Source organism: Salvelinus namaycush, chromosome 20 (genome assembly GCF_016432855.1).
Source record: "Salvelinus namaycush isolate Seneca chromosome 20, SaNama_1.0, whole genome shotgun sequence".
Taxonomy (NCBI): Eukaryota; Metazoa; Chordata; class Actinopteri; order Salmoniformes; family Salmonidae; genus Salvelinus; species Salvelinus namaycush.
The window spans coordinates 43,125,762-43,197,850 of record NC_052326.1 but is presented as its reverse complement, the minus strand read 5'-3'; the positions used below and the strand labels follow the sequence as shown (position 1 = coordinate 43,197,850).

Genomic DNA, 72,089 nt, shown 5'->3' with positions numbered 1-72,089 from the left:
CCCACAGCATGATGCTGCCACCCCCGTGCTTCACAGTTGGGATGGTGTTCTTCGGCTTGCAAGCGTCCCCCTTTTTCCTCCAAACATAACAATGGTCTTTATGGCCAAAAAGTTATATTTTTGTTTCATCAGACCAGAGGACATTTCTCCAAAAAGTATGATCTTTGTCCCCATGTGCAGTTGCAAACCGTAGTCTGTTTTTTTATGGCAGTTTTGGAGCCATGGCTTCTTCCTTGCTGAGTGGCCTTTCAGGTTATGTCGATATAGGACTCGTTTTACTGTGGATATAGATACTTTTGCACCTGTTTCCTCCAGCATCTTTACAAGGTCTTTTGCTGTTGTTCTGGGAATGATTTGCACTTTTCGCACTAAAGTACGTTCATCTCTAGGAGACAGAACGCGTCTCCTTCCTGAGCGGTATTGTCACGTCTTCGAGGAGTAGTGGGTGGAGGAATCAGGCGCAGAGAGCAGAGGTAGTTCAATCGTGATCTTTTAATCCCGAACAACAAGTAACGGTAACGCCAAACACTAAGGCGCATCACTTTCAAACAGTCCAAAAACAGGACCAAACAGTCCGGAAAATAGTACACGAGAAACACACCACATGAACAGAAAAACAAAGCCCGCACAAAAGCAGGCGGGCATACCTGGTTTAAATAGCCCAAATCAAAACCCAAACAAGGAACAGGTGTAACAAATCAGACAAAACTAACTGAAACAGAAAAGGGGATCAGTGGCAGCTAGTAGACCGGTGACGACGACCGCAGAGCGCCGCCCGAACAGGAAGAGGAACCACTTTCGGCGTGATTCGTGACAGGTGTCATACCTGGTGTCATACCTGCGTGGTCCCATGGTGTTTATACTTGCGTGCCATTGTTTGTACAGATGAATGTGATGCCTTCAGGCGTTTGGAAATTGCTCCCAAGGATGAACCAGACTTGTGGGGGTCGACAAACTTTTTTTGGGGTCTTGGCTGATTTCTTTTGATTTTCCCATGATGTCAAGCAAAGAGGCACCGAGTTTGAAGGTAGGCCTTGAAATAAATCCACAGGTACACCTCCAATTGACTCAAATGATTTCAATTCCCTATCAGAAGCTTCTGAAGCTATGACATATTTTTCTGGAATTTTCCAAGCTGTTTAAAGGCACAGTCAACTTAGTGTATGTAAACTTCTGATCCACTGGAATTGTGATACAGTGAATTATAAGTGAAATAATCTGTCTGTAATTGGAAACATTACTTGTGTCATGCACAAAGTAGATGTCCTAACCGACTTGCCAAAACTATTGTTCAACCATTGGAGTGGTTGAAAAACGAGTTTTAATGAGTGTATGTAGACTTTCGACTTCAACTGTACTGTATTTATATAAAAAAATTATAAAAAATTAAAGAATGTTCTTCACATTTTCAAACAGTCCATTTATATTTTCCAACGGTGCTATACATTTGGGCAAAAAAAATTCTCGCCTGAATGATCTGAATCTAGGATTACATGGACTCTCCACAACTATTTTGTGCGGGACAAAATTGAGGCTATGATTATGAAGCTGGAGCTCTTCTCTCACTGCATTAACAAGGACTTTCCATCATTGTATGATTTTTTGTGTGCAAATGAACTCAAGCTTACAGACAATGTCAAATTTGATATAGCGAAGCATCTGAGTGAGTTGGGCCTCCAGTCCTCTTACCGACATCTGAACAAGAGAGCCTCATCGAAATTGCAACAAGCGGTTCTGTGAAAATATAATTTAATCAGAAGCCACTGACAGATTTCTGGATTTGGCTGCGCTCAGAGTATCCTGCCTTTGCAAATCGCGCTGTTAAGACACTGATGCCATTTGCAACCACGTACCTACGTGAGAGTCGATTCTTGGCCCTCACTAGCATGAAAACTAAATACAGGCACAGACTACGGTTGGAAAATTATTTAAGACTGACACTCTCCAATACAACCCAACATTGCAGAGTTATGTGCATCCTTTCAAGCACACCCTTCTCATTAACCTGTGGTGGGTTATTCACAATTTTTGATGAACAGATAAAGTTTTATATGTAAGATGGCTAAATAAAGAGCAAAATTATTGATTATTATTATATTATTATTTGTTCCCTGGTCCTATAAGAGCTCTTTGTCACTTCCCACAAGCCGGGTTGTGACAAAAACTCACACTCATTCTTATGTTAAATGAATATTAAATGTATTGTATAGTGTGTATGTGGCATGCTTACAATGATGGCAGAAAAAAAACATTTGAGAGTGCACTAACCCTGGTGCTAGAGGGTGTACGCTGCTGGAGGTTGAATGTTTGAAGGGGTACGGGACTATAAAAGGTTTGGGAACCACTGCTCTACAGGATCGGCCCCCCCCCCCCCCCCCCCCACGGGATGGTTAAGCTAACGCAGGCTAAGGTGATTAGCATGGGGTTGTAAGTAACATGAACATTTCCCAGGGCATAGACATATCTGATATGGGCAGAAAGCTTACATATTTGTTAATCTAACTGCACTGTCCAATGTACAGTAGATATTACAGTGAAAGAATACCATGCTATTGTTTAAGGAGAGTGCACAATTATGAACTTGAAAATGTATTAGTAATCCAATTAGGCACATTTGGGCAGTCTTGATGCAACATTTTGAACAGATAAAAAATAGTTCATTGGATCAGTCTAAAACTTTGCACATACACTGCTGCCATCTAGTGGCTAAGAAAATTGCACCTGGGCTGGAATAATATATTATGGCCTTTCTCTTGCCTTTCAAAGATGATGGTACAAAAAAAACGCAGGTTATTTTCTTTGTGTTATCTTTCACCAGATCTAATGTGTTATATTCTCCTACATTCATTTCACATTTCCACAAACTTCATAGTGTTTCCTTTCAAATGGTATCAAGAATATGCATATCCTTGCTTCAGGTCCTGAGCTAGTTAGATTTGGGTATGTTTCGGCGAAAATTGAAAAAAAGGGTTGGATACATAATGAAGCACATTTTTACTCCTGGATAATTTAGGCTTGCCATAACAAAGTGGTTGAATACTTATGGACTCAAGACATTTCAGCACTTCATTTTTGATTACTTTGTAAACATAAAAAAAAAAAAAAAAAAATAACACTGACATTATGGGGTATTGTATGTAGGCCAGTGACAAAATATTTCAGACTGTAACACAACAAAATGTGGGAAAAGTTAAGGGTTGTTAATACCTTCTGAAGGCACTGTATTAAAATACATATGATGCTAATGTAAATAGGGCTTTATAAATCAATTTGATTGATTGATATGCAAAAGATGAGATGAACCAGCAAACAATATCCACCCCAAATCGGTGTCTTCTAATCCTAAAACCATTCCAACCGTTCAGAAACACGAGGAAGGATATAGCTGCAGGGACCAAAGGGAAGGGCCTTTGATATAATCTAACCATGTTGAAACAGTCAATAGATGAGCCCTCTGAAGATAAAGTGGTGAGGACTGACAGGCCAGATAATGGTCCAGACATAGAAAGTGAAGATTAAGCGTAAGATTTAAGGCTCCTTTTCAGAGAGTTAAGTGGTCTGCCCAGAGGCCACTCAACAACATGGTTCATCTGTCACACAGAGAGTGACTGAATACTATTATTTTTATTTTTTTGTACCTTTATTTAACTAGGCAGTCAGTTAAGAACAAATTCTTATTTACAATGACGGCCTACACCGGCCAAACCAGGACAACGCTGGGCCAATTGTGCGCCGCCCTATGGGACTCCCAATCACAGCCGGTTGTGATACAGCCTGGATTCGAACCAGGGTATCTGTAGTGATACCTCTAGCAGTGCTTCAGACCACTGCGCCACTCACCAAGCTAGGCTTCTCTCTTGTCAAAAAAAATATAGATATACAGTGCATTCGGAAAGTATTCAGACCCGTTGACTTTTTCCACATTTTGTTACGTTACAGCCTTACTCTAAAATAGTTTTTTTTTAAATGCTCATTAATCTACTCATAATACCCCATAATGACAAAGCAAAAACTGATTTTTAGAAATGTTTGCAAATTTGTTATAAATAAAAAACTGAAATATGACATTTACATAAGTATTCAGACCTTTTACTCAGTACTTTGTTGAAGCACCTTTGGCAGCAATTACAGCCTCGAGTCTTCTTGGGTATGACGCTACAAGTTTGGCACACCTGTATTTGGGGAGTTTCTCCCATTCCTCTCTGCAGATCCTCTCAAGCTCTGTCAGGTTGGATAGGGAGCGTTGCTGTGTAACAGTATAACTTTAAACCGTCCCCTCGCCCCGACCTCGGGCGCGAACCAGGGACCCTCTGCACACATCAACAACAGTCACCCACGAAGCATCGTTACCCATCGCTCCACAAAAGCCACGGCCCTTGCAGAGCAAGGTGCAACCCTACTTCTAGGTTTCAGAGCAAGTGACGTAACTGATTGAAATGCTACTAGCGCGTACCCGCTAACTAGCTAGCCATTTCACATCCGTTACAGCTGCACAGCTATTTTCAGGTCTCTCCATGGATATTTGATCGGGATCAAGTTCGGGCTCTGGCTGGGCCGCTCAAGGACATTCAGAGACTTATCCCGAAGCCACTCCTATTTTGTCTTGGTTGTGTGCTTAGGGTCATTGTCCTGCTGGAAGGTGAACCTTTGCCCCAGTCTGAGGTCCTGAGTGCTCTGGAGCAGGTTGTCATCAAGGATCTCAAGGATGATCAATGGAAACAGGATGCACCTGAGATCAATTTCAAGTCTCTAGCAAAGTTTCTGAATACCTACAGTATGTAAATAAGGCATTTATGTTATTTATTTTTTATACATTTTCTAAAATTTCTAAAAGCCTGTTTTTGCTTTATCATTATGGGGTATTGTGTGTAGATTGCTGAGGATTTTTTTCAATATTTAATACATTTTAGAATAAGACTGTAACGTAACAAAATGTGGGAAAAGTCAAGGGGTCTGAAAACTTTCCGAAAGCAAGTACTGATCTACACAGCATCAAATCATTTTATTTTTTTGGGCAGTTTATGGACTTCATATGACATGGTACTGAAAGTCAAACCCACTAAAATCCTGTAGATGACCATGAGATTTTAGAATTTATACTAAAATGCTAGAAGGTGCAATTGATAGAATAATTGTATATTTTCACCAAATCTGCAGTTGATAGCCTTTATGTTGAATGCATGATGTATTTTTGTCTTGCTCATCAGCCTACTTTACATTGCTATAGACATGGTAAAGCAGAGATTGTATGTTGTTATGATGAGAATGGATTTGCCTGCAAATAAGTCAAATAATTAACAGTGGTACAGGAGGCTATAGAAACCTGACATAACACATACAGTAACTGTCACATCTATCATGCCAATTCCAAGCAGCTTTGAACTAGGCCTAAATGTTTGTCTATAAATTCCAACATGGTTATTTCTCCTCTGGGCAATCTTTACACAAACTGAATTTTTCAAGGCAGCTTAAGTTAACAACAACTACCATAACTCTTCAAGAATGCATGATTTTCCTCTATTTGGAATACTATATTTGGATACCCCTCAAATGAACATTTGGACGTCAAACCACCAGTCACAGTCTTGTGTCCATATAGCCTCAGTTCATGAAAGGAGTCTCTCTTTTGACAGGCAATGCTTGTGGAGGTGGAAAAACGGCTGACATGGAAGCAGCTGAGTGCTGAAGCTGCAGAAGACACAGTCACAGCGCTCTGTAAATGTCTGGCGCAACACTAACAAAGGAAATGAGCAAACCGCTCAGTAAATAACAGTGTTTTATTCGACACTTTGGGCCCCTCCCTCCACTTACATCTGGGTGCCAACCCAAGTGAAAAATATTATGTACAAATTACTACATTTGTCTAGACAGGACATTATTTTAGTTTTACTTTCCTTGGCAATGTTGTAGTGTAATTTTTATAAATATGTATATTGGTTTATGTCAAACATTTACATCCAAATGTGCACTTAAGCATAAATTACACAGCCTACTTCAACCCTAGCAATTAAATTACTTTTTGAACAATGCAGAACTATTCATATGCTGAAGAAGGCTCAGGATCCCACATTCTACAGTGCACTTAGGTAAGAATCCTAAAGAAGCACTCCTACCAAATATTTGTATAACTAAACCAAGATAGACCACAGTCTATCGTTTCCAAGGGGAGCAAATGAATCATAGTGGGCAGAACAAGCAAGGAGGTGGGCAGAGCCAAACACGAGCTAGTGATGTATTTGCATATTTCCGTTAGGGGAACGCCCACTCTGTGAAGTGCGGGTGTGCAATAACCAGAGTTGGGGAGTAATTGATTACATGTAATCTGTTACATGTAATCTGTTACATGTAAAGGATTACAAAAACGGTAAATGTAATCAGTTACATTACCAGAAAAATATTATAATCAGATTACCGATACTTTTGAAAAACTAGATGATTACTTAGAGGATTTCTATTAAATTCAGAAAGGATGTTTTAGTAAAAAATCTTTGACACTTCTCTGTTTTCTCAATGACATTCAAATCAGCATTGAAAAAAGGCGCAAATTTAAATTTGTTTCACCTGAGCGAGTCTGACAAGTCAGGGACCACTATGATGACATGCCAAATGTGTTTGGTGGATCGCGGGAAAAGAGCAGGAATAGGCTTTTGTAGGCTACAGTCCAAGCTATGTCTTCCAATGGTGCGACTGCTGTTGGCATCCAAAGATTATCCAACTTGAGTAAAGGCTTGGAGGTAAGGATGACAGTAGTGGTGTAGTCTACGGCGATACGGATATCACTTATTATTGATATCTACATAGCGCATTGATGTGAATCACACTGCTGCTCTCTCATTTAGCTATTTGCGCCTTACGGATTGTGGTTGTTGTGGATGGCTGTTCACAAATCTAAATGTGTATTTGAACCCAATAATGGTTGAATTCAAGAAGTTTAAACTGACTATCAATCATTGTTTTTGAAACCAGTGGACAGCCAGTGAAAAATGTGCTCTTGCAACAACTGCATATTGCGGATCGAAGCCTATGGAATAAAAGTGGGAATTTTATTTCTCAATCTAATTCATGATGATAAAAAATATATATCCATAGACCTAATGGACACATGCTCAAACTTGCACACTTTTGATAGACTTAAAAGGGGCAATCTGTAGTTGCTACATCCATTTTTGGACTTGTAAATTATATATATATATATATGTATATCCATTGATACTTGAAGAATATAATTTAGAAATGCCTCATGAGCTCACAATCCATGAGAACCCAAAATATAAGCTTGTTTTTATCCAATGTTTATAAACATTGTAAATGTAAACAAACACTGTATAGCCTCATAACATGGTTAAAATAATACTTTTTATATAATGGATGGTCAGTCCTTGCATCCATAGCTCTGTCTATTAATCTGAGAGTGGTTACATTTCTCAATGCCCATCCCTCAGATATTTACCAAAACAGAGGCGGGGCAATCATTTTGTTATTGTTTCATTTGCCCTTTTAACAGCTGCATATTATCAAGATATCAAAGTATCACCAACAAAAGGTAAACAATAAGCCTATAGCGAATGCAGCATATGGCATTCATTTTTCACATGTAAATAGCACTTTTCAGTAGTGCTCAAAGCATGCCATTCCATGAGCGCAGAATTTATTGATTTAATGAATTTATTGAAGAAATGATTTCCACTAGATAGCACAGACACAAAGTCAAAATTGGATATATCGTAAAAATGTACGAAAACAAAAAATTGCTTTTTGGTCTTAATTTAAGGTTAGCGCATAAGGTTAGCAGTGTGGTTAAGGTTAGGGTTAAGGTTAGGTTTAAATTAAGATCAATTGTAGAAATAGGTGGGGTTTTTGACTTTGTGGCTGTGGTAACTAGTGAAACGCTAGTGGGCGTGGCGTTTGGAAGGCGCAATGTTGATGGGTAGTCAGGCTGTGAATACCTAGCCCGGTTGCCAGCCTGCCAGGGCCTAGTTCTTCAAAAGTTATCTGTCTTGATTTCGCCTATAGTAGAGTATTAAATGCATTGAAGTAGTATTAATAGAATGGACAAATCATTGACTTGAATGGGGACTCTCGGTCTATTCTTTCTATATCTATGCATTTAATCATATCTGATAGCTGAAATCCAGATAGAGAACTTTTGAAAAACTGGGCCCTGAATATGCTTTAGCTAACATTTTTAAAGACCAAGTACAGTCAAAAGTGCAGTGTTTTATATATATTTCCACACAATGAGGTTGGAATCCCATATGGTAAACTAATATATGGCAAAATATGTGCATTACTTATATATTTTATAAAATAATATATGGTGGAAACATATATGCCATATATTCTTACATATGTATCCACACATATAAGTACATATATGTCACATACACACTATATATACAAAAGTATGTGGACACCCCTTCAAATGAGTAGATTTGGCTAGTTCAGCAACACCTATTGCAGACAGGTGTATAAAATTGAGCACACAGCCATGCAAATTAACATAAACAAACATTTGCAGTAGAATGGCCTTACTCAAAAGCTCAGTGACTTTCAGATGACACCTTTCCAACAAATCAGTTTGTCAAATTTATGCCCTGCTAGAGCTGCCCCGGTCAACTGTAAGTGCTGTTATTGTGAAATGGAAACGTCTAGGAGCAACAACGGCTCAGCCGCGAAGTTGTAGGCCACCCAAGCTCACAGAACAGGACAGCAGAGTGCTGAAGTGCGTAGCACGTAAAAATTGTCTGTCCTCGGTGGCAACACTCACTGCCGAGTTCCAAACTGCCTCTGGAAGCAACATCAGCACAAGAATTGTTCGTTTGAAGTTTCATGAAATGGGCTTCCATGGCGGAACGGCCGCACATGAGCATAAGATCACCATGCGCAATGCCAAGCGTCAGCTGGAGTGGCGTAAAGCTCGCCGCCATGGGACTCTGAAGCATTGGAAACGCGTTCTCTGGAGTGGTGAATCAGGCTTCTCCATCTGGCAGACTGACAGACTAGTCTGGGTTTGCCGGATGCCAGGAGAACGCTACCTGCCCCAATGCATAGTGCAAGGTGAAAAGTTTGGTGGAGGAGGATTAATGGTCTGGGGCTGTTTTTCATGGTTTGGGCTAGGCCCCTTCCAGTGAATGGAAATCTTATCACTACAGCATAGAACGACATTCAGGACGATTCTGTACTTCCAACTTTGTGGCAGAGCCCTGACCTCAATGCCAGTTGCGCCTTCTTCACCACTCTGGCTGTGTGGGTGGACCATTTCAGGTGGTCCGTGATGTGTACGCTGAGGAACTTAAAACTTTCCACCTTCTCCACTACTGTCCTGTCGATGTGGATGGGAGGGTGCTCCCTCTGCTGTTTCCTGAAGTCCAAGATCATCTCCTTTGTTTTGTTGACGTTGAGTGAGAGGTTATTTTCCTGAAACCACACTCTGAGGGCCCTCACCTCCTCCCTGTAGGCCGTCTCGTCGTTGTTGGTAATCAGGCCTACCACTGTAGTGTCGTCTGCAAACTTGATGATTGAGTTGGAAGCGTGCAGGGCCACACAGTCATTGGGTAACAGGAAGTACAGGAGAGGGCTGAGAACGAACCCTTGTGGTGCCCCAGTGTTGACGATCAGTGGGGTGGAGATGTTGTTTCCTACCTTCACCACCTGCGGTCTGCCTGTCAGAAAGTCCAGGACCCAGCTGCACAGGGCGCGGTCGAGACCCAGGGATAGGGCAGTGTGATGGCGATTGCATCGTCAGTGGACCTATTGGCGCGGTAAGCAAATTGGAGTGGGTCTAGGGCAGGGGTGTCAAACTCATTCCACGGAGGGCCTAGTGTCTGCAGGTTTTTGTTTTTTCCTTTCAATAAAGCCCTAGACAACCAGGTGTGGGGAGTTCCTAACTAATTAGTGATGTTAATTCATCAATCAAGTACAAGGGAGGAGCGAAAACCCGCAGACACTCGGCCCCCCGTGGAATGAGTTTGACACCTGTGGTCTAGGGTATCAGGTAGGGTGAAGGTGATATGTTCCTTGACTAGTCTCTCAAAGCACTTCATGATGACAGAAGTGAGTGCAATGGGGCGATAGTCATTTAGTTCAGTTACCTTAGCTTTCGTGGGAACAGGAACAATGGTGGCCATCTTGAAGCATGTGGGGACAACAGACTGGGATAGGGATTGGTTGAATATGTCCGTAAACACACCAGCCAGCTGGTCTGCGCATGCTCTGAGGACGCGGCTAGGGATGCCGTCTGGGCCAGGTTAACACGTTTAAATGTTTTACTCACATTGGCCGTGGAGAAGGAGAGCCCACAGGCTTTGGTAGCGGACCGTGTCAGTGGCACTGTATGGTCCTCAAAGCGAGCAAAGAAGTTGTTTAATTTGTCTGGGAGAAAGACGTCGATGTCTGCGATGGGGCTGGTTTTCTTTTTGTAATCCATGATTGACTGTAGACCCTGCCACATACGTCTCGTGTTTGAGCTGTTGAATTGCGACTCTACTTTGTCTCTATACTGATGCTTTGCTTGTATGATTGCCTTGGGGAGGGAATAGCTGTGCTGTTTGTATTCGGTCTTGTTTCCGATCGCCTTGCCATGATTAAAAGCGATGGTTCGCGATTTCAGTTTTGCGAATCAATCCACGGTTTCTGGTTAGGGAAGGTTTTAATAGTCACAGAGGGTACGACATCTCCGATGCACTCACCGAGTCAGCGTATTCATCAATGTTGTTGTCTGAGGCTATCCGGAACATATCCCAGTCCACGTGATCGAAGCGATCTTGAAGCGTGGAATCCGATTGGTCAGACCAGCGTTGTATTGACCTGAGCACGGTCGTATCCTGTTTTTGTTTCTGTCTATAGGCTGGGAGCAACAAAATGGAGTCATGGTCAGCAGACTTGCCGAAGGCAGGACAGGGGGAGGGCTTTGTATGCATCGCGGAAGTTCGAGTAGCAATGATCCAGAATGCTACCAGCTCGTGTTGCTCATTCAATATGCTGATAGAATTTATGAATTATTGTTCTTAGGTTAGCTTTGTTAAAATCCCCAGCTACAATAAATGCACCCTCAGGATGTATGGTTTCTAATTTACATAGAGTCCAGTGAAGTTCTTTCAGGGCTGACGAGGGATCTGCTTGGGGGGGATATACACGGCTGTGACTATAATCGAAGAGAATTCTCTTGGAAGATAATGCGGTCGGCATTTGATTCTAAGGAATTCTAGGTCAGGTGAACAAAAGGACTTGAGTTCCTGTATGTTGTTGGGATTACACCATGAGTCGTTAATCATAAGGCATACACCCCCGCCCTACTTCTTACCAGAGAGATGTTTGTTTCTGTTGGATGGCTGTACCGACTCTGACAACATATCCCGAGTGAGCCATGTTTCTGTGAAACAGAGAATGTTACAATCTCTGATATCTCTCTGGAAGGCAACTCGTGCCCTAATTTCATTCACCTTGTTATCTAGAGATTGGACATTGAAGAGTAAACGGTGGATGGTGTGCTCGGCCTTCTGAGTCTGACCAGTAGGCCGCTCCGTCTCCTTAGTGTACTTTCTCAGTATTTATCTTAACCTCATGTACTATGTTTCAATAAAAATGCCTTTACATAGCTAAATGAACCATAAACCAGTACAGCCACCTCAATACTGAGCCAGCTAATGGTAGCCGTTTAGCAGATAGCAACCCTAACCTTGACAAGCTAGCATTAGCGTATACAGCTTTTTAAAACTCTGTAATACATACAACTTGGGTAGGGAGATGTCCGTGCCTAGACCATATAAAGGGAATAGAAAAACCCCAATAGATCAATGAATTGAAATCAAAATATTATTTTGCGCCCTTTTTTCTTGTTATTCTATGGACTCGCTATGCTTAGCCGCAAACCCAGTCATCTCTTATTTACACATTTAAACTTGACAATTTCAATATAAAAGGTAAGTATCACTCAGATAACCATTTAGACTCTAACATTTTCTATAGATAATGTGCTAAAACATAACTATTTAAGAGAACAAAGAAAAAAGAGACAGGAGCAGAAACGGTAGAGTTGTCACAAGTGTCATCGAAGGGAGGGGAGATGCAAACCGTTGTGCTCCCCCGCCCCCTGCAGGTGGCAACAGGCATCAACAATTCCCAATGGAAATCCTTGGAGGACTCAGCCCAAAATAATAATGGATTGCAACCATTGTTGATTACAACAATATCATGTTTTATAAATACAATGTGATTCCTAAAAATGAAATGGCAAGTATCATCTATAGTGGATAGATACGACAAAGTAGATGTAAGGTTGCCTAACACTGAATGCAATTAGAAGATAATGAATCCCTACATGTGAGATTTATTTATTGTTTTTAAATATATGCCATGTAAAAATAAAAATAAACGATTCTGGAACACATTTCAAACCAAATAAACAAATGTTTTGAGTGCATTTTTCATAATGAAAATGCATATCCATATTATAATTGTTTGTATGGGGGAGGGTGTGAGATGTATATATGTTATTAAAATATATTATCATATATTTGAAAATGTACGTCACTTTTATATATTGGTTTTAAATATATGATCATATATTTTAAATTATAAACTGGGTGGTTGGAGCCCTGAATGCTGATCTTTTTTTTTTTTATATATATAAGGCCATATATTTCTTTTCCATATGGGATAATACTGTGAAATTGTTTAAATTATGATAATTAACTTTTAGTTTAAGATCTGTTTGAAAAGACTGCCTAAAATGTCAGTCTGTTTAGGTGGGGATGGAGTTTTCGCCTGCTTTGTGACATCACCAGGCTATAAATTAGTTAATAGACCGATAAGAAAGAGTTTTAAACCTCTCTGCCAATTGTTTGATTGATTTTATTTGTCAGTTAAAGAAAATACATATATATATACACACAGTACAAAGAATATAACAGCTGGTTTTCATATTTCTCCTCCCTACTCAGACCACTCCCAGACAGTCCTAGCTAAATTGTTGCATGAGAAATAGCTCTTGCTAAGAAGCTTTTTTTTTTTTTTCCATTTTGATCGAAAATAATTACAGTAAGTTACTTAATTGTTACTCAGAAATGATTTAATATTGAGATAAAAACGGCTGCATTGGGCCTTTAATAAAACAAATCTGTCCAACATATTAAGGCCACCACAGGTGGCTGGTAGCACCTAATTGGGGAGGACAGGCTCATAGTAATGGCTCGAATGGAATCAATGGAATGGTATCGAACACATCAAACTCTCTCCAGTCCAGCCATTATTATGAGTCGTCCTCCCCTCAGCAGCCTCCTGTGAAGGAAGGCCACACTTGTATTGGCATAATAGTCAGCAACTCCCTGCACATAGCAAATATGGTATTGAAACTGACCATTGATCCTATATATGGATGCTTTGTTTCTCGTGTTCTTATTTCTCATTTTTATTTATTGTGTGTTTTTGTTCCACCTTATGTTATTTTTAGTGCTACATTGGTATTGTTTACTGCATTGTTTGGTTTGGAGCTTGCAAGAAAGGCATTTCACTGTATTTATTCATGTGACATTAAAACTTGAAACATTAACTATTCCTTGAAAAGATACATCTCTGCCTCCCACTGAATGTATTTCTAATATCTGAACCTACTGGAGTAATACTAGCTAATTCCATTCATTCTATTATTTTCTTATTTTGATCCCTAAATAGTATTCACTGGAATACTGCTAACTTTAGTAGCATGATCTCATACTTGTCTCAAACACGCCCATGTGTCGCAAAAATATGACGTCAAATTGGTGACATGTCTGAGGGAGTTCTATTACGAGGGTTCAACCGGGCAATGTTCCATACCATCATCGGGCGAAAGCGGTGAGGTAATCTTAGCAGTTCGGTAATGTTGTTGACAAGGCAGCATGGTGCATCGTCCAGAAACATATTACATCTCTTTTCCATAAAACACATGTTTGAATTGTCAAGCTAGTTTTCATTGGGAAGGCAGATAAAACCTTTTTTTCAAAAGCAATCACTTTTGCATGTGAAAACACAAAATCCTGCTCATTAAATAATTTAGTTTTGAGCCGATTTCGCCATCGGACAGAGCAGGGCACCCCAACCGCACCTGGCTCAAGCCCGGGAGGCAGGCCGTTTCCTTATCAAATGGGATCAACTTTCAGCCAGTGAAAATCAACCCTACACGGGCGCCCGAATGAGATTAATCGAACCTCCTCTCTGTGTTGACAGTGGACCTCCTCGGTGTTACTAACAGAATGGCTGTTGATATAACTTTACTGTTCAAAGCCAGTGTAAAAACGGTCAAAACCCGAAATAAAGCTATGGGAGTTGTGTTTGATTCGCCTAAAGATGAAATATTCAAGAGCAGACCGAAGAACGGATTTTCTCTCAAGGCGAAGGAAGTGGTGAGTGTCCATTCACTGGCTAACTAGTTAATTTAGCTAGCTAAGATATTTGTTGTTGTAATTTATTTCCATAACAGTTGTAGCTATAGACAGGGGAAATACAATGTAGGTAAATCAATAGATTTCGGGTGCCGTTACAGGTAACTTAGCTAACGTTAGCTAACTTGTCAACTAACTAACGTTAGCTAAAGGTTTCTTAGCTAGCTTAGTCATGGACGTTTCCTAGCTAACTAACGTAGATAGCTATCTAATTTAGGTCTAAAGTTAGGTCTATGATGTGTTCGCTGCTTATATTATTTGATCTCTAACTTGCTAAGTTACCAAACCAATACAACGTTGCTCAAACGTTCAGTACTTTGCATGTAACTAATTAGCTACCTGGCAGCATTTGACAGGTTAGTGGTGCCTTCCAGAAAGATAAACAAGACGAGCTGTGGTTTAACGTGACCACGCCCCCGAGTAGGGTACAGGATTAGTGCACTCCTGCTACTCCCATGTAATTAGCCTAACTTTGGCGGTATCCTGAGTAAACTACTGACACTTTTTGGGGGGTCGTTTCAACAAACGTTTTCAGAAGCATAATTTGTCTTTATTAACATACTTGGCTGTCACAATAACTAATGATTAGCATGACACTTATTCTGCCACTCTCTGGGGAGGTTCCCATTGCTTGGAAGGCAGCCATGGTGCGTCCTTTATTTAAAGGGGGAGGTCAAGCTGATCCTAACTGTTATAGGCCAATTTCTATTTTGCCCTGATTATCAAAAGTGTTGGAAAAACTTGTCAATAATCAACTGACTGACTTTCTTGATGTCTATAGTATTCTCTCAGGTATGCAATCTGGTTTCCGCTCAGGTTATGAATGTGTCACTGCAACCTCAAAGGTCCAAAATGATGTCACCATTGTCCTTGATTCTAAGCAATGTTGTGATGCTATTTTTATTGACTTTGTCAAAGCTATTGATGCGGTAGATCCTTCCATTCTTGTGGACCTCCAAAACAAAGGTCATGTGGTTTGGTAAGAAGAATGCCCCTCTCCCCACCAGTGTGATTACTACCTCTGAGGGTTTAGAGCTTGAGGTAGTCACCTCATACAAGTACTTAGGAGCATGGCTAGATGGTACACTGTCCTTCTCTCAGCACATATCAAAGCTGCAGGAAAAGGTTATCGTAATCGTCTATCGTAATCACTCCTCTTTCACCACAGCTGCCAAACTAACCCTGATTCAGATGACCATCCTACCCATGCTTGATTACGGAGATGTCATTTATAGATCGGCAGCTAAGGGTGCTCTCGAGCGGCTAGATGTCCTTCACCATTCGGCCATCAGATTCACCATCAATGCTCCTTATAGGACACATCACTGCTCTCTATACTCCTCTGTAAACTGGTAATCTCTGCATACACGTCACAAGACCCACTGGTTGTTGATTATTTATAAAACCGTCACCTGTTCTGCCAGTCACATTCTGTTAAAGGTGCCGTGCGGTAGCAGAGAAAACAGTCTATGACTTGGGTGACTGGAGTCTTTGACAATTTTTAGGGCCTACCTCTGACACCGCCTGGTATAGAGGTCCTGGATGGTAGGAAGCTTTGCCCCAGTGATGTACTGGGCCGTACGCATTACCAACTGTAGTTCCTTGCGGTCGGAGGCCGAGGAGTTGCAATACAAGGCATTGATGAAACCAGTCAGGATGGTGCAGCTGTATAACTTCTTGAGGATCTGAGGACCCATGCCAAAACTTTTGTCTCCTGAGGGGGAATAGGCTTTGTTGTGCCCTCTTCACGACCGTCTTGGTGTGTTTGGACCATGATCGTTTGTTGGTGATGTGAACACCAAGGAACTTGAAGCTCTCAACCTGCTCCACTACAGCCCTGTCGATGAGAATGGGGGCGTGCTCGGTCTTCCTTTTCCTGTAGTCCACAATCCTCTCCTTTGTCTTGATCATGTTGAGGGAAAGGTTCTTATCCTGGCACCGCACGGCCCGGTCTCTGACCTCGTCCCTATAGGCTGTCTCATCGTTGTGTCATCGGCAAACTTAATCATGGTGTTGGAGTTGTGCCTGCCCATGCATTCATGAGTGAACAGGGAGTACATAAGGGGACTGAGCGCGCACCCCTGGGGGGTACCCGTGTTGAGGATCAGGGTGGCGGATGTGTTGTTACCTACCCTTACCACCTGGGGGTGGCCCGTCAGGAAGTCCAGGTTACAGTTGCAGAGGGAGGTGTTTAGTCCCAGGGTCCTTAGCTTAGTGATGAGCTTTGGGGGCACTATGGTGTTGAATGCTGAGCTGTAGTCAATGAATAGCATTCTCAAATAGGTGTTCCTTTTGTTCAGGTGGGAAAGGGCAGTGTGGAGTGCAATAGAGATTGCATCATCTGTGGATTTGTTGGGGCGGTAAGCAAATTGGAGTGGGTCTAGGGTGTCTGGGATAATGGTGTTGATGTGAGCCATGACCAGCCTTTCAAAGCACTTCATGGCTACAGACGTGAGTGCTACAGGTCGGTAGTCATTTAGGCAGGTTACCTTTGTGTTCTTGGGCACAGGGACTATGGTGGTTTGCTTGAAACGTAGGTATTACAGACTCGGCCAGGGACATGTTGAAATTGTCAGTGAAGACACTTGACAGTTGGTCAGCGCATGCTCGGTGTACACGTCCTGGTAATCTGTCTGGCCCTGTGACCTTGTGAATGTTGACCTGTTTAAAGGTCTTACTTACATCGGCTACGAAGCGCGTGAGCACAGTCATCTGGAACAGCTGATGCTCTCATGCTTGTTTCAGTGTTGCTTGCCTCGAGGCAAGCATATTAGTAATTTAGCTAATCTGGTAGGCTTGTGTCACTGAGCAGCTCGCTGCTGTGCTTCCCTTTGTAGTCTGTAATAGTTTGCAAGCCCTGTCACATCCGAAGAGCGTCGGAGCTGGTGTAGTACGATTCATTCTTAGTCCTGTATTGATGCTTTGCCTGTGATGGTTTGTCGGAGGGCATAGCGAGATTTCTTATAAGCTTCCGGGTTAGAGTCCCACTCCTTGAAAGCGTCAGCTCTACGCTTTAGCTCAGTGTGGATGTTGCCAGTAATCCATGGCTTCTGGTTGGGGTATGTACGTACAGTCACTGTGGGGATGACGTCATCTATGCACTTGTTGATGAAGCTAGTGACTGATGTGGTGTACTCCTCAATGCGATCGAAAGAATCCCGGAATTCCAGTCTGTGCTAGCAAAACAGCCCTGTAGCTTAGCATCTGCGTCATCTGACCACTTCTTTATTGACCGAGTCACTGGTGCTTCCTGCTTTAGTTTTTGCTTGTAAGCAGGAATCAGGAGGATAGAATTATGGTCAGATTTGCCAAATGGAGGGCGAGGGAGTGCTTTGTACGCGTCTCTGTGTATGGAGTAAAGGTGGTCTAGAGTTTTTTTTTTTTTTTCACTGGTTGCACATTTAACATGCTGGCATTCAAGTCCCCAGCCACTAGGACCGCCGCCTCTGGATGAGTGTCTAAGTGCCAGCATCAGTTTGTGGTGGAAAATAGACAGCTACAAAGGATATACATGAAAAGTCTCTTGGTAGATAGTGTGGTCTACAGCTTATCAAGAGATATTCTACCTCAAGCAAGCACCCCGCTAACTAGCTAGCCATTTCACATCGGTTATACCAGCCTAATCTCGGGAGTTGATAGGCTTGAAGCACAGCGAAGAGCTTCTGGCAAAACGCAGGAAAGTGCTGTTTGAATGAATGCTTACGAGCCTGCTGCTGCCTACCACCGCTCAGTCAGACTGCTCTATCAAATCATAGACTTAGTTATAACATAATAACACACAGAAGTAAGAACCATAGGTCATTAATATGGTCGAATCCGGAAACTATCATCTCAAACAAGACGTTTATTCTTTCAGTGAAATACGGAACCGTTCCGTATTTTATCTAACGGGTGGCATCCAGTCTAAATATTCCTGTTACATTGCACAACCTTCAATGTTATGTCATAATTACGTAAAATTCTGGCAAATTAGGGGGCCCAAACTGTTGCATATACATTGACTCTGCGAGCAATGAACTTTTGGAGTGCGTGCAATGAACGCAAGAGAAGTGACACAATTTCCCCTGGTTTTCACCTATTGCCTGCTAACCTGGATTTCTTCTAGCTAAATATGCAGGTTTAAAATATATACTTCTGTGTATTGATTTTAAGAAAGGCATTGATGTTTATGGTTAGGTACACATTGGAGCAACGATATGCACCGCATCGATTATATGCAACGCAGGACACGCTAGATAACTTCTTGCCGCAGGGATCCCTTTTACGGGATCATTTTCGTAAACAACCGCTGAAATGGCAGCGCGCCAAACTAAAAAATAATACTAAAAATATTTATAATCATGGAATCACAAGTGAAATATACCAAAACACAGCTTAGCTTGTTGTTAATCCACCTATCGTGTCAGATTTTGAAAATATGCTTTACAGCGAAAGCAATCCAAGCGTTTGTGAGTGTATCAATCACTGCTAGAACAGCTAGCCTTAAATTAGCTTGGTCACGAAAGTCAGAAAAGCAATAAAATTAATCGCTTACCTTTGATAATCTTCTGATGTTTGTACTCACGAGACTCCCAGTTACACAATAAATGTTATTTTTGTTCGATAAAGATTAGTTTTATAACCAAAAATCGCCATTTGGTTTGCGCGTTATGTTCAGAAAACCACAAGCTCGTTCTGGTACTGAAGGGCAGACAAATTCCAAAAAGTATCCGTAATGTTCGTAGAAACATGTCAAAGGTTTTTTATAATCAATCCTCAGGTTGTTAACATACATAATCGATCATATTTCACCAGACGGTAAACTGTTCAATTCTACAGAGATAGAAAATGTCGAGCCAAATCTCTCCTGCGCAGGAACCAATCAAAGGACACCTGGTCATCCACTGACGCGTTTTGATAAATCTCGCTCATTTTTCAAAATAAAAGCCTGAAACTATGTCTAAAGCCTGGTCACAGCCTAAGGAAGCCATTGGAAAAGAAATCTGGTTTTCCGTGCTTAAAAAAAAAAATCCTTGTTCCATTGCTTGCCCCTCCTCCATTTAAAGGCGTATCAACCGGTTGGAGTCAATTATATGCATATTCTAATATCTGAGCCTGAGAAATAGTCAGTTTACCTTGGGAACGTTTTTTTCCCCAAATATAAAAATTCTGCCCCCTAGCTTCAAGAGGATAAACTAGTAATATCATCAACCATGTGTAGTTAACTAGTGATTATGTTTGATTGATTGATTGATTGTTTTTTATAAGATAAGTTTAATGCTAGTTAGCAACTTACCTTGGCTTCTACTGCATTCGCGTAACAGGCAGGCTCCTCGTGGAGTGCAATGTAATCAGGTGGTTAGAGTGTTGGACTAGTTAACTGTAAGGTTGCAAGATTGAATCCCCCGAGCTGACAAGGTAAAAATCGTTCGTTCTGCCCCTGAACGAGGCAGTTAACCCACCGTTCCTAGGCCGTCATTGAAAATAAGAATGTGTTCTTAACTGACTTGCCTAGTTAAATAAAGATTAAATAAAGGTGTAAATTGTTGTTTGTTGTTATTGTTGCTATTGTTATGAAAACTTGAAATCGGCCCTAATTAATCGGCCATTCCGATTAATCGGTCGACCTCTAATCTCTACCGCACCTGCTGTCTCTAGAAAGTTGAAAACAGCAGGTCTGGGACAAGGTAGCACGTCCAGTGAAAAGGTCAGTGTTCCATAGCCGCAGGCAGACCAGTTGAAACGAGCAGCAGCACGACCAAGTGGACTGGGGACAGCAAGGAGTGGGAGAGCGAGAGAGGGATAATTCACATTCACACAGGACACCGGATGAGACAGGAGAAATAGTCCAGATATAACAGACTTACCCTAGCCCCCCGACACAAACTATTGCAGCATAAATACTGGAAGCTGAGACATTAGGGGTCGGGAGACAGTGTGGCTCCGTCCAACGATACCCCCGGACAGAGCCAAACAGGCAGGATATAACCCCACCCACTTTGCCAAAGCACAGCACCCACACCACTAGAGGGATATCTTCAACCACCAACTTACTATGCTGAGACAAGGCCGAGTATACCCCACAAATATCTCCCCCACGGCACAAACCTGAGGGGGGGCGTCGCCATCCCCCCGGACAGCAAGAGTCAGTGACTCAACCCACTCAAGTGACGCACCCCTCCTAGGGGTGGCATGGAAGAGCACCAGGAAGCCAGTGACTCAGCCCCTGTAATAGGGTTTGAAGCAGAGAATCGCAGTGGAGAGGAACCAGCCAGGCAGAGACAGCAAGGGCGTTTCGTCTCTCCAGTGCCTTCCGTTCACCTTCACATTCCTGGGCCAGACTACACTCAATCATAGGACCTACTGAAGAGATGAGTCTTAATAAAGACTTAAAAGTCGAGACCGGGTCTGCGTCTCTCACATAGATAGGCAGACCATTCCATAAAAATTTAGCTCTATAGGAGAAATCCCTGCCTCCAGCTGTTTGCTTAGAAATTCTAGGGACAGTAAGGAGGCCTGCGTCTTGTGACCGTAGCGTAGGTGTGTACAGCAGGACCAAATCGTAAAGATGAGTAGGAGCAAACCCATGTAATGCATTGTATGTTAGCTGTAAAACCTTGAAATCAGCTCTAGCCTTAACAGGAAACCAGTGTAGAGAGGCTAGCACTGGAGTAATATGATACAATTTTTGGGTTCTAGACAAGATTCTAGCAGCCGTGTTTAGCACTAACTGACGTTTATTTAGTGCTTTATCTGGGTAGCTGGAAAGTAGAGCATTGCAGTAGTCTAACCTAGAAGTGACAAAAGCATGGATACATTTTTCCTCATCATTTTTGGACAGAAAGTTTCAGATTTTTGCAGTGTTACGTAGATTGAAAAAAGCTGTCCTTGAAACATTCTTGATATGTTCGTCAAAAGAGAGATCAGGGTCCAGAGTAACGCCAAGATCCTTCAGTTTTTTTATTTGAGGCGATTTCCAACAATCAAGATTAATTGTCAGATTCAACAGAAGATCTCTTGTTTCTTGGGACCTAGAACTAGCATCTCTGTATTGTCTGAATTTACAAGTAGAACATTTGCCGCAATCCACTTCCTTATGTCTGAAACACAGGCTTCCAGGGAGGGCAATTTTTGGGCTTCACCATGTTTCATCGAAATGTACAGCTGTGTGTCATCCGCATAGCAGTGAAAGTTAACATTATGTTTCCGAATGACATCACCAAGAGGTAAAATATATGGTGAAAACAATAGTGGTCCTAAAATGGAGCCTTGAGGAACACCGAAATGTACAGTTGATTTGTCAGAGGACAAACCATCTACAAAGACAAAAGGAAATTTTTCCGACAGATAAGATCTAAACAAGGCCAGATCTTGTCCGTGTAGTCCAATTTGGGTTTCCAATCTCTCCAAAAGAATGTGTTGATCAATAGTATCAAAAGCAGCTCTAAGATGTAGGAGGACAGATGCAGAGCCTCGAGCTGACGCCATTAAAAGGTACTTTACCACCTTCACAAGTGCAGTCTGTGCTATGATGGGGTCTAAAACCAGACCGAAGCGTTTCGTATACATTGTTTGTTTTCAGGAAGGCAGTGAGTTGCTGCGCAACAGCTTTTTCTAAAGTTTTTGAGAGGAATGTGAGATTCGATGTAGGCTGATAGTTTTTTACATTTTCTGGGTCAAGGTTTGGCTTTTTCAAGAGAGGCTTTATTACTGCCACCTTTAGTGAGTTTGGTACTCATTCGGTGGATAGGGAGCTGTTTATTATGTTAAACATAGGAGGGCCAAGCACAGGAAACGGCTCTTTCAGTAATTTAGTTGGAATAGGGTCCAGTATGCAGCTTGAAGGTTTAGAAGCCATGACTATTTTCATCAGTGTGTCGAGATATAGTATTAAAAAACTTTCATTTCTCCCTAGGTCCTGGCAGTGTTGTGCAGACTCAGAACAACTGAGCTTTGGATAAATACGCAGATTTAAAGAGGAGTCCGTAATTTGCTTTCTAATGATCATGATCTTTTTGTCAAAGAAGTTAATGAATTTATCACTGCTGAAGTGAAAGCCATCCTCTCTTGGGGAATGCTGCTTTTTAGTTAGCTTTGCGACCGTATCCTCGATTGTTGGAAAAATAGGATGATCGAGCAGCAGTGAGGGCTCTTAGTACCGTGCAGTATCGGTCTTTCCAAGCTAGTCGGAAGACTTCCAGTTGGTGTAGCGTAATTTCCGTTCCAATTTTCTGGAAGCTTGCTTCAGTGCTCGGGTATTTTCTGTATATCAGGGTGCTAGTTTCTTATGACAAATGTTTTTTTGTATTTAGAGGTGCGTCTAGGGTATTACACAAGGTTAAATTGAGTTCCTCAGTTAGGTGGTTAACTTATTTGTGTTCTCTGACGTCCTTGGGTAGGCAGAGGGAGTCTGGAAGGGCATCTAGGAATCTTTGGGTTGTCTGAGAATTTATAGCACGGCTTTTGATGACCCTTGGTTAGGGTCTGAGCAGATTATTTGTTGAGATTGCAAACGTAATAGTCCGATAGTCCAGGATTATGAGGAAAAACATTAAGATCCACAACATCTATTCCACGGGACAAAACTAGGTCCAGAGTATGACTGTGGCAGTGAGTAGGTCCGGAGACATGTTGGACAAAACCCACTGAGTCGATGATGGCTTCAAAAGCCTTTTGGAGTGGGTCTGTGGACTGTTCCATGTGAATATTAAAGTCACCAAAAAGGTGAATATTATCTGCCATGACTACAAGATCCGATAGGAATTCAGGGAACTCCGTGAGGAACGCTCTATATAGCCCAGGAGTCCTGTAAACAGTAGCTATAAAAAGTGATTGAGTAGGCTGCATAGATTTCATGACTAGAAGCTTAGAATATGAAAATTATTTTATTTAATTATTGAAATTTGCTACGTAAATGATAACACCTCCGTCTTTGCGGGATGCGCGGGGGCTATGGTCACTAGTGTAACCAGGAGAAGAGGCCTCATTTAACACAGTAAATTCATCAGCCTTAAGCAATGTTTCAGTCAGGCCAATCACATCAAGATTATGATCAGTGATTAGTTCATTAACTACAACTGCCTTGGAATTGAGGGACCTAACATTAAGTAGCCCTATTTTGAGATGTCACAATCTCTTTCAATTATGACAGAAATGGAGGAGGTCTTTATTCCAGTGAGATTGCTAAGGTGAACACCGCCATGTTTAGTTTTGCCCAACCTAAATTGAGGCACAGACACGGTCTCAGTGGGGATAGCTGAGCTGACTACACTGACTGTGCTAGTGGCAGACTCCACTAAGCTGGCAAGTTGGCTATCTCATTGTGGAGCTAGGGGAGTTAGAGCCCTGTCTATGTTCGTAGATGAGATGAGAGCACCCTTCCAACAAATTTGTAATTAAAGCCAGTTTGTTATTTAGAATTATTTCTGTTTAAAGAGGGAGAGAAACCAAAAACCTACAGTCATCTCATGGATCTCCCAGTCGAGGCCAGCACGGGTTTTGAACCAGCATCTGTAGCAATACATCTTGCACTGCGATGCAGTGTCTTAGACCGCTGCGCCACTAAGACACTGTACAACGTGACCGGTCTGGAGTAGGCTACAGTACTACAGAAACACAGTTGCGCCTTGTGACCCAAAAGCCTAATCAGTGCTCTAACTCCCCCTTGCGCTGGTCTGGAGCAATGAAGTAGTGACGCAGGGTACCATACTAAACCACAAATCACCTCTGTTCCGCAGCATAATCGCAAAACCTTTAGTTGAGTAACCACTGTATGCCTCTACACACCCATTCTCTCCCGCCCTCCTATACATATTCATATTCACCCTCCTTTACTCTCCCATTCATATGCACAGACACATACCCTCTTGCCCACACACACCCATCCATAGAACAGTTATTGACTTACATGCTATATTTAAGAAATAAGGCACGAGGGGCTGTGGTATATGGTATATACTGGCCATATACCACAAACCCCCAAGGTGTCTTACTGCTATTATAAACTGGTTATCAACGTAATTAGAGCAGTAAAAATACATGTTTTGTCATACCCGTGGTATATAGTCTGATATACCACGGCTGTCAGCCAATCAGCATTCAGGGCTCTACCACCCAGTTTATAATTCCTCTTTTTAATATTGTATTTTCAGTGTCCCTGTATGTCATTGGCATTGGCTAATTCTATCATTACTTCCTAGAGAAGAACAGTTACTTGGGGACACTAGTCTAAATTCTATTGGGGGAAGGGAATATTGTCTCAACTTACTAGAAGCTTGCTTGGGGATATATTGATCGATCAATTTTAAAAGTTTACTTTAAACTATGTTGTCTGGCTTCTACATATAAACACAGTTTTGACAGTACAAAACGGAGTTACCATCTCCCATGCGTCATATCAGTACATGCATGTGCCTTCCCCTGGATTTCTTTCAGCTTTTTTTCAGATCTAGATCGCAAACACATCATTGGTGTTGAAATAGAGAGAATAAGTGTGCCGCATGCAGCATGACCACTGTGACATGCAGAGGTCAGTTCCCCGACATGAGTGTCATGGATACAAGTCCCATCAAAGGCGCCTTGAAGAACTCCTCTGGATTTCCCAGGGGCTTCAGCTCTTGATCCGTACCTCATGTTCCCACCCAGCATCGGCAGGAGAAACAAGCCCAGTCACACAGCTCCACACAACTATACTTTGTTATGCTTTGCGCACCCCTGTTGCAATGATATTGGAAATGGTGGTGTAATAAAAGCAGAGATGCTGATTTGAGGGAACTCAAACCTAGCCTGTGGTGCCTGCCCATACTCCCCCCACCCCGGGCCCCCACCCTCCCGCTGTCTCCCCTACTGCTACCGATATCATCTGAAACAATCTCGGTGAACCAACTTTTGGAGAAATTTAAATTGTGAGTTTGGAATGTCCTGACTACATACAGTTATGTTGTGGTTTTCATCCACCCCCACCCACTCATCGTCCTCTCTGTACGACTTCAGATACGGGCTACATTTTTTGTGTGTGCGAGCCCTCTCTTCGCATGTTTGATTCCATAAACATGCTGCAATAACATTTTTCTTTCTGCTTTCTAACAATTTTTTGAGGAAAGCCGATCCTCCCAAGAGCCAGTGATTTTAAAGGTGGAAGGTCAAAAAAGAGAAAATATTAAATTAGGTCCCCAGTAACAATGTTGACGGCCGGCTCCTAATGCAGAACAGATGTGTCCGCCCTCCCAACACATGCACTGCCTTCTCAGTTTCCAGTGACACTCACTAAACAGATAGCAGAAAAATGTCAAAAGTAAACTAATATAAAGTAACGTGTATAGGTTGCTTTTTTCATAAAAAACTTGACCCTTTGTGGAAAGTGAACATCTTTTTGAAGAAGGCGAAGCGAAAGGCTCTATGGACTAGTTAGTGTGTGCAGGGTGCGGTGGTCGGAAGGGAAATCTTTTACCTTGTTGGGGGCACTGTGATCTCAGTTTCACCGCTCTCCTCCTGGTCTCCACAGCAGGCTGGCCTTCTCCTGTTTAAATGGAGGTCACCCCAGAATTGTTAAATTGTGTAGAAAAATAGCCTTTGGCTACCCACTGTGCCTTCAGCAGTGCTGTTCCAAAACGGAACAGCTTTTTACTGTGTTTTCTTTGAATCTCCGAAAAGTGAGGCGATCAGCCAGTGCTTAGAAGTATGCATTTTTTCTAAACTTATGCGAGGCAGGGGGTGCCCTCATATGGCAAATTTGAAATGGAAATGATAATCTGTTAAATTCTCAAAACATTGAGTTACATTTCGAAAACTCTGGTCTATTTTAGCTTAGTGTTTTGTGTTTGCAGTGAGCTGTGAACGTCTCTCCTATTGGAGAACCTCGGGCTCTTGAACAGAATAACTTTGGATTCTGTCAGAAAGTTTAAGTGCTTTAACAGCGCCGTACATGTGATGCTGTGGTGGAATTTAGCTGCTCTGAAATTAGAATACCATAGCCTAGGCTATATGTATTGGCCCGATTACATGAGAATCCTAATTTGAGCAGTTAAATAAATCTCTTCACCCCATTTCTTCCAGTTGACACAGACCAAGTTTTCACAAGTCACCCCACAATAATTGCCATGAACCTGCATCAGCTGTCATGATGATCAATGAACCTGCATCAGCTGTCATGATGATCAATGAACCTGCATCAGCTGTCATGATGATCAATGAACCTGCATCAGCTGTCATGATGATCAATGAACCTGCATCAACTGTCATGATGATCAATGAACCTGCATCAGCTGTCATGATGATCAATGAACCTGCATCAGCTGTCATGATGATTGATGGACCTGCATCAGCTGTCATGATGATCAATGAATCTGCATCAGCTGTCATGATGATCAATGAACCTGCATCAGCTGTCATGATGATCAATGAACCTGCATCAGCTGTCATGATGATCAATGAACCTGCATCAGCTGTCATGATGATCAATGAACCTGCATCAGCTGTCATGATGATCAATGAATCTGCATCAGCTGTAATGATGATTGATGGACCTGCATCAGCTGTCCTGAACCTGCATCGTCTGTTCTGAACCTGCATCAGCTGTCAATTAATTGTTTTGTAGTCTCACTAGTCGTCTTCTGTCTGTCCCCCAAACTATCTCTCTCTTTTTCTCTTTCTTTCTCTATCTATCTCTTTCACAAACACACACAGTGGTTAGAGCGTTGGGCCAGTAACCGAAAGGTTGCTAGATCGAATCCCAAAGCTGACAAGGTAAAAATCTGTCATTCTGCCCCTGAACAAGGCAGTTAACCCACTGTTCCTAGGCCGTCATTGTAAATGAGAATTTGTTCTTAACTGACTTGCCTAGTTAAATAAAGGTTAAACGAAAAACAAATGTTTTAACTGCGAATCACTCTTTCACCACCAGGTTGTGATTTGAAGGGATTTACCTGTGCTGAATGTCCTGCTAAACAATGTCTTTACCATTTGGGTTAATCTCCGCTCTCTTTTCGCATTGAGGCCAGGCAAATTCCCAAAGATGTTTCAAAAAACGGATTTTGCATGTTTGCAAAAATGAAAAGAACAAAGTGTAAAATATGGAGACAAATGCACAAACACTGTCTGTAGACTAGTGTCAAACTTAGGGGCAGCAAGACAGAATCCAGATACTCTGCAGACCAAACAGTTTAATTGTAACAAAAGTACGATACTGCTTCAGAGACACAGGCTTTATATGCAAAATTCTGATTGATATGAGCCATAATGGCATTCTGTAATTAAGACTCATTCCTTGACAAATAGGCATAGGCCACATAAGACAATATGTAATCTAAAGGATAATTGATTACTCAAACATGATCAATTCCGCTATCATTTTGCATATCTGTATTAAAATAGGCAGAAACATTTCCTTAATAATCACAAACTATCAAACATCCACTCTCATGCTTAGGGACAACAGAACAAACCTCAGAGGAAAAGTGACATCTCTTAAAACAACTGTAAAAGGTTTCAAGACTTAAATACCTGTCTCTTTCACAAAGACATAATAACCATTAAATCCTATGAACAATTTTATTTTTTAAATAGGCTTGCCTTAAATACAGATGGTGACCAGTTAACATTACGTTTGGGTAGCCTATTGTACATTGGTACACGCTAAGTCTGTTCTACTGTTTACCAAGACTGTGCATAATATACACAGGCATAAGAAGAGAAGAATGTGTTCCTTCATCTAAGTGTTTTGTTAATGAATCCCTTAAGTGCAACGACACCAAACATTAGGGTTGCTCAAATACCCAACAAACACCACGTTCCAGTCATGTTTATCATTTAACGTCAAAATAAAAGGCTGGCCCAAAATAATTGGAGGGGTAGAGGATGATCTGGCGGGAAGTCTGTGGTCTCAATTTCTTTCTTTCTCAGTAAAGCTTCAACATGACATTGCTGTTTGCATCTATGGGAGTCAGGACAGACAGAGAGAGAGGGAGCTGCCTTGAACAGGATAAAACTGAGCCTTTTTTCATCAAGTGGACACATTACTTGTTTTTGCCCCCAAGTGATGTAGGTTTGTTCAAAGGGGGTAAAAATAAAACAGCTAAACAAGATGCTGTTAAAAAAAATATATATATATATATATATATATATATAATACAATTGGGGGGTATATCAGCTTTAATATTGCAGATATATTGTAGCTTCCATCAATATAGTTGTCTGCATCATTTTCAATCCCCTATATATATATATATATATTATATGTATGTGTGTGTGTAAATATACACACTCACACATGCATACAGTACAAGTCAAAAGTTTGGACACCTACTTATTCAAGGGTTTTTATTTTTACTATTTTCTACATTGTAGAATAATAATAAAGAAAAACTATGAAATAACACATGGAATTATGTAAACTCAGCAAAAAAAGAAATGTCATGTTACTGTCAACTGAGTTTATTTTCAGCAAACTTAACATGTGTAAACATTTGTATGAACATAACAAGATTCAACAACTGAGACATGAAGACAAACTGAACAAGTTCCACAGACATGTAGAATTGGAATAATGTGTTACAGAACAAAGGGGGGTAAAAATCTAAAATAACAGTCAGTATCTGGTGTGGCCACGATCTGCATTAAGTACTGCAGTGCATCTCCTCCTCATGGACGGCACCAGATTTGACAGTTGTTGCTGTAAGATTTTACCCCAATCTTCCACCAAGGCAACTGCAAGTTCCCAGACATTTCTGGGGGGAATGGCCCAAGCCCTCACCCTCTGATCCAACAGGTCCCAGACGTACTCAATGGGATTGAGATCCGGGCTCTTCGCTGGCTGTGGCAGAACACTGACATTCCTGTCTTGCAGGAAATCACGTACAGAACGAGCAGTATGGCTGGTGGCATTGTCTGCAGGATGAGCCTGCAGGAAGGGTACCACATGAGGGAGGAGGATGTCTTCCTTGTAACGCACAGCATTGAGATTGCCTGCAATGACAACAAGATCAGTCCGATGATGCTGTGACACACCGCCCCAGACCATGACGGACCCTCCACCTCCAAATCAATCCCGCTCCAGAGTACAGGCCTCGGTGTAACGCTCATTCCTTCGACAATAAACGCGAATCCGACCATCACCCCTAGTGAGACAAAACCGCGACTCGTCAGTGAAGAGCACTTTTTGCCAGTCCTGTCTGGTCCAGCGTCGGTGGGTTTGTGCCCATAGGCGACGATGTTGCCGGTGATGTCTGGTGAGGACCTGCCTTACAACAGGCCTACAAGACCTCAGTCCAGACTCAGCCTATTGCGGACAGTCTGAGCACTGATGGAGGGATTGTGCGTTCCTGGTGTAACTCAGGCAGTTGTTGTTACCATCCTGTACTTGTCCCGCAGGTGTGATGTTCGAATGTACCGATCCTGTGCAGGTGTTGTTACACGTGGTCTGCCGCTGCGAGGACGATCAGCTATCCGTCCTGTTTCCCTGTAGCGCTGTCTTAGGTGTCTCAGTACGGACATTGCAATTTATTGCCCTGGCCACATCTACAGTCCTCATGCCTCCTTGCAGCATGCCCAAGGCACGTTCACGCAGATGAGCAGGGACCCTGGGCATCTTTCTTTTGGTGTTTTTCAGAGTCAGTAGAAAGGCCTCTTTAGTGTCCTAAGTTTTCAGAACTGACCTTAATTGCCTACCGTCTGTAAGCTGTTAGTGTCTTAACGACTGTTCAACAGGTGCATGTTCATTAATTGTTTATGGTTCATTGAACAAGCATGGGAAATGGTGTTTTAACCCTTTACAATGAAGATCTGTGAAGTTATTTGGATAATTTAATATAATTTTTATGAATTATATTTTTTTGCTGAGTTTAGTAACCCCAAAAAGTTTAACACTTTTTTTTGTTATTCACCCAATGTTTGCGGGTCTGTTGAACCCACAACATTATTGGGTTTTTAAAACGATACAGCCATAACAATTTACGCAAAAATACTTTCTTAGATGTTGACTTATGGGTCAAAGATGTATAAGGACTTCAAAGTAGCAAAACAAATAAACAGCAATTCCAATTCCCTAAAAGGCTTTTTTTGTGTTCATTGGAGTGTCACCTATGCACTTATTATTTCTATTCAAGAATAAAGCCAATAATTCATTTTTATTGTGATCATATGAATGTATCCTAGTAAAATGTCATTCAGTATAACACTAAGTGTTTAAAAAAATATATATGCTAATTTTTCATAATCACAAGGTAAAATATCCATGCTTGGACTGGCAGAATTATAACTACCCAGAAAAAATTACATAATGTTTAATACCACATATTTGATGTGTCACGGGTACAACTCAAAATTTCCTGAAGGTTTTTTTACAAAAACTTCCTGCCTTACACTGAAAGAAATTCTAAAATCTATGAAAATATTTCACTTCATCATTTGAGATTTGTTTTTGTCTCTGAGTCAACAAAACAAAGTTATTGTATTTTAATATAAAATACTGGTGTTACACTGTATGACAATATTTTATTACCCTGAATGACACATATCAATATGGCCCACAAATATTGATTAAATGTGATTCCTTCAGCAATAATAATAACAATAATTTCGTCACTGCTCAACTTGGTGCAGCCAGTTAACCTGGTGCCTCGCAAGAGCATCCAGTTTCTTGTTGAAGTTTTTAACCAGATCGAGCCACGTGCCCATCTTTTTTTTCTCACAAAATTGGTGAATGAACTTTCTCCATTGCTTGATTTCTCCCTTTGCCACTGTTGCCATGAAAATCGGTGTATTCTCTTCAGGTAGGGCCAGCTCTACTTCATCATAGCAACACTTTGCACAAACACGGTACATGCATTGCTTGTTCTTGAGATCACAGACAATGGAATACAGTAACATGGAAACACTTGAGGTTTTCAGCAACCCGCTTTGGCTCAACCTGTCAACTAGAAGTTTCACATTCTCGTGATTGAGACACGCACAGGTGTTGCGGTCATGTGCCTTTGTCTCTGTAATGTAAAATGGCCGCAGTCGTAAAAACTGTCTGTATGACAGCGAATGTCCCATCCACCTCTGAATTGTACTCTGCATGGAGTTCTTTTAGAGATTTAATGAGTGCGCCTCAACCCTCTTCTTTTGCCTGACCGTGTCTTTCTTCCCTGAGAGAAGGTGACTATTTTCATCTCTACTGAGAAATGCAATGACCTGTGTTTTCCTCACTAAAGGAATTTTTCTTTTTACCTCGTGGCCTGTATTTTTCACATAGATTGTGTTTGAATTTATTTGACCTTTGCATTCCCTTTCGGAATTTGCTGCTTTTTTGTTGCGATTGTTTTAGTTGCATTTCCAGTTGGAGAATTTTATTCTTTAGTTCTCGTTTTTCGTTTTGCAGCCACTTGCAACGCTTTGCTACAATTTTCTTTCACTTTTTCTGGAATGGAGGAAGCAAGTGGTTGCTCCAGTGTTTGAGATTGAGGCTCAAGGGATTGCTCCTTGGAGTCAAGGACTCAGATGGTTGCTCCAGCTCTGGAGGTGCAGGTTCATGTTGTTCTTGTACAAGTTGTTCAGGGGGCAGCTCAAGTTTCCTTCAGTGGATACTGGAGTTAAATTCATCACCACATTTATTTGTTAGATTTTTTTTCACAGCGCCTCTGATTTAATCTCCATTTTTCCCCCTCTTTTTTTCAGCATCAGATTGTCATTGTATGGATCGGTGGATGATTTACATTTACATTTTAGTCATTTAGCAGACGCTCTTATCCAGAGCGACTTACAGTAGAGTGCATACATTTTTATTACATTTTTACATACTCAGACAAGGATATCCCTACCGGCCAAACCCTCCCTAACCCGGACGACGCTATGCCAAATGTGCGTCGCCCCACGGACCTCCCGGTTGCGGCCGGCTGCGACAGAGCCTGGGCGCGAACCCAGAGACTCTGGTGGCGCAGCTAGCACTGCGATGCAGTGCCCTAGACCACTGCGCCACCCGGGAGGCCACGGAGTGACATCAGGAGTGACATCATTCTTCTCTGATGGCACATTTTTTATAAATGTAATAGTTATGACACTGGCACAGAATAGAATTCGCATCCATTACATGTTTAGTAGTCTATTAATAGTAAGCTATGCAATGATATGCCTCCCGGGTGGCGCAGTGGTCTAGGGCACTGCATCGCAGTGCTAGCTGCGCCACCAGAGTCTCTGGGTTCACGCCCAGGCTCTGTCGCAGCCGGCCGCAACCGGGAGGTCCGTGGGGCGACGCACAATTGGCATAGCGTCGTCCGGGTTAGGGAGGGTTTGGCCGGTAGGGATATCCTTGTCTCAGTATGTAAATGTAATAAAATGTATGCACTCTACTGTAAGTCGCTCTGGATAAGAGCGTCTGCTAAATGACTAAAATGTAAAAAAAAAAAAAATGTAAAAATGATAACACTTAATCAAAGTTTAACATTTAAATCAACTCCCTCTCCCTTTCTCTCTCAAACATGTTTTGTTACTATTTCATTGCTAATGTTAATAATGATCACTTTACTATAATTTGAGCCTGCGGCAACACTTTACGTTGCATTATTACATGATTATTACATGATAGTTAATGTTGTAATTATGCATTGTTAAACTTTAACTAACTGGTACATTTCTATTCAATGCAGGTACACAAATGCAATTTCAAGATACCTACACAAAATAGCCACATAAAATGCCCATCAAACTACTTCAATTCAAACTTGTACAGTCTCGATTTTTCATGAAGTGCCCCAAATGTGAAGCAGCTATTAACTAATATAATTCACAATCCATTTTTAATCCAATATTTGTTTGTGAGTTTGATATTATATGAACTAATATAGTCCATCAATTATACCTTAACTGCAGTGCAATAAAACATTAACTACAGTGTAATAGTGCAACTTAATGTTAAGCGTTATCCACCCAGCTTTATATCCTATTATATCCTATTCTTTTGCCAACAGTAGCACAAAACCATGAAAACAATACCTTGCTTTATTTCTGGCTAGTCTTTCCTCCCTAGCAACTGGATCTGCGTTGATCTTTTGTCTGTGCCGTGCAGCCACTCCTTATTAGACAACGGCATCTACAGTATGAAGATAATGTGCCTTGTAATACCTTAAAATGCCATAAAATAGTTAAAAATTATAATATTCAGTATTCATACAACAAGTACATTTGAATTGCATGATTAAATGTTGTAAACTAGTGAAAACATGGAATAACAAAGCTACTGTCATTCAGCATTCAGATACTGAAGGACGGATTTCATACATAAACATATTTAACAGGCAGTTCCTTGGTCACCTATATAAAGTAATCACCTTGACCTATAAAGATGATCCTTTTCATATTTAATATAGCTTTTTATAAAATAATTACATTGAAAGTATGTTTTCTGTGTTGTACTGAAGGACATGCGTTTTTGTTACAAATTTTACTAGTGTGTGAAAAGATGAAATCATCAAATATTTCAGAGAGATTTACTCCCCTCATCACATTGATGAGGTGTGATGTCACACACTGTCACATGATTTCCATGTGATATGCTTTAAAATGTATTTTTACCTTTGTTATACTGAATGACCTTGATGAAGTGCAAAAGTCCGGACAAAAGTTATTCAAGTTTAAATGTTTTTTCGATACAGTATGTTGCCCATTATTCTATATATTGTTGCAAACACTAACACAATTATGCCATGGGTGTTCATTTATATTTTTAGGATGCATTTCTACATTTTAAAAACGATTTTTTGTTATTAGAATTTTTACCCGGACAGTTACTGAAGGACATTTTGACACTTTAGAGATCTATAACTCCCTTAATGTAATAGTTTGCAACACACATATTTCTGGGTCAAAAGGGGGGTAAGAGTTGAGTGATTTAATATTATATTTATATATATTTATTTTTCTATGTTAAATGAATGGTCTTTGGACACCAAATTTACACGTCTCGTCTTTGACCCTTATATCAATTATAAGCAATATAGACAGCATACATGGTTAATATTTGCCATTTACTACCTCTGCTAGATCACATTTATCAATAAAAGCGCTATTCATTTTTTTTAAATAAAATGTGCTTTTTGTAAACAATCTAAGACATGGGTGGTATAAATCATGTATCTTGAACAAATATAAATTAAACAAGTTTTTCATTGCTATAGATGTTTTTTTGCTTTGAACTGAACAAATTGGAAGGACACATTTTACTTACAGTATTTTATGGAAATAATAAATGAGCCCCATTGAATACAAATGGGGTCCGGTCTATACACACAGTTTTACTGTGTGTTGCAAATGTATTTCTTGCACTTGATGCATGTGTACTGTGTCTTCCTGTCCTTCTTGGTTCCACCCACATGGCAGCGCTTCTTCTTGTTGCTACCGGTTGCAATCTAGAATGATGAAAACTAGTGATGCACCGATATTACATTTTTGTCCGATACCGATATCTGATATTTTCCTTGCCAAAAAACACAATACCGATATTTATTTTACTGCCTTTTAAGCAGTCTAGTACAGTTAAATAGTTAAGACACACACATGGACACTGCGGTCTAAGGCACTGCATCTCAGTGCAAGAGGCGTCACTAAAGTCCCTGGTTCGAATCCAGGCTGTATCACATCCGGCCGTGATTGGGAGTCTCATAGCACGGCGCACAATTGGCCCAGCGTCGTCCGGGTTTGCCCTAGGTAGGCAATCATTGTATATAAGAATATGTTCTTAACTGACTTGCCTAGTTAAATAAAGGTTACACACACCACACTGACCAAAAAGTTATTTGGTTGGCATTTACGTATGTCCCCATTACCAGTAAAATATAATCAAAACCTATTTCTTTCACTTACTTGCTGTGCTGTTTTGTTCATCTGTTCAGTTGTTTCATTCTCAACCAGGATTTCTATGGAGCACCATTTTGGGTCTTTGCGTGTCAAAAAAGATACACGTCAAATAAGCTTGACCAATCAGGACCTGAAGATGACTGCACATAATAATTTAACACGTTCATACATTTTTTACGTAGTTATTACACATTGATTACACTATCACTCGTGTTTCATATGTCACAATCCATCGATAGGTATGCTATGATGCTGGTAAAGTTTGTTAACTTGACAAATCTGTTGAAATCACACTGGATGTATTATACTTTAGAATTGCATTGGGAGCATAATTATTTCACTGACCAGCCTTACCTATGGATTGTGGATCAGTCTACTCAGTGACACCCAGAGAACATTAGCCCTTATTGTAGGACTCTGAAACAACTGTGAATTGAGCCACATTTATTGTCAACCGATGTGTATTGAACCCTATTCCAGAGGAAAAACAATACTGCATGGATGTTTTGGATTTTGATCACTCTGAGGACGACGTTGGGAAAAAATATCTTGGGTATTGAGTAGACTGATACCTAATTTCATTGATTCCCAATCCTTAGGTAAGCTGTACAGTGCAATATGAATGTCAATACACACAATAGGCTGACTGGGGAGGTGATTTCACACAGTCACAGTCCCGCGATAAGAGCTACAACGCTAATATTTGCATAAACTCTACACAATTGTGTTTTGTGGGTGTCACCGAGTAGACTGATACCCCATTTCATTGCTTCACATTCCAACCTTGTTTAACATTATCTAGTCTAAATATGGCCTGATTCCACCAATTTGTAACCTTCTGCATCACTTTCAAAGAGGTACTTTTATTTTGAAGGCAAACCGCAAATTCCACTATTGTGCCTAATCCTTATTGTGGCTAGCTTCACAACCCATAACCCGGTCCGGTCGAGCCTCACTAGCTTGATAAAGCTAGCTGGCTGCTTATAACGTTAGCTTTGGGCAACAGGGTTAAGTAGCTGGCTAGCTATTTATTTTCATGAACTGAAGTTCAATTTCAATAGGCGAACAACAAGTGGCTTCCTAGCTAATACTTACCCACAAGATTCCTAAATCATTGCTAAGAATAATGAAAATGACTGCAGTTTCTACTGGTCATTGTTTTCAGGCTGGTTGTATTGGTGCTAGCAAGGTACCAAGCTAAAGCTAGCTACCCCAGAAGTTGCGGGCAACAGTGCTACTGTGCTACTGATAGTAGTGGTGGCGCTTGGCTTGCACGTGCAAATTCAGAACACACAACATTCTATAATAGAACTGTGTTATTTGATGTGTCAAATTAAAATATTATTTAACGGGTCATATTGTGTTATATGATGTGTATCTTTTTTGACATGCAAAGACCCAAACAGCGGTCCATAGTATGTCGTGAAGCTAATAGCAGTGACGCTATTACTGAGTAACTCCAGTAGGGCAACGTCTGAAAAATAATCGGCGAAAGCCAACATCACCCACGACAGAGAACGGTTGATTGTCAAGGGCAATGAATTCCATTATCTTGGCTTTAATGGATTTCGCCTTTTGAGTTGTCTTGCTGAAATGTTCTTACTCTTTCAAATGACTGCTCAACCTGTTGACTGCTCGATCCACACAGCAGACATTGTAGGCTAGGTTAGTAATGCTGTGTTGCGCAAAATTTTACGAGGCGCCATTACGTCATGTACCTACGTTATATAGGTATGCACATCAGCTTTGACATCGGTATTGCACATCGGTGTTAAACTAGACATCGGGCCGATACTGATAACGGCATTTTTAGCTAATATCGTCCGATTCCGATATGTTCACCAATATATCGTGCATCCCTAATGAAAACACTTAGTTCAGGAATTTTACTAACAGCTCACTCACTCACATATAGTTAAAGCAGGCCAAGTTAGTAGAGTCATACAAACGCATGCAACATCACTCACACTTACTTCCGGAATTGGAGTTGTTGGTACTGTGGGTCGGGCGAATGGGGCACCAGCATCCTCCTGAATTCTCTTCACGATGGCTGCAGAAGCTGGGGTCCTTGGGATATGTTGCCTCCCCTGGATTTGAGGTCTTACCAATGCCTTGCCCAGCTCCTCGACAAAGAGCTGTCTCCTCTGGAGCGTCCCACTGTTCCAATCTGGGTTCAACACCATCCAGATGACAAACGCGTTGTATCCCGAGCTGTCCAAAAAGTTGAAGAATATCACAAGTGGCCAGCTTAGCGTTCTTCTTTTGCAGCTGTAACCAGTCACCAGCTTGTCTAAATTGTCCACCCCTCCTTTTGTGGCATTGCAATCCATTATGATTTCTGGTTTTTGATGTTCCTGGCCACAGATTTTCCCATCCCTATGCAGCATACTCATGAGTACCCCATTTTTGCCTTTTTTTGGCACGTTGGACACTAGGGACGGGTCGGCCGTCAACACAAACTTAGAGGAATTGATAGGCCTGTTCTGTGTATTCAACAGCTGAGGTGGGAGCTCTGGCTTGTTTTTTCATACTGTACCTATCATCGTCAGCTTCCTCTTGAGGAAGCTTATGCAATGTAAAAAAGTTATCATATGTGATGATGTGGCCACGGAGTCCCTGTATCACATCCAGGGCAACCCGCATTCCTTCGTTCTTCTCAGGGGCTCCTCCATCTGGTTTCCCTGTATACATTTGCAAGTTCCATGCATATGATGAAGCAGCATCACAGGCAGCCCAGATCTTGGTTTCATATTTTGCGGGCATGTACTGCCTGAAGGGGCAACGGCCCCTAAATGGTATAAGCTGTTCATCAACCGTAACGCTGGGCCCAGGGTTGTAAGACAGGGTAAGGCGGTCCACCCACTTGTCCCACACTGACCTGATTGCAGCTAGCTTGTTTCTCTGCCACCGAGCTCGTCTGGTGTCTTGGTTATCAAAGCCTGGAAAAATGTGAAAGTTTTCCATAGACATTGTTGCACGGAAAAGTTCTCTGCCAGTTTCTGCATCCCACAGTGATTATGTGGATTCCCCATTGGAGCTGAAAAGAACAACAAGGATAAGAACCCCAAATCTATTCCCCCTCAGGAGACTGAAAAGATTTGGCATGGGTCCTCAGATCCTCAAAAGGTTCTACAGCTGCACCATCGAGATCATCCTGACTGGCTGCATCACTGCCTGGTATTTGATTTGGCCTGGCTCGAGTTTAAACTGTTCTGCCTGCGGCAATGGACCCCTTGTTCACCGGACGTGCTACCTTTCCCAGACCTGCTGTTTTCAACTCTCTAGAGACCGCAGGAGCGGTAGAGATACTCTTAATGATCGGCTATGAAAAGCCAACTGACATTTACTCCTGAGGTCCTGACTTGCTGCACCCTCGACAACTACTGTGATTATTATTATTTGACCATGCTGGTCATTTATGAACATTTGAACATCTTGGCCATGTTCTGTTGTAATCTCCACCCGGCACAGCCAGAAGAGGACTGGCCACCCATCATAGCCTGGTTCCTCTCTAGGTTTTTTCCTAGGTTCCGTTTTTTTCCTAGATTTTGGCCTTTCTAGGGAGTTTTTCCTAGCCACCGTGCTTCTACACCTGCATTGCTTGCTGTTTGGGGTTTTAGGCTGGGTTTCTGTACAGCACTTTGAGATATCAGCTGATGTACGAAGGGCTATATAAGAAGAGCTATAGGTCAGGGATCCATAGCCGCAGGCAGAAGATTTGAAACTGGAGCAGCAGCACGGCCAGGTGGACTGGGGACAGCAAGGAGTCATCATGCCAGGTAGTCCTGAGGCAGGGTCCTAGGGCTCAGGTCCGCCGAAAGAGAGAATTAGAGAGAGCATACTTAAATTCATAAAGGACACCGGATAAGACAGGAGAAGTACTCCAGATATAACAAACTGACCCTAGCCCCCCGACACAAACTACTGCAGCATAAATACTGGAGGCTGAGACAGGAGGGGTCAGGAGACACTGTGGCCCCATCCGATGATACCCCCGGACAGGGCCAAACAGGAAGGATATAACCCCACCCACTTTGCCAAAGCACAGGCCCCACACCACTAGAGGGATATCTTCAACACCAACTTACCATCCTGAGACAAGGCCGAGTATAGCCCACAAAGATCTCCGCCACGGCACAACCCAAGGGGGGGCGCCAACCCAGACAGGAAGATCACGTCAGTGACTCAACCCACTCAAGTGACGCACCCCTCCTAGGGACGGCATGAAAGAGCACCAGTAAGCCAGTGACTCAGCCCCTGTAATAGGGTTAGAGGCAGAGAATCCCAGTGGAGAAAGGGGAACCGGCCAGGCAGAGACAGCAAGGGCATACACCTTAGCAAAATACATTTAAACTCAGTTTTTCACAATTTCTGACATTGAATCCTAGTAAAAATGCACTGTCTTAGGTCAGTTAGGATCACCACTTTATTTTAAGAATGTGAAATGTCAGAATAATAGTAGAGATTTATTACAGCGTTTTTTTCTTTCATCACATTCCCAGTGGGTCAGAAGTTCACATGCACTCAATTAGTAATTGGTAGCATTGCCTTTAAATTGTTTAACTTGGGTCAAATGTTTCGGATAGCCTTCCACAAGCTTTCCACAATAAGTTGGGTGAATTTTGGTCCATTCCTCCTGACAGAGCTGGTGTAATGGAGTCTGGTTTTTAGGCCTCCTTGCTCGCACACGCTTTTTCTGTTCTGCCCACACATTTTCTATGGGATTGAGGTCAGGGCTTTGTGATGGCCACTCCAATAGCTTGACTTTGTTGTCCTTAAGCCATTTTGCCACAACTTTGGAAGTATGCTTGGGGTCATTGTCCATTTGGAAGACCCATTTGCGACCAAGCTTTAAATTCCTGACTGATGTCTTGAGATGTTGCTTTAATATATCACATAGTTTTCCTACCTCATGATGCCATCTATTTTGTGAAGTGCACCAGTCCCTCCTGCAGCAAAGCAACCCCACAACATGATGCTGCCACCCCCGTGCTTCACGGTTGGGATGGTGTTCTTCGGCTTGCAAGCGTCCCCCTTTTTCCTCCAAACATAACAATGGTCATTATGGCCAAACAGTTCTATTTTTGTTTCATCAGACCAGAGGACATTTCTCCAAAAAGTACGATCTTTGTCCCCATGTGCAGTTGCAAACCGTAGTCTGGCTTTTTTATGGCGGTTTCGAGGCAGTGGCTACTTCCTTGCTGAGCGGCCTTTCAGGTTATGTCGATATAGGACTTGTTTTACTGTGGATATAGATACTTTTGTACCTGTTTCCTCCAGCAGCTTCACAAGGTCCTTTGCTGTTGTTCTGGGATTGATTTGCACTTTTCGCACCAAAGTACGTTCATCTCTAGGAGACAGAACGCGTCTCCTTCCTGAGGTATGACGGCTGTGTGGTCCCATGGTGTTTATACTTGCGTGCTATTGTTTGTACAGATGAACGTGGTACCTTCAGGCGTTTGGAAATTGCTCCCAAGGATGAACCAAACTTGTGGAGGTTTACAATTTTTTTTCTGAGGTCTTGGCAGATTTCTTTTGATTTTCCCATGATGTCAAGCAAAGACGCACTTAGTTTGAAGGTAGGCCTTGACATGCATCCACAGGTACACCTCCAATTGACTCAAATGATTTCAATTACCCTATCAGAAGCTTCTAAAGCCATTACATAATTTTCTGGAATTTTCCAAGCTGTTTAAAGGGACAGTCAACTTGGTGTATGTAAACTTCTAACCCACTGGAATTGTGAAACAGTGAATTATAAGTGAAATGATCTGTCTGTCTGTAAACAATTGTTGGAAAAATGACTTGTGTCATGCACAAAGTAGATGTCCTAACGTTTGTTGACAAGACATTTGTTAAGTGGTTGAAAGGAGTTTTAATGACTCCAACCTAAGTGTATGTAAACTTCCGACTTCAACTGTACATATTACCTCAACTAACCGTAGCCCCCGCACATTGACTCTGTACCGGAGTCACTGTACCGGAGTGAGGTGTTGCAAAGTCACTGTACCGCAGTATATAGTCTAGCTATTGTTATTTTACTGCTGCTCTTTAATTACTTGTTACTTTTATTTCTTATTCTTATCTGTATTTTTTTAAACTGCATTGTTGGTTAGGGGCTCGCAAGTAATCATTTCACTGTAAGGTATTTCACGCATGTGACTAATAACATTTGATTTTAAATGAGTTTGGTCCATCTCCTTCCATCTCTCTCGAAAAACACACCTTCCCTCCAAATTAGTGCAGTCCAGAATGATTTTCTGGATGGTGTCTGGGATGAACAGTTCAAAAGAAGTCGTCCTGCACATGAGTGACCGCCATCTGCGTCAGCCCAGGTTGCATCCTTATCACAGTCAGATTTGATTAAATATAACAGAACAGATAACCTGGGATGGCATTCACTGGATTGGTTGCCCAAAAAAACTAACTGAAAGCCACACTCCCAATAAGCCACGAATATGACTGAGGCATGTCACTGCTTCTTTTGGCTATATGCACCATGCCAGTTCCTGTTTCATTCGTTCATTTAGCAAATAATGTAGCGCATAATCCAGTGCCTTTATCACAGTCAACACACCAATATTTTAGCTTTAATTAACTATAAAACTGCACATTTTCCTCTCAGCCTCATGGCTGAGGGGAACACCTGTTGTTTTTTTACAGAAATGTTTGGCGATGGACTAGGAATGCCTTTGAGCTCGATTGCAATCGACTGGTTGGTGACTACTGGGCTAGGCTATATCTAAAAGGAGATTTAGACATGCTTCAAAATGGACAGAGAGGGGTCAAGCCATGGAGACATAAATGACTGCTGGGTGATCATTATAAAATTAGCTCAGTTACCAAATCTGCTGGCTAAACCCCTGTGACGGTTTGTTTGCGCATTGTTCAGGCTGAGGGGTAGGAGAGAGTGGAGGTAAAGTGGGGGTCCTTGATGATGAAATTAGATTTAGCTCGGCAGACTCTCCTCCTGCTGCCTCGCTCCAAACACACACACACGCAAGCGCATATTCATATAAATTCACATACTTTGGCAAAGACATGCATGCACACACACTCCTCCAGCCTCAAGCACAAGGTTACCCCCTTTCCTCATTGTTTAGGTATTATTTGCTCTTTAGAGTCTTAAGTTACAAGAGCAATTGATCCCGGTGACCCCCTGCAAACCCTGAAAGTTGTAGTGGGAATCTGAACCTAAATGTATACACAAAGGAGATGTATCACCCCCCTCCAAACCAGCACGCTTGACATCTTCTCTCTGTTCTCTCCTGAGAGCTAGTGGGGCTCTTACACTAGGGACCTACTGCCACATGCTGGTGAGGTGTTGCAAAGCAGAGACACATTGGCTTGTATGGAATTTAAGAATATGACGTTTGTCATTTTGATTTGAAGTAGATTTTAAATAGCACACCAGTGGTCTAGTGACCCTGGATTGTAGGTATACTATGTGCGTATTGTTTAAAAAAAAAATGCTAGGTATTAATATTGCACTTCGCTGCACTTGCGGGATTTGCAAATCTGGTTACGTGACCAATAAACCTTGATTCGATTTTTTATTTATTTACAATAATTAGCATGTTATGGGATTATAGCTGTGAGAAATAAAGTGAAAGTGCCTGGGAGAATTGGAAAAACAACACACTCAGGCCTTTGACGGTTGGAGATGCCCAGACACGGTAGACAACACACTCCTGCCTTTCAACCATGGGGATGTTTCGCTTCACTCAACCCCTTTACAAGCACAAGTGCTCTAAATAACAAATAACATTTGATCCCTTAAATCTGCTTGGTTCTAATTGCTCTGAAGCAATGTCATACGTTAAGACTAAACTGTCTAAACTGCTTGGAGTAACTGGATTGTAAACTGCCATGGTCAAAACATATTGCTACAACAGTAGCTAAGATGGAGACGTCTATCCATAATAAAGCGCTGCTCTGCCTTATCAACGAGGCAGGTCCTACAGGCCTTGGTTTTGTCGCACCTGTACTACTGTTCAGTAGTGTGGTCAAGGGCCACAAAGAGGGACTTGGGAAATTGCAGTTGGCTTAGAACAGGGCAGCACGTCTGGCCCTTAAAAGTACATGGAGAGCTAACATTAATGACATGAATGGCAACCTCTTATGGCTCAGTGGAAGAGCGATTGACTTCATCATTACTTGTTTTTATAAGAGGTATTGACAAGCTGAAGGTACCACCCATGCATACCCCACAAGACATGCCACCAGAGCTCTCTTCACAGTCCCCAAGTCCAGAACAGACTATGGGAAGCGCACAGTACTACAGAGCCATGACTACATGGAACTCTTTTCCAAATCAGCTAACTGATGCAAGCAGTAGAATCAGATTTAAAAAGCAGGTAAAAATACACCTTATGGAACAGTGAGGACTGTGAAGTAACACACACACAGGCACAGACACATGAATACACACACATGATAACATACGCACTATGCACACATGTACAGTCGTGGCCAAAAGTTTTGAGAATAACACAAATATTAATTTTCACAAAGTCTGCTGTCTGAGTTTGTATGATTGGAATTTGCATATACTCCATAATGTTATGAAGAGTGATCAGATGAATTGCAATTAATTGCAAAGTCCCTCTTTGCCATGCAAATGAACTGAATCCCCCAAAAACATTTCAGCCCTGCACAAAAGGACCAGCTGACATCATGTCAGTGATTCTCTTGTTAACACAGGTGTGAGTATTGACGAGGACAAGGCTGAAGATCACTCTGTCATGCTGATTGAGTTTGAATAACAGACTGGAAGCTTCAAAAGGAGGGTGGTGCTTAGAATCATTGTTCTTCCTCTGTCAACCATAGTTACCTGCAAGGAAACACGTGCCGTCATCATTGCTTTGCACAAAAAGGGCTTCACAGGCAAGGATATTGCTGCCAGTAAGATTGCACCTAAATCAACCATTTATCGGATCATCAAGAACTTCAAGGAGAGCGGTTCAATTGTTGTGAAGAAGGCTTCAGGGCGCCCAAGAAAGTCTGATATTTTGCAAAAGGTACAGGGATTGGACTGCTGAGGACTGGGGTAAAGTCATTTTCTCTGATGAATCCCCTTTCCGATTGTTTGGGGGCATCCGGAAAAAAGCTTGTCCGGAGAAGACAAGGTGAGCGCTACCATCAGTCATGTGTTCTTCCAACAGTAAAGCATCCTGAGACCATTCATATGTGGGGTTGCTTCTCAGCCAAGGGAGTGGGCTCACTCACAATTTTTCCTAAGAACACAGCCATGAATAAAGAATGGGACCAACACATCCCCCGAGAGCAACTTCTCACAACCATCCAGGAACAGTTTGGTGACAAACAATGCCTCTTCCAGCATGATGGAGCACTTTGCCATAAGGCAAAAGTGATAACTAAGTGGCTCGGGGAACAAAACATAGATATTTTGGGTCCATGGCCAGGAAACTCCCCAGACCTTAATCCCATTGAGAACTTATGGTCAATCCTCAAGAGGTGGGTGGACAAACAAACCCCCACAAATTCTGACAAACTCCAAGCATTGATTATGCAAGAATGGGCTGCCATCAGTCAGGATGTGGCCCATAAGTTAATTGACAGCATGCCAGGGCGGATTGCAGAGGTCTTGAAAAAGAAGGGTCATCACTGCAAATATTGACTCTTTGCATCAACTTCATGTAATTGTCAATAAAAGCCATTGACACTTTTGAAATGCTTGTAATTATACTTCAGTATTCCATAGTAACATCTGACAAAAATTTCTGAAGACACTTAAGCAGCAAACTTTGGAAATTAATATTTGTGCCATTCTCAAAACTTTTGGCCACGACTGTACACATGGATTTTGCGTTGTAGATGTGTTGTAATGGAGTATGGGCCTGAGGGCACACACTTAGTGTGTTCTGAATTCTTTAATGAATGTATTGTAATGTTTTTAAAATTGTATAACTGCCTTAATTTTGCCGGACCCCAGGAAGAGTAGCTGCTGCCTTGGCAGGAACTAATGGGGAGCCATAATAAATACAAGACGTCTAGGCCTATTTGTTTTCTAGGAGAGGAGATGGGTTTAAAGCAAATTGTAGCTCTGTATTAAAAGTTAAAAAAGATTCTCAGAAAGCCATGTTAACACAGCGATTTGGTCACTAGAAGAAAAAGATTGGACCGAAGACAGTGGTCTTTGGCTTTACCAAAACAATCCAGCGCACCATGGGTCTCTGTCACAGTCAGTCATTGTGTCATTTTCAATACTTCGCTTGTCTGGATTATTTTCTTTTTTAATTTTTTCTTCTCAAACAGAGCCTGCTGTGTGTGGACTCACACACACTTCTGTCCTTCTCGCGCTCCGCTCTGTGGATGGGGAACAATTAGATATTTTTAGATGTTGCCCGAATTACAGGAGTAAATATTGGATTCCACCGAGTTTCCTCTGGTTTTCCTGCGCACACATTTACTCTGACATTTTATCTGTGATAAATAGTTGACAGATTATACATTTTAGGCATATTTGAATGTTTTCTGTCAGGGCAGCTATATCGAAGCGTATTATTTTATTTACTGGTACTATTTAACAAGGAAATTGCCAGTTTGAATTTGGTATGTCCTGCCGTAAACTAATAGTAATTGGTAAACATTCAGAATGGATAGAGAGAGACACATGGACAAGGTTTGCCTTTCACAGTCAATGAAAGCAAAGTTGTGTTGTTTTAGGCCTAACTTGAGATGTGTGAGCAAGGCCTGAAATTAACTCTTTGGTCCACCAGTGAAGGAATGAAATCCACCAACCTCTGACTTCTTACCAGCATTTGGCTGTGCGAGACATAGTGTGCGAGACATCGTTGAGAGAGAGGCCTACTTCTCAAGATACTGCATCGTTATCTCATAAGCCCTTTAGATGTTTACACTGGTTTGGTAAAAAGAAAGGGATTCCAGGTACATCTTACCAATGAAAGTCCACAATGATGGCCAAAATCATGAAGAGGAACTGTGATGTCGTCAACAAATGGAGAAGGACACATGAAGAAATTGATAAACGTTCCTGTAATGTATTTTCTATTCATATTGACAGATCTCCAACATCACCAAGCTGAAAGACTTTCTACTGCAGCACAGGAAGGACTATGTGAATGCTGGAAGGTAAGCCTCATATCAGGTTACCGAACCATGTCCTGTTTACTGTCCATTTCAACTGTATGACTTTCATGTGGCTAATCCATTTTCACGTTTGACCCCAAAAATGCCCCCACCAAGGTTTCAGCTCGGCCTTCGTGTGGATTGTGATATATTTAACCGTTGACAAATTAATTGATGTTTCGGAAGTTTACATACACCTAGGTTGGAGTCATTAAAACTTGTTTTTCAACCACTCCACAAATTTCTTGTTAACAAACTATAGTTTTGGCAATTCGGTTAGGACATCTACTTTGTGCATGACACAAGTAATTTTTCCTAAGGCTAATTGACATCATTTGAGTCAATTGGAGGTGTACCTGTGGATGTAATTTTTTTGCGAAAAGTGAAAATAAATCCCAGAACAGCAGCAAAGGACCCTGTGAAGCTGCTGGAGGAAACGGGTACAAAAGTATCTATATCCACAGTAAAACGAGTCCTATATCGACATAACCTGAAAGGCCGCTCAGCAAGGAAGAAGCCACTGCTCCAAAACCGCCATAAAAAAGCCAGACTAAGGTTTACAACTGCACATGGGGACAAAGATTGTACTTTTTGGAGAAATGTCCTCTGGTCTGTTGAAACAAAAATAGAACTGTTTGGCCATAATGACCATATTTATGTTAGGAGGAAAAAAGGGGAAGCTTGCAAGCCGAAGAACACCATCCCAACCGTGAAGCACTGGGGTGGCAGCATCATGTTGTGGGGGTGCTTTGCTGCAGGAGGGACTGGTGCACTTCACAAAATAGATGGCATCATGAGGCAGGAAAATTATGTGGATATATTAAAGCAACATCCAATGGAGGTGTTGGCTTTGGGGATGACCAGTGAGATATATCTGCTGGAGCACATGCTACAGGTTGGTGTTGTTATTGTGACCAGTGAGCTGAAATAAGGTGGAGCTTTACCTAGCATAGACTTATAGATGACCTGGAGCCAGTGGGTCTGGCGACGAATATGTAGCGAGGCCCAGTCGGCTAGAGAATACAGGTCGCAGTGGTGGGTGGTATATGGGGCTTTGGTGACAAAACGGATGGCACTGTGATAGACCGCATCCAGTTTGCTGAGTAGAGTGTTGGAGGCTATTTTGTAAATGACATCGCGAGGTTCGGTAGGATAGTCAGATTTACAAGGATATGTTTGGCGGCTTGAATGAAGGAGGCTTTGTTGTGAAATAGGAAGCCGATTTTATTTTGGATTGGAGATGGTTAATATGAGTCTGGAAGGAGAGTTTACTGTCTAGCCAGACACCTAGGTATTTGTAGTTTTCCACATATTCTAGAGTAGTGATGCTAGTTGGGCGGGCGGGTGCGGGTAGCGAACGGTTGAAAAGCATGCATTTAGTTTTATTAGCGTTTAAGAGCAGAAGGAGGCCACGGAAGGAGTGTTGAATGGCATTGAAGCTCGTTTGGAGGTTTGTTAAGTGTTCAAAGAAGGGCCAGATGTATACAGAATGGTGTCGTTTGCGTAGAGGTGGATCAGGGAATCACCCGCAGCAAGAGTGACATTGTTGATATATATATTATGATCGCTATGTTGCACTCATTGCTATGATATAATTCTTCCACGAAGACCTAAGATGTGCAAACTGTTTAGCCTACCGGCCGTTGTGTCACTGTCGTTAGCTAGGCTACTTAGCTAGCCATTCTGGGTGTTGTGTGTGTGTGTTTTTGACAGACCTGGTCCCTTACTGGAAAACATGTCGCTTATTTTGCAGCATTTAGCTGCGTATGTGGCAAGGGCCTTTCTCTTTTTTTATTCTCTCCCTCTCTGCTCCACTTTTCCTTTTCTGACCGTCCATTTCGCCATGCGACTTGTCTAAAGTGTTATCGGTAGAGAAGCAGGTAGACGGTTGCTATGTGCGTCGCAGAGAGATCTGATGTCATTTTTGCCGCGCGCGGGGACACTGCAGCGAGAGAGCTAGAGTCGCACCTGATGCGTGGATTCTCCATCAACTCATTCCTGCTTGCTATGTTATCGCTGGTCAAGTTGACTATTCACAGCAGGCCAAAACGACCCTCAGGCCACCGGGAAATGTCCCGGTGCTCCCGACCGTCAGTCCGCTATTGTGTGGAAGCACCTGCTTTCAATATACTTTGTATCCGGGGCCCCTCGGCTGTGTTCGGGGCCCCTTACCAAAAAACTATCATGGTCCAAGCACACTAAGACAGTTGTGAAAATGGCACGACAACACCTTTTTCCCCTCAGGAGACTGAAAAGATTTGGCATGGGTCCCCAGATCCTCAAAAAGTTCTCCAGCTGCACCATCGAGAGCATCTTGACCGGTTGCATCACCGCCTGGTATGGCAACTGCTCGGAATTTGACCGCAAGGCGCTACAGATGGTAGTGCGTACGGCCCAGTACATCACTGGGGCCAAGTTTCCTGACATCCAGGACCGATATACTAAGCCCAAAAAATTGTCAAAGACTCTAGTCACCCAAGTCATAGACTCTTTTCTCTGCTACCACACGGCAAGCGGTACCGGAGCTCCAAGACTAGGCCCAAAAGGCTCCTTAACAGCTTCTACCCCCAAGCCATAAGACTGCTGAACAAGAATATCAAATGGACACCCGGACTATTCATAGCCTCGTTATTGTTATGTCATTTTCTTGTTACTTTTTAATATTATTTTTTACTTCAGTTAATTTAGTAAATATTTTCTTAACTCTTACTTGCATTTATGATATGTTGTATGCTCATGGATTGTATTGACTTCTATATGAATGTAATAAAAAACTTGAATTTGAAATACGTTTTTTATTTAATTGCTTTGTGTGTTTACAGTCTCATCTCATCAGACCTAACCCGGATGACAGACAATGAGCGAGACCAGATCGACCAGGACGCCCAGATCTTCATGAGAACCTGCTCTGAAGCCATCAAGCAGCTCCGCTCTGAAGGTGTGTGTGTGTGTGTGTGTGTGTGTATACTGCTTAATACACAATAATAATAACACTTCAATTTTTTTGTCGCCCTTCCAGCTGAGAAACAGGTCATATCGACCCAGATTAAAGAGCACAGGGGGGCGGTCCTCGACCTAATCGAGATGTATTTGAAAGGTGGGCTCGTTAGTGATGCCGGTATATATTTGATGTCAGTGCATATTGTAAGTACTGTACTTTGTAACAATGTTGACAATATATGATTTGTGTCGATCATTGTTTGCAGGAGTATGCAAGCTTTATTCCGAGCAGAGGGCTATACGAGTGAAGAGAGTGGTAGACAAGAAGAGACTGTGAGTGTTCGAGGAGCTATTAATCTCGATGGAAGGATAAAACAAAAAATACCTTGAATTATTCATTTATTGTTAGAATTCTTGATTTTAGGGACGCTTGAGTTAAATTCTGACAATAAATGTGTATTATTAGTCTGTATTTTTACAACACGTAATTTATTTGTGAATTATTCTTCATTCATTTACAACATTATGGCAGTAATCTATCTCCATAAAACACATTGTGACCTTGCCTTAAAGGGATAGTTGGAGATTTTATCTACTTCCCTAGAGTCAGATGAACTCGTCGAAACCATTTTTATATCCCTGCCCAGTTTGAAGGAAGTTGCCAACTAACGTTAGCACAATCATGGGAAGTCTATGTTCCTGCAGACTTCCACTCATTGCGCTAATGCTAGTTAGCATTGGCTCACGAAACGACCTCTAACTTCATTCATACTGGATGCAGAGACATAAAAATGGTATCCACGAGTTCATCTGAATGGTGAATTAAAGGGCTTCATTGCCAAACACACAAACTATCCCTTTAGTGTTTTTCTTGACATTTAGGAAGACTGAGCTTGCCTTTGGCGTTTTGATATTATTCTAGGTCCCGACTAGAGCCAGAGCACTACCACAGTAGGGTGGTGGAGAAAAGCCCACAGGTGAAACAGCACAGCGAGGAGAAAACATCCAAGGAGGAGAGCAGCAGCGGTGGTGAGTACAGAGACCAAGAGGTGATCCCACTGGTGGAAAGAAAATCTATTTTGAGAACAGCTGACTATTTGAATGGTGTTTGTCTTGGAAATCATACATGCAGTGCATTTAACTGAAATGTTTGAATGGAAATAGTCAACTTCTGTATTTAAAATAAAGAGTTATGAAAGGAGTGACTTCTTAATCTTTGCGTTAGCTTTTTTTCACCTTTATTTAACCAGGCTAGTTGAGAACAAGTTCTCATTTACAACTGCGACCTGGCCAAGATAAAGCAAAGCAGTGCGACACATACAACAACACAGAGTTACACATGGAGTAAACAAACATACAGTAGAAAAAGTCTATATACAGTGAAGTGAAGAGTGTACATCTCCTTGTTTTCTCCCTGAAGAGCGGAGCGTGATGGAGGTCCCGGAGAACAATGTGAGCCTGTGGGAGGAGGGCCAGGGTCGTGTGGATGACGAGCTCTCACCTGAGGAGATGCAGATGGTATGGAACTATGGAACAGAGATGTTGTGTATGCTAACATGTGCTTGCTCTCTCTCCCCAATGCAATTTTCTATTATTGTCTCTACGTTGTTGTCTGATCTCATGTGATTCAAATCATGTGATTCAAGTACAGTGCGTTCAGAAAGTATTCAGACCCCTTGACTTTTTCCAAATTTTGTTACGTTACAATCTTTCTAAAATGTATTAAATTATGTTTTTCCCTCATCAATCTACACACAATACCCCATAATGCCAAAGCAAAAACAGTTTTTAAAAACATTTTTGTTAAATACATTAAAATAAAAACAGATACCTTATTTACATAAGTATTCAGACCCTTTGCTATGAGACTCGAAATTGAGCTCAGGTGCATCCTGTTTCTATTGATACTTTTTGAGATGTTTTCTACAACTTGATTGTAGTCCACCTGTGGTAAATTCAAGTGATTAACATGCTTTGGAAAGGCACACACCTGTCTATATAAGGTCCCACAGTTGACAGTGCATGTCAGAGCAAAAACCAAGCCATGAGGTCGAAGAAATTGTCCATAGAGCACCGAGACAGGATTCTGTGGAGGCACAGATCTGGGGAAGGGTACCAAAACATTTATGCAGCATTGAAGGTCCCCAAGAACACAGTGGCCTCCGTCAATCTTAAATAGAAGAAGTTTGGAACCATCAAGACTCTTCCTAGAGCTGGCCGGACGGCCAAACTGAGCAATCGGGGGAGAAGGGCCTTGTTCGGGAAGGAGATCAAGAACCCAATGGTGACTTTGACAGAGCTCCAGAGTTCTTCTGTGGAGATGGGAGAACCTTCCAGAAGAACAACCATTTCTGCAGCACTCCACCAATCAGGCCTGTATGGTAGAGTGGCCAGACTGAAGACACTCCTCAGTAAAAGTCTCATGACAGCCCACTTGGAGTTTGCCAAGAGGCACCTAAAGGACTCTCCGACCATGAGAAACAAGATTCTCGGGTCTGATGAAACCAAGATTGAACTCTGGCCAGAATGCCAAGCGTCACATCCGGAGGAAATCTGGCACCATCCATATGGTGAAGCATGGTGGTAGCAGCATCATGCTGTGAGGATGTTTTTCAGTGGCAGGGACTGGAAGACTAGTCGGGACCGAGGAAAATAATAACGGATCAAAGGACAGAGAGATCCTTGATGAAAACCTGTTCCAGAGTGCTCAGGACCTCAGACTTGGGTGACGTTTCACCTTCCAACAGAACAATGACCCTAAGCACACATCCAAAACAACACAGGAGTGGCTTTGGCACAAGTCTCTGAATGTCCTTGAGTGGCCCAGCCAGAGTCTGGACTTTAACCCAATCGAACATCTCTGGAGAGACCTGAAAATAGCTGTGCAGCGACGCTCCCCATCCAACCTGCCAGATCTTGAGAGGATCTGCAGATAAGAATGGGAGAAACTCCCCAAATACAGGTGTGCCAAGCTTGTAAGGTCATACCCAAGAAGACTCGAGGCTGTAATCGCTGCCAAAGCTCCTTCAACAATATACTGAGTAAAGGGTCTGAATACTTATGTAAATTTGATATCATTTTTTTAGTTTGAATACATTTGCAAACATTTCTAAAAACCTGTTTTTGCTTTGTCATTATAGGGTATTGTGTGTAGATTGAGGGGAAAAAATGTTTGAATCCATTTTAGAATAAGGCTTTAACATAACAAAATGTGGAAAAAGTCAAGGGGTCCGAATGCACTGTATCTACCAACTGCATATTGATATGATACTGGTACTGACCTTGTGTACATTCTCATGTGTTTTACTTCCCGTGTTTTTATTTGTAGATATCTGACCTAGTATTGATTCTGTGCTCTTTAAAATCCTATTCTGATTTTCTATTTTTGTATTTTGATATTAGACATTGCATTGTTGAGGAAGAGCTTGTAAGTAAGCATTTAGCTGTACTGTTTACACCTGTTGTATCCTTTGCAAAATAAAATAAACGTTGATTTGATTGGGTTTCACTCTGTCTAGTTTGAACAGGAGAACCAGAGGCTGGTGAGTGAGATGAGCAACCTAGTAGATGAAGTCAGGTTAGTGTTTAATCAGCCCTTCAGACCATTCTTACCACTACATTCCTAAATATGACTGAGGTGAAGCAGAAATGAAAAAGATAAATTCATCTTCTCCCAATTTTTTTTCAGGCAAATCGAAGGCAAGGTTGTTGAGATCTCTCGACTCCAGGAGATTTTTGCGGAGAAGGTGCTAATGCAAGTGAGTGACTTCCTTATTCCCCCTGGTCCAATGCCCATCCCACTTAATAAAGTGTTCTTGATGTGTTATTAGTGTTTTTATTTCCTGTTTTGTGTTCTTCACAGGAAACTGAGATAGACAGTATCCATCAGCTAGTCGTGGGAGCCACTGAAAATGTCAAAGAGGGAAACGAGGACATCCGAGAGGTAATGGCAGGTTATGCTAAACAACCCCAGTAGTTTCCCCTGCTTTTTATACTGTACAGTATATTATTGTATGTAGATATTAAACATATTTTGAAATATTTATCTAAATATTTTTTTATTATGAGGGTGTCCATATGGAGGATGGAGGATGTAACTTTTAGAAAAACAAATGTACCAAATATTCGTGACTGACTCTTGAGGTGCTTAGCACAGCCAGTGATCTCTTTTAACTCTGTGGTTTCATCGTATGCTTGCCTTGCGTTTCCAGGCCATCCAAAACAATGCTGGATTCCGTGTCTGGATTCTCTTCTTCCTCGTCATGTGCTCCTTCTCTCTGCTCTTCCTGGATTGGTACGACAGCTAACCCCTTGAACCTGGCAGAACCAGGAAGTAAGTGACTTCCATCAGCAGGAAGTGACATCAGCCTGAGCTTAAGTGGTTATCACATTGAAGTATATGGTTGGATGGACGAAGTGTTGGGTTTAGGACCAGCTTTTCCTACTCCGAAGAGAACTGACCCCAGACATGTGCTTTCAGGACGACTTCACTACTGTCAACCGTACTCGATCCACTAGAGGACAGTGTAAACGCATGTTTACAAATGCAGTAAAGCACACTATTGGCTGAATGCAAAGTGCTGTCGTCCACCTGTACTGTGTGTATATATGGGCGATCAGTATCACATACTGACCACAATACTTGTTATTGCATCAACAGCAACTGTCCTCTGCCGTCTTTCTCAAAGGAAGTGGTTTTTGAGCTATTCATCATTCTTTGTTTGTATTGAGGTCTTGACAATACACATTGTAGACTTACGCTTTGTTGGGATGAAGAAAATGGTTTTTGAAACCCTTATGGTCTTTCATATGTATGTATTTCAATGGTATTCACATTTTTGTCGTTCAAGGGAAAAGTTATGAGAGAACCACATACCATGGGGTAAGGTTTAGCTCTTGCAGATGGGTTATTTTCAAGAAGGGGTTATGAGTTACACAGACCATGTAAGCCTTTTGCTTGTGTAAATATGGTAGTTATGATCAATCAATGGGAGTATTTTTGGTGGTATAACTCCACTTGGCACTTGCTGCTTGTGTTGAAACCTAGTCCTAAGACAAATAAATTGAAGCACTGCTTATGAAAGAAATTTGACTATTTTCTCTTATTTCTCCAAATTACAGCAAGAGATCCACAGTCACTAGTTCAGTGATTCCCAACCCCAGTCCTCGAGTACCCCCAACAGTACACATTTTTATTGTAGCCCTGGTGAAGCACCTGATTCAACTTGTCAACTAATCATCAGGCCCTCAATGAGTTGAATCAGGAGTTTTTTGTCTGGGGCTACTCGAGGATTGGCATTGAGAAATACTGCACTAGTTGATATATGTAACTGACAAAATAAAGGAAATGCCAACATAGTGTCATAAATAGGGCATTGGGGCACCTTGGCACAGATTCTACAAGTGTCTGGAACTCTTTTGGATGGATGAGACACCAGTAGTGGTGCGTGGATAAAATCACTGGGGAAGCCAAGGCCCCCCCCCCCAAAAGACACATTACAACCTACACTGTATGTGTTGTGATAATTGTGTTGTTTGCTGCTAATTCATATGCCTTGCGACCGTGATATATAGGCCTAAAGGCCAAGACAATAAGAAGACAGTGGCAGAATAACTTCAACCACACCTTTGTTTTATCACAAAACCGGAGAGCAACCTCTGTTCGGTGAAGTCCACGACGCATATTGTATGACCTACAACCTGGTTAAGTAAGTAAATGTTTCTGACATTTTTGGACCACTAAACAACTATTGATTTAGAACCACAGGAACAAAGAAAACAGGAACTGCCTCCTGTGTTTCAGCACCATTTCAACTTCAACATCCTCAAATCACCTCTGCTTAGTCTAATACAGTGACATCTAAAAGATACCAAAAACAATTTAGTCCAATCAACAGAAGCTAAATATGATGTCCTTCGTTCTGATTTCTGTTTGCGTTCGCGCAAGTAGAAAAACATGTTGACTCGCCCTACCTGTAGAGAAACGCCAATGCCATCCCCCTCTCTTTCATGTTAACGAAACGGTATATCACTCTGTCATACACTTATGTTTTGTTGTCCTAGGCTACCTGGCTAAAATACTTGCTCGCTAGACAAACTTCCCTTCATGGGCAACGTTAGCTAGTTAACATTAGCCTTCTACATCTAGCTACATATTGGACTTACATCCTCTCAGGCCAGGGGCACAACAATGTATAAATTGATGGTTGGCTCAGAATTGCCGTTATAATCATTGGCCAGTACGGAGAATTAGGTAAAACCACAAGTCCAAATCCTTATCTCCACCCATGTCTAATTTTGGAAAGGGATAATTTTAGCTAGCTAGTTATCTAGCCACCGGCGGACAACAACACAAGATACAACAATTCAAGTTGCTTCTGTTAATGACGTATGCCCTCAAAGCGATTTGATAGGAGAGACGCCAAGGCACATTCACAGTTGAGCTCGCTCAGTTTAGCTTAACACTGATTGCATTCAATGCTACGGGCGGCAACAATGTCATACTCGTTTGGACCCAGATAGATGGCCTACACGTAGAGAGACAGAGGGGCACTGTTTCGCTCGCTCTGATGTTCTCCTGTGAGATAGTCATCAGCCTCTTGCGAATTGAAGGAAAATTATGAAACACAGAGACAAAATAAATATTTGGGGGGTACATTTTTGTGGGAAGCTTGGCATCCACAAACACACACCACTGTGCGAAACCATTCTTCCACGAGAAATTCCATTATTTGGTGTTTTGTTGATGGTGGTGGGAAAGGCTGTCTCAGGCGCCACTCCAGAATGTCCCATAAATATTCCAAGGGGTTGCGATCTGGTGACTGAGATGGCCATGGCATATGGTTTACATCGTTTTTAAGCTCATCAAACCATTCAGTGACCACTTGTGCCCTGTGGATGGGGTCATTGTGATCCTATGGGGGCATAGCCATGGTAGCCAAAATAATGGCCTGCCCAGCATTTGTATACATGACCCTAAGCATGATGGGATGTCAATTGCTTAATTAACTAGGGAACCACACCTGTGTGGAAGCACCTGCTTTCAATACACGTTGTATCCCTCATTTACTCAAGTGTTTACATTATTTTGGCAGTTACCTGTATATTATACAAATTGTACTATAGCAATTCTCCAGTCTAGTGTATGACAAACCAACAGTATCCAGATGTAGAACTCTGGGCCAACGGCATGAACCCCCATCCAGAAAATGGCCTTTGGAACAATGAGCTTTAGAGATTTCATTCTCAGATTTATGCTTCTGAAAATCTGTTCATTTGGATGATCCTATATCCCAGCAAAAGGATTATATCACTCCAATATCTCACTTTGATCAAGGCCCTGGGGAAAATACTGTTAAAAGCCATGATTTCCTTTATTTTAAGGGAATTGAACACTGAATTGAACTGATACAAGATTAAGCATTATTACACCATGCTCGTAAATACATGAATGAACTTCATCTTGAGATATGATGGATTACTCAAACGTTTTTGAAATGTGTGCATTTTAATAGATGTTTGTTTACATTGGTTTCCAGCTCAAAGCCTATTACTCATGTCCCCAAAAAAAACAGCATCAAATGTACTTCTGTTTACGTCATTGTATAAAAAAATCTGTGAGAACAGAAGGCATTACTCTTAAATGACATATGTTGAAAAAAAAGCTATGTATTAATCACTCCTTTCAGAGGTTTCATTTTTAGAGTTCTTGAGTTATACTACACATCACTTTGTATGACTTGACTGCGTTCTAGGGTGACTGACAGCTACAGAATCCCATTCATATAGCATTACACGTTTACATTCAATAGTAATGCAAAAAAAACGTTCAATATCAACGAGAAGAAAACAGGATATGCTATGCAGTGACAATAAGCATTCCCATGCTTTATGAAGGCATTGACATAGTGCCTGACCAAATATAGTGTAGTTCCCAATAAAGACGAGCTCTAAGTGCTGCATGTGGAGACGGATAAACTACAGAGGGTTCAATTATGCAGGATAAATATAATGAGCATCTTACCTGTGTCGTATTCAGGTGTTTTGAAATGGAAAACAAAAATGGGCATTTCTTATTGGACTAGTTTAGGTAGTACCGCCCTTTTTTCCTATTGGACAAGAGTCAGAATTAAAAAGGTCCTCTACACAAATGGAGGAGTCATTTAAAATGCATCTTCAAGTGAGTCACACACCCATTCATCCACAAATGGAAGAGGCAAAACAGTCTAGGAGGACCAAAAAGTTATAATTTTTAGCTGGATCTCAATGGTTAAATGGCACATGCTCTGACAGTAATTCAAATGTTTTTTTGTAGTAATAAAGACAAAGTATGGTTGTGTGAAATGCAGAAGCCTAAAAAAATTAACCGTGCATGTGTTTAAACCAGCTACGCAGACACTAGAATGGTTCAGTCAGTTTATATTTGGGGTACTGAAGTGAGATTTTATTCCCCATTAGGTTTATGTACAAAGATGTTTTGTCAACAAGTGTCTGTGTGGCAAGACTTGTTTGTGTATGTATTCAAACAAACCAGATACCCATCCAACCGCAGTTCCTGTCTGTGCTTACACAAATGCATTTGTCAAATAATTTCACAGATTAAAACACATTATGCCTGATACATTGCAGTTATATCATATCATTTAAAACTGGCGTAGCTCAAGAAGAACCATTTTAGCTAAAGAATGTTTTTCCAGATTTCGGGTTTGCTTGAACGGCACCGTGTATACTATTTTTCACACGGCTGGATGGTGATCCTAGGGTCTGTTCAGAAGGGTGCAACGTTACAAAACGCTCAGATAGAAATACATTTTGTAGAACAGATGTGATTATCGCTCATGTTGAATTAGGCATCAGGTCAGCTCTATTTATTGTAGTTCTATTTGTAACATTCTTAACGTTTCACCTCTGAATACAGCCCAGTGCGTTAGGCCAGCTTCTGGTGGGTCTCTGTCTCTTGCTGGGTGACCTTCTCCTCGGACATGACGGTCATCCACGGGGACACGGACCGGGTGATGGTCTGCTTGGCCATGTTGTAGTGGTTGATGATGGTGAAGAGACGCCCGCGCCCGCCAGGAGGGTAGTAACCGTACATCCCCGTCGGCATGCACCGACCTTGCTGCAAGACAGGGAAAGAGAGGGAGAGAGATTTAACAGAGGAACAAAGGGAATAACTATAGAAATGTGGACAAGAGAAGCAAAACTTGGGAGTCTAGGAAGTGCCTGTGAAAACCTGTCATTTCCAAAATTACCAAACATCAAGTTGCCAATAACAGAGAGAGAAAGGAGAATTGATTTACCACAGCAAGTTCTATCTTGCAGATGCAATTGTATGCTGCCATTGATATGATTAGTGGATTTCTTAAAGATGTCGGTCTTCATTGGTACCTTGAATACTTAAGAGAAAAAAAAGAGGCATGCTTAGTTGCTTACCACATACATGAAGCCCTCTGGACAGGGCTGCTCATACTGGTAGACTTTATAGACCACCAGAAACACCACGCAAACCAGAAACGCCAAAGCACAAATCACCAGCAGAGTGACCTGGGAAGACGAGAGAGACAAACATCACCTCTGGGTTACTGAAGGTGCCTAGCCCCTAGATACTAATCTGTGGCGCTTTATGGATACAGGGCCAGAAGGCTAGGTGGAGTTATTACCATATTGCTTATTGCACCTATTCTATTGTTCAGATCTATGAGAGCTCATCAAGACGTGGCTGAGGGTTTGATTAGGGAATATGAATTGGATATTAAACTGAACAGAGTGAGAAACATGACGTCTTTAAAAGAGTCTGCACAAGAACATTGCACTGACATCGCTAGGGTGTTACGCAATGACTACTGGCGCTTTGAGGAACTGAGGAGGCGGGGAGTGGGAGAGAGGTGTTGGAGAAATCACTCAGTGATGAGGCCTGGGCCATATTCATTAAAAGTCTCAGAGTAGCCGTGCTGATCTAGGATCATTATAACCAAATGCAAAACTGGTCCTAGATCAGCTCTCCTACTCTCAGACACTTTATGAATATAGAACCTGATCTTGTCTTGGTTGGGGGACAAAACATAGTGAATTATATCAATCATTTTATTTGACAGAGGTTTAATAAGAGTTCTTCTGATTTCCAGGATATAGATGTCATATTTCTCAGAGTTAGAAACATCTTGCAAAAATCATTAAAAAAAATGTAAATGAGGGGATGCTATGCAAAACCAGTATTGGCGCCAGAGAAGAACCCATGTAATGAATGTCCCTTTCATCTACAGTGCATGTTGCCTACAGCAAAGTACATGTCTTACAAGTGATAACAGATTACGCCTTATTAAGCTGGGAAATACCACGAAGAGCACTACAGATATAGAAATCACATGCTATGGAATGTCATGGGATGCATTTGCTCCATTGATGTTGATGGCCCACACTTTGATAGCTTGCAAATCAGAGCAGATATGGCTTTTTAAGATGATGATCTGTAGCAATCGAACAATTTGCTTCTCAAAGACCTCTATGGTTGTGTTTAGACAGGTAGCCCAATTCGTTTATTTAAACTAAATTGGTCTTTTCCACTACTAAATTGGTCTTTTGACCAATCACATCAGATCTTTCCACATCAGCTCTTTTACAGAGCTGATCTGATTGGTCAAAAGACCAATTAGTGAAAAAAGATAAAAATTTGCCTGAGTGTACTGAGTGTGACAAAACCAGTAAAAAGGCCATTGCCATGGCAGCAGTTGAAATAATCAAGAGGTTGAGGTGCTAGGGTGAAGAAGAAGAATGTAACATGTCTTACTTTGAGTCGTTCAGATACCCCTTCGATTATGCTTATTGAGAATTCTGCTATTTTTGGGGACCGCAGCCTACTCTTCTTGTTCCCCCCATCATAGTCTGTTTTGGTCTTTACCACCACCTGAAACACAAGGAAAAATACCAAGATGTATAAACAATGAAGCTCATAGGCCTGCATGAAGGTGTTTATTCATGTGGAATAAATTGTGGGCTATTTCCTTCATGTGTGTAATGAAGAATAGGTTTATATATGTTTATTTGAGACTATTGACCAAACAGTGATTATATTATCTCTAGACACGTTTATTTCCATTGGGTCCTTATTTGACCACATTCATATTATTTCAGACTATAAAGAAAACGGACCCCTGAAAACATTTGACGATGGGTAGCGTAGATCTATTGCATCAATAGGCATTCAAGTCACTTGAATAAATCTTACCCTGTCGAGTGCAGGGAACTGCAGTTGACTGGCATCTAAGGGTGTTATAAGGGGAATGGTGTCGAATCCATCTTCTGAGACGGCTTTGGCGTTGTTTTTGTCACTGAAATTATTCCCCAATTGAACCATTTTCCCAGACTAAAGGCTGTAAATGTATAACCTGTTCGGAGAGATACAAATCGTTCAGTGATTGTCTGAGAAATACATGTATGCGTCGTCAAAATTGAATGGCATGTGATTGTTTTCATTTTATTTTAACGTAGCGAATCACTCGTGAGATTAGGCAAAATCACACCTACATATCACATTGCAATTGATAAAATATACTGTATGCAAGGTGGATTATTTTCGTTAATTTCATTATAAAAATACACGAAGGAGGGCTCGAGAATAACACATCCATTGTATCCTATGAATGTTACGGTTGCAATAAGCACAATTTTAATGATACGAACGATAAACCTGTATATGGTATTGACTAATACATCAGCATTTACCTGTTAACGTTTGTACTTGTAGTCCGTGTTTATTTTGTTGTCCTATTTCATTGCTTTAACTGAGAACGCCGGTGTAGGTGTGACGCAGACGATTTACGACAAACTGGATGCACAATATGGCCAAGTTCTCGTTGATGCTTCTCAAAAGGCGGTCCCTTCGAGCGATGGATGCTGCTGTTGGCAGCGTAAGTGATGTAACATTACATCCCATACATAGGCAACACAAGCCATGAACCCTTGAGAGCAGGTCCAGGGAAAGAAAATTGCTACATTAACAAAACAAATATTTTGTGTTATTTGTGCACCCCTTCTCACCAATTTGGATTGCTGTTTTTCCCTATTGGGACTTTTTTAGGGTTAGTCTATTAAACACTATTTAGAATTATACAAACATTACTCCTGTTAGTTATGGAAATAAGCAACTTTATCATAATGTGTAGGTGGCCGTGTTTAGTTACAATTAGCTATAGTTCTTCACCCCAAAAATGAATAGTTGTGATTAGTTTGAGAAATGTAGTCCTTACTGTGTCATAAAACTGGCGCACCAAAAACAGTACTGCGATCAACGCGAAGTGGAGGACTGATCTCCAATTTCAGCTCCATAGCCGCTGAACAGCGCCGTGCCCAGCTCACATGAACCTGTTTTAGGGCAGTGGCTGCGGGAAGGCCTTCTGATAGACATTTTGCTATGCTTTGCTATTGTTCCCATTCCACTTTACCGTGAAATTTTCGATTATGAATTTATAGTAAATATTACAAGATTATAGCAATATTTCTCTGACTTTTTGATATATTCTATGCACTGCTGCAACATTGTCTGTGCCTATTCTCAATCCATAGACCTTAGCCGTGATCATTCTCATGACTTCACGTTCATGCCTAATGTTTGGGTCTTCATGGAGGAGGTCAGAGAACTCAGACTGCAGACTGCAGACTAAATCCCTGTTCTGAAGAGAGAACTTAGCCACTGGCTTGGAGCCACTAAAGGAGACATTTATTGAAGCCATAATGAACCAGAAATACATTTCCTCTATGTTGTGTGGTTGACAGAGCAGGCTTACACAATACACCATTGTAACATTACTGCATGAAAATACAATATATTTTAAACTAAAAAACTATATTTTTTTGGCATCTTTTATTTCAAAACAGTGCATACTTATCCAGAAAGAATATACATTTTTTGCCATCTTTATAACAAATTGTTCTAAAAACAAGATCCTATAAAAGGAAATACCTGAGTGTTATATTCTATTCATTGAAGTTAGATAATATCATAGTGCTAAGCAGTCTTCCTTCATAAGGGAACTCTATGGCTAGTTCTGAATAGACTAAAGTGACCTCCTTTCCTCATCTCCTTCCCTTCATCTACAATGATGTGAAAGAACTGAACAGATGAATGATGATCACCAGTAGGTATCATCATGTGGATTTGCCCTACAACAGTGTCTTCAAATCAGTCCTGACAATGGAGACGAGACGAGGAAAGGAAGCCACATTAGACACACTACTTGCTCCAGCTTTCACTGCTCCAGGTCATTGTCATTCTGCAGTGTTTTCATGGCCAGCCCCCATAGTGTTACACTGGAAAAGAAGGGTCCCTCACTTGCCCTGTAGGGGGTACCACTGGGGCGGCTAGCCCCTGGGAGGGCCCCACAGTAACTGTCTGGGGCTGAGAGGTACGGCCGGGCAACCACCGAGGCCCCAGACCCCTGCTGTTGTATCTCCACACCCACCGGCCCATTCTCCACATATGGGCCAAACACAAGGGCCTCTTGAGGTAGGTGAGTTTTGCCCAGTTTCAGGGAGTCTGCTAGAGGAGGGCACTTCTCCTGCTGCTGGGAGGGGGTGGAGGGGAGGAGGTGCTGGGGCACGATGGCGAGGTGCTGGGGCACGATGGAGCGCAGCTCGGGGAAGGACGTTGAGGTAGACGGGCTGAGGTGGATGCTAGTCAATGGGGCTTCTGTATGTGCTGGTGGGGGCGAAGGCTTATCGAGCTCCATCACAGTATTGGAGGTTGGTGGTGGTTGCCTGGGCTCAGGTGCTTTACTGTGGCTGACAGTCTTGTGGAATGGGCCTCCTCCTCCTCCTCCATCAGTACTGCTACTGCCAGGCTGCTCTGGGTCCTCTACGTCAGGGCTGGAGTCGTCAGGCGTGGCCTTGCAGTGCATGCTGCAGTGTCTCCTCAGGACAGCCGAGCGGGTGAAGCTCTTGCCGCAGGTGTTGCAGAGGTAGGGTCTCTCCCCCGTGTGCGTTCTCACATGGCGACGCAGGTCGCCCGACCCAGCAAAGCTCTTCCCTGTGGTACGGTTTGATATGAGTTATCATGATATGTACCCAACCAACACAATCAACCATCCATTGATATGTGCTCTCAACAACTGCCTTCATGCAGAAAAATATACTGTTGCCTGAATTTGGAAAACTACATTCACAGACACTTTTTTTTCTACCAATCTTTTCTTGTGGTCTTCATGTCTATCTATAAAATACAGTATCCATATTCAGACAGCCTCAGGGTCTGTCCCCTCAGAGGCTGTCCTAATACAGGTTGATACGCACCACAAGTCTGGCAGGTGTGCGGTTTCTCCCCGGAGTGTCTGATCTTGTGCTTCAGCAGTTTCCTGTGCATGTTGAAGGACTTGCCACACTGGTCACAGGTGAACTCTCTGTCTGTAGTGTGAGTCTTCTTGTGCTCCTTCAGGTTGCTGATGTTGCTGAAACCTGAGTAAGGAAGGATACAACATGCATTCAATGAGGACTTAATAACACTTAATAATAATGGATAGATAGGAGATCGACATGAATCATCCTTAATAAATGCATGTTTATAAAACTAGTGATGTGCAGTTTGCAAACAATTTGTCCTTTTTGAACGACTCTTGTAACTGACTCGAGAGTCATGATTTGTTTTTCTGAGTGACTCATTCGTTTTAGTCGTTCATTTGACCTGCTAGTGCTGGTAGCAATGAGTCTTTCAGCAGGATTAATACACGCTCCTCCAGCTCAGCGGCTCCAGAGACGTGCTCCGACCACCAACTGTCTGTCATATATGCATGCAGGAAAATACATCATGAGCACTGAGAAGAAAAATACATGTTTAGAACTGATAATAGATTGCATGGTGCAAGAATGAATGCAATTAATTTAGTATTGAATTTGATGATGGACACAGCTTTGTAGAACCAAAACATACACAGCCCCTGGTCAAGAAATTCGAACTCGAGAAAAAAATGTGTTCGGGAGGTGCAGTTTGCAAGCGACATTGTGCTTGAGCCTCACGGCAGTCACGCAATACATTCCGCCAAGAGTCGTTCACAATCTAGTCCGGTTGTTTCCACAACTAGACCTTGTTTCAAATATATCAATAAATAATCTTATTTGTATGCCTAGCAATCAACAAATTACGCTAAGCCCGCTATGGTGAACGACATGTGTCGTGGAAAATTGCAAGATTATGTTATAATGCTTGTATTGCATTATAATGGTTGTTTTATTAGTAGAATATTCTGTTATCTATTGTGTGTGGGTTCCACTGAGGACGGGCCTCTGAGATAGCACTGACAGAGAAGATTTACGATGTCTTTGGGTGATAAAACCTAAAGAGCATTCCAGAGAACATGAGCTAATGGTTCTGTTCTATACCGTACCAGGGAGAGAGGGTTCTAGTTTGGAGTAGGAGGGCCAGACACTGGTCTTTACAAGGAAAACTGTTGACACAGCAGTAACTGTCTGCTATGTTTTATAGATATCTTTCATACAAATCTTAACCTTTGTGAACTGTTCCTAAGATCTGTGGTTCGTCATGTAAATTGAGGGGTGTATCTTGGCTATAAAAGATCTTTGTACTTTTATGTTGGTACTTTTCAATGGTTCATTAGAGATAGTGCATCATTGAAAGTCAAAAATTGCTATTGCAAACTCTTATTATTAAAGATGTTGTTTAAGTATAACTCTGACTGGTGTGTGAAGTTTAACTCTCCTCATTTGGTAATTCAGAAATATGCCCCCACACATGTGAATGAGACAGTCATGAGTCTACAAGCCTCTTTCGCGTTTTCAGTTCATCTTCCGCCAGTAGGGGGTCCAGCGTGCTCTGGCCATTATTGACTCAAATGAACAAAATGAGTCTAAAGATTTGTTCTTATGACTGAACGAGTCGAAAAGATAAGTAAAATGAGCCAAACTTTCCATCACTATTATAAACACGTTTAATTGTTGTTTCTTTACATTTTTAAATGCTTATATATAGCAGGCCTTGTAATGTTATGAGAATGTTAGAATTATTCATTGATGTTTGATTTCTCAAACATTATATACCGCCCACCTTAAAACGCACATAGGAACACTGTAACATCTAAGAATCGATGTTTATATTGTGCCAGGAATCCATACTGGGATAAGTCATTTGTTGGTTGTAGCACTCACCGCGTCCACATATGTCACACAGGTGTGGCCGCTCTCCCGTGTGGATCACAATGTGACGCTGAACATCCCCCGAGGCAGCAAAGCTGGGAGATGCCACAGTGAGGGAAGGAGAAGTAGTCAGCATAACACAAATACACCTCATTAGATGGCTGAGTCAATGTTATGACTCACATCCATTGTTATCTAGACGGCTGTGGCACATGCAGATTCATGATTGTTGTTACTGCTTATGAAGGTCTAATGTATTGTTTGTAAATGTGTTATGTATATGTAGTGCCCTTCACAGTGCTATCTAGAGCAAGGGTCTACAACTGCTAGGCTAGATCAAAAGCCTGCCCACCAAGTAACTGACCAGGACCAGAGTTGGAGACAACTGATTTAGAGCTGTCCATTCTAGCAGTATGGTGACAGATGACCCAATATGGAAAACTTTTCTAAATTGTAAAAAAAATAAGTGTTTACCTTTTCCCACAGAGTTCACAAATGTAAGGTTTTTCTCCAGAATGGCGTCGTAAATGGGTCTGCAAATTACCTGCCTGTCAAAAAAAAACTGTGTTCATGTAAACCTCCCTATTTGCCTAGTGGACACACTAAATGACTTTCATAAATTGATTGAACAAAGGATAACTGTGCACCTTTACCTGTGAAAAGTTTTTCCTACAAACATTACACTGGAATGGTTTCTCCCCTGTGAGAAAAAAATATATATATATTTTTTTCACCTTACAAAAAGTCAGCATACAACTTTTTTGTGCATTTTTTCCACACATTTTAAAGCTCCAAAAATCAGTAATGACACAATAGTGAAATTAACAAACTACCAGTGTGTGAGCGCTTGTGAAGTTCCAGGTTGCTTGGGTGTTTAAAAGTCTTCCCGCACATCTCACAGCAGTACTGCACCTTATGCCCAGTTGGTTCTGTTGGATCACTGATGGTTGGTGGGTCCGGTTCCTCCTCTTGGTCAACAGGAGGTGGACTTGGAAGTTGAGAATCCATTGCGGTCTCCAACACCACTTCCCTGTCTCTGGCCAGGCAGTCTATGGGAGGTAGGCAGTCTACGGGAGCTTCAGGTATCTCACTCTGGACCACTACCTCCTCTTGGTGAGTCTCCTTTGTGCAGTGGTTGACTGGTTCGCTGCTCTGCTCCAGGCACATCTCTTCTAGAGCCTTCTGAGGGCGCAGGTAGTTGTATTTCTTCAGGTAGACGGCTTTCTTTGGCCGCATGGGCTTGTTGACAGGGGAGATTTTTCCTCCTGGGTTGGCTGTGGTTGACAAGTCTTCAGCAGGCAACGTTGAACCAAACTCCTTCTCAGCTGGTATAGCCTGCAGACAGGGTGGGTTTGACTGAATCGCATTGCCTGAACATACAGGGGCATTCGCGCATGGTTGTGTGACCCCAAATTGGAACTGCTGCTCTTCAACCAGCACCAGGGGGCTTGGGCCTTGGTTTAATGCTGCATTGCTAGTCTCAGCAGCAGCACTCTGCTTGAAGTACTGCTTGCTGTAGAAGTTGCGTAGCTTGTAGCCGTGTACTAGCTGCTTCTCTGGGACTGGCTGGGTAATGGCTGTAGTCTCAGAGGTAGCGTTCCCACCATGGGACATTGGTGCCCCACTGCCAAAGGCAGACCTCTGGCCTACCGAAGAAGGGCAAGGAAGGTCCACGTCTTGGGCAAGGCCTGTCCCGAGGAGGTAGTCGTGTTCCGAGGTCAAGACACCAGACAATGAGAAAGAAGGGGCCTCCACGGCAGGAGCGCTGGGTTTCAGGAAAGTGTTGCACATGCTCTGTACATTTGGGACCTGTAAGCACTGGGCGATGTCCAACAGTGCTTGTACATTGTCCTGGTTGACATCTAGATGGGACGTGTACATGTAGTCCAGTATCTGGCCTATACCTCCCACGTCCTGAATGACCAGTTGAAAAACGTCATTTTTTTGACTTGGCGAATTTTGGAACAAAGACCTGCTGGCACAAAAGTTAAAAGGTTATTTTACAATGTCGACACATTGCTAATTTATCCCGGTAGAGCTCTATCAGGCTATAATATGAGAACACAAAGCGTGTTGAATCTCCATTTCATGTCTGTTTTGTTTAATAGCAGTAGTAAGGGAAAAACAAAATCCTAAGAATCAAGGTATTCATCTAGTATGGCAATATTCTTGAATATATTCACTACATGACTTGTGGATGATTATTATTAATGACACACCTGAAATAGGAACTAAATGCAGCAAGTACATTTTTGTGGGCTTTGAAGCATACTCCTTTGACTACTAGCATGCAGTCACAGAGAAGCCCCTGTATCCTCTGCTCCTGTAACTGCTGGAGAAGGTAAGCACTGTGACTGGACAACGTTTCCATGCTTTTAAGAGCAGTCTTCAGGTGACCCAGGGAAGTGACCATCAAAACAACTAGAAAACATTAATAAAACAGAAGAACTGAGCATATATTATTTACAAACAAACAATGTACTGCCTCTCATTGAAATTGTATCACTTAATTGTATTACTAATGTATTACTATGGGCCCCCTGGATAGAATTCGAGGGTTATTTAGACAGCGGGGAAACATGACAGCAGTAGGCCTATTTATGAAACTACAACTCAATTATATGGGGATTGACTAACGTGTGACAAGTGCAGAATATTTAGGCAACACAATTAATTTAGGAAGATAACATTGCAAGAACCGCGCAAACACCTATTACTGTTTTGAGACCAACAACGAGAAAATTTGACCAATACGGGACTCTGTCTTTTGCCGATGTGCCACATCGAAAACAAGTTACATTAAGCGACCTGCAACTGTACTAATAGACATGGTTCTAATTACAACATATACTGATGTTATTCAGCCACTACATAACTATGTAATACTTCTTTCGCTGACTTACCTCTATAACTTATATTTCATTTGGATGATTGGTCCCTTTCAAACATGTTACATAACTTCCGGTATGACTTTCCACACTTAGCCAAAGAGAAAATGCGTAATACCAACACTTACGAGACAAGATGACTTCTACTTTATGTAGGAACGACCATTAAACTATGTTCATCTCTGGGTAAACACTAAAGTATCATTTTTTTTGAACGTCTTTAAGAATCATGACATGGAACCCCTTCAAAACCAGCTGCTGTATTTTCGGGAATGTAAATAATGTAACACTTCCTGTCTAGAAAGAAGTCACGTGTACGTTGACCGGTTATGCTGCGTTCGTCACCAAGTGGGAGGTGGGAATGTACCAGTTGTGAAGCCGTAATTAACAGTTGAATTCATTCCTGTGCTTTGAACTCGTTGAGAAATGCCGATTGGCTAATGGCCAACAAGCTGCATAAACCATAAACAAAAATTACAGCTGCGTTCGTCACCAAGTGGGAGGTGGGAATGTTCCAGTTGTGAAGCCGTAATTACCAGTTGAATGCATTCCCGTGCTTTGAACTCGTTGAGAAATGCCGATTGGCTAATGGCCACAAGCTGCATAAACCATAAACAAAAATTACAGCTATCACATTTATAAAGAAATTATAGTGTTTAAAAAACAATTCCAACTTGGGAACTCTGGTCTCTTTCTGGAGCTCTGTATTTCTGACCTGGCGATCACCGACGTCATGATTTGACCTCGTATTTTTTAGAATTCGCAGTTGTCCTGAATGCACTATAAACACCACCTTTCCACTGGTTATGAACGCAGGGTAAGCAAAAACTAGCAAAAAGGCTGTGACCTCAGCAATCTCTGTTAAAAATAGAAGTGTCTTGCAAACTATTACAGACTACAAAGGGAAGTCCAGCCGCGAGCTGCCCAGTGACATGAGCCTACCAGACAAGCTAAATGACTTCTATGCTCACTTCGAGGCAAGCAACACTGAAGCATTTATGAGAGCATCAGCTGTTCCGGATGAGTGTGTGATCACACTCTCCGCAGCCAATGTGAGTAAGACCTTTAAACAGGTCAACATTCACAAGGCCGCAAGGCAGACGGATTACCAGTACGTGTACTCTGAGCATGCGCTGACCAACTAGTAAGTGTCTTCACTGATATTTTCAACCTGTCCCTGACTGAGTCTGTAATACCAACATGTTTCAAGCAGACCGTCGTAGTCCCTGTGCCCAAGCACACTAAGGTAACCTGCCTAAATGACTACCGACCCGTAGCACTCATGTCTGTAGCCATGAAGTGCTTTGAAAGGCTGGTCATGGCTCACATCAAAACCATTATCCCAGAAACACTAGACCCACTCCAATTTGCATACCCGCCCCAACAGATCCACAGATGATGCCGATCTCCATTGCACTCCACACTGCCCTTTCCCACCTGGACAAAAGGAACACCTACGTGAGAATGCTATTCATTGACTATAGCTCAGCGTTCAACATCATAGCGCCATCAAAGCTCATCACTATTGTTTTTTTTTATTGTTTTTTTATTTCACCTTTATTTAATAACCAGGTAGGCCAGTTGAGAACAAGTTCTCATTTATAACTGCGACCTGGCCAAGATAAAGTAAAACAGTGCGGCACAAACAACACAGAGTTACACATGTGATAACAAACGTACAGTCAATAACACAATATATACAGTGTGTGCAAATGTAGTAAGATTGGGAAGAGAAGGAAATAAATAGGCCATATTAAACACGAGTGACAGATGTGCAGATGATGAATGTGCAGTAGAGATACTGGGGTGCAAAGGAGCAAAAAGATAAATAACAATATGGGGATGAGGTAGTTGGGTGTGCTATTCACAGATGGTCTGTGTACAGGTGCAATGATCGGTATGCTGCACTGACAGCTGATGCTTAAAGTTAGTGAGGGAGATATAAGACTCCAGCTTCAGTGATTTTTGCAATTTGTTCTAGTCATTGACAGCAGAGAACTGGAAGGAAAGGCGGCCAAAGGAGGAGTTGGCTTTGGGAATGACCAATGAAATATACCTGCTGGAGCGTGTGCTACGGGTGGGTGCTGCTATGGTGACCAGTGAGCTGAGATAAGGCGGGGCTTTACCTAGCAAGGACTTATAGACGACCTGGAGCAAGTGGGTTTGGCGACGAATATGAATCGAGGGCCAGCCAACAGGTCACAGTGGTGGGTGGTATATGGGGCTTTGGTGACAAAACGGATGGCACTGTGATAGACTACATCCAATTTGCTGAGTAGAGTGTTGGAGGCTATTTTGTAAATGACATTGCCGAAGTCAAGGATCAATAGGATAGTCAGTTTTACCAGGGTATGTTTGGCAGCATGAGTGAAGGATGTTTGTTGCGAAATAGGAAGCCGATTCTAGATTTTATTTTGGATTGGAGATGCTTAAAACCTGTTATGGCTGCAAGGGAAAGTATTGAGTAGCCAGATAAAAGATGCCCATTTCAAACGGCCTCGTACTCAATTCTTGCTCGTACAATATGCATATTATTATTACTATTGGATAGAAAACACTCTCTAGTTTCTAAAACCGTTTGAATTATTTCTCTGAGTGAAACAGAACTCATTATGCAGCACTTTTCCTGACCAGGAAGTGGAATGTCAGAAATATATGCTCTGTTCAACTTCCTGCCTATACATGGTCATGATACGTAAGAGTCTACGTACACTTCTTACGCCTTCCTCTGGGTGTCAAGAGGATGTGAGAGAAGAAATGTTGTGTTTATCTTGGTCTGAGGTGGAATAAAAGCTATTTCTTTGACGTGACCGTCCACTTCCGGTACTCTGAAGCGCGCGACTTGGACATGGATATGCCTTCTGTTTAGCTGTCGTTATGAACGACTAACATCTCCGTCTTAGATTTTATTTGATACATGTGACCATATCATAGTAACGTATGTTTTTTCAATATAGTTTAATCAGATTATTGAAATTTTTTCGGGAGTTTTGCCGTGTTCCGTTCTCTGACTTTGTTTACGTTGGAGAGATCCGTACCACTTGGCAAGTGCCCATGCTAAATGAAGAGGGATATTTGCCGTTCCAGATCAAAACAACGACTCTTCTGGACAAAGGACACCTTGTCCAACATTCTGACGGAAGATCACCAAAAGTAAGAAACATTTTATGATGCTATTTCTAATATCTGTCGTGCATGTGAACTGGTCGTGGGCGCCCAAGTGTTTCTGGCTATTGTGGCTACGCTAATATAGCGCTACATTTTGTTTTCGCTGTAAAACATTTAATAAATCGGAAATATTGTCTGGAATCACAAGATGCCTGTCTTTCAATTGCTGTACACTATGTATTTTTCAGAAATGTTTTATGATGAGTAATTAGGTATTTGACGTTGGTGTCTGTAAATATTATGGCTGCTTTCGGTGCAATTTCTGATTGTAGCTGAAATGTAAACTATGATTTATACCTGAAATATGCAAATTTTTCGAACAAAACATATGCTATACAATAAATATGTTATCAGACTGTCATCTGATGAAGTTTTTTCTTGGTTAGTGGCTATTTATTTCTTTATTTGGTCGAATTTGTGATAGCTAGTGATGGAGTAAGAAACTGATGGAGTTAGAAAAGTGGTGTCTTTTGCTAACGTGATTAGCTAATAGATTTACATATTTTGTCTTCCCTGTAAAACATTTTAAAAATCGAACATGTTGGCTTGATTCACAAGATGTGTACCTTTCATATGCTGTATTGGACTTGTTAATGTGTGAAAGTTAAATATTTAAAAA

The 72,089-nt window shown here is 41.8% G+C and overlaps 3 protein-coding genes across 6 annotated transcripts; 1 reads left to right on the top strand and 2 right to left on the bottom strand.

Moving 5' to 3' along the window:
* Window positions 1-14,013: 14,013 nt before the first annotated feature.
* LOC120065391 (syntaxin-18-like) lies at window positions 14,014-54,360 on the top strand. 2 transcript variants are annotated; one of them, XM_039016367.1, is made up of 11 exons: window positions 14,014-14,381; window positions 46,273-46,340; window positions 49,160-49,275; window positions 49,357-49,434; window positions 49,544-49,610; window positions 50,200-50,306; window positions 50,698-50,795; window positions 52,796-52,854; window positions 52,966-53,035; window positions 53,140-53,220; window positions 53,489-54,360. In XM_039016367.1, exons 1-11 carry the CDS (start codon window positions 14,232-14,234, stop codon window positions 53,582-53,584), a joined length of 990 nt encoding a protein of 329 aa, XP_038872295.1. In that variant the 5' UTR covers window positions 14,014-14,231; the 3' UTR covers window positions 53,585-54,360. The 2 variants fall into 2 exon arrangements, with proteins under 2 accessions (XP_038872295.1, XP_038872296.1); XM_039016368.1 differs by lacking the exon at window positions 46,273-46,340 and having other exon boundaries at window positions 14,190-14,381.
* A 3,843-nt stretch (window positions 54,361-58,203) lies between these two features.
* LOC120064912 (neuronal vesicle trafficking-associated protein 1-like) lies at window positions 58,204-60,630 on the bottom strand. Of its 2 annotated transcripts, XM_039015501.1 has the most exons (4): window positions 60,502-60,630; window positions 60,064-60,180; window positions 58,710-58,820; window positions 58,204-58,395 (listed from the first exon to the last, which is right to left on the bottom strand). In XM_039015501.1, exons 1-4 carry the CDS (start codon window positions 60,628-60,630, stop codon window positions 58,204-58,206), a joined length of 549 nt encoding a protein of 182 aa, XP_038871429.1. The 2 variants fall into 2 exon arrangements, with proteins under 2 accessions (XP_038871429.1, XP_038871430.1); XM_039015502.1 differs by lacking the exon at window positions 60,064-60,180.
* A 1,340-nt stretch (window positions 60,631-61,970) lies between these two features.
* zbtb49 (zinc finger and BTB domain containing 49) lies at window positions 61,971-68,558 on the bottom strand. 2 transcript variants are annotated; one of them, XM_039016365.1, is made up of 8 exons: window positions 68,318-68,558; window positions 67,634-67,835; window positions 66,248-67,386; window positions 66,068-66,114; window positions 65,889-65,962; window positions 65,427-65,509; window positions 63,561-63,722; window positions 61,971-63,297 (listed from the first exon to the last, which is right to left on the bottom strand). In XM_039016365.1, the coding sequence occupies exons 2-8, from the start codon at window positions 67,825-67,827 to the stop codon at window positions 62,522-62,524; spliced, it is 2,475 nt and encodes an 824-aa protein (XP_038872293.1). In that variant the 5' UTR covers window positions 67,828-67,835; window positions 68,318-68,558; the 3' UTR covers window positions 61,971-62,521. The 2 variants fall into 2 exon arrangements, with proteins under 2 accessions (XP_038872293.1, XP_038872294.1); XM_039016366.1 differs by lacking the exon at window positions 68,318-68,558 and having other exon boundaries at window positions 67,634-68,307.
* Window positions 68,559-72,089: the final 3,531 nt, after the last annotated feature.

Bases quoted from the DNA above. Each gene is read 5' to 3' on its own strand.
- LOC120064912 (XM_039015501.1), bottom strand. From the start codon at position 60,630: ATGGTTCAATTGGGGAATAATTTCAGTGACAAAAACAACGCCAAAGCC. The intron at 60,181-60,501 runs GTAAGATTTATT...CTTGTGTTTCAG, and splicing joins AGTTCCCTGCACTCGACAGG to GTGGTGGTAAAGACCAAAAC. The intron at 58,821-60,063 runs GTAAGACATGTT...TCGTCTTCCCAG, and splicing joins GGGTATCTGAACGACTCAAA to GTCACTCTGCTGGTGATTTG.
- LOC120065391 (XM_039016367.1), top strand. From the start codon at position 14,232: ATGGCTGTTGATATAACTTTACTGTTCAAAGCCAGTGTAAAAACGGTC. The intron at 50,796-52,795 runs GTATGGAACTAT...CACTCTGTCTAG, and splicing joins CACCTGAGGAGATGCAGATG to TTTGAACAGGAGAACCAGAG. The intron at 53,221-53,488 runs GTAATGGCAGGT...TTGCGTTTCCAG, and splicing joins GAAACGAGGACATCCGAGAG to GCCATCCAAAACAATGCTGG.
- zbtb49 (XM_039016365.1), bottom strand. From the start codon at position 67,827: ATGGTCACTTCCCTGGGTCACCTGAAGACTGCTCTTAAAAGCATGGAA. The intron at 67,387-67,633 runs GTGTGTCATTAA...TTGTGCCAGCAG, and splicing joins GCATTTAGTTCCTATTTCAG to GTCTTTGTTCCAAAATTCGC. The intron at 63,298-63,560 runs GTGCGTATCAAC...ACCGTACCACAG, and splicing joins GCACACCTGCCAGACTTGTG to GGAAGAGCTTTGCTGGGTCG.